Below are 54,885 nucleotides of genomic sequence, written 5' to 3' on the forward strand. Positions count from 1 at the left end.
TTAGACCTCTTGTGAATAAACTGTTAAACTGTATTACGTCAATAACTCAAAAGACTTGCATTTAACTCTCTTTAGCTAAGCTTGCAGCGTGGCTCTATGGGTGGCAATGTTTATCTGTAAGTCAGCAAGTCCAACCCTTTCGTCTAGACTGAATATCTCAACAACGATCTAGGGAATTAAGATGAATTTTTGAACGCTAAAGTTCCTCAGAGGATGCATAACAACTTTGGTGATCCCTTAACTTTTCATCCGGCGTCATCATATGGTTAAACTTTAATTTGTCAAATATTTGATACGACCAAATACCTGAAAAGCTAATTACATTCCCATCAGCCTCAGCTGTAGTTTGTACTGCTAATTAGCAAATGTAAGCATGTTGTAAGCATAGTTCAAAGCACTGCTGTGCCAAAGTACAGCCTGACAAAGCCAATAGCATGGCTGTGAACTCTTGTTTACAGCTGTGGTTCCTTTGACCTCAAACAGGAGTACAGCACCGTTTTCTGTAGCTGACTACATGTCATCAGCACAAAATCATGTTATAAGTATCACAAATTAGGGAAAGGATATTAAGTCGTTTCTTTAACTGTCAGGGAAAGCCAGGAGTCCCAAACAGAACATGAGGATTAAAGCAGGGTGTTATGCTCTTTATCTGCGGCTCTCTTTCTACAAAGAGTTCACTGAGTTTAATGAGACTGGAGCTGAGGGGAGGCCAGATCTCATCTCACGACATTCACACACAAAACACACCGGCCTACAGAGACCCACTGCATTAGCCAAGCAGCCTGTGTTCCATCGGCCAGCTCTCCTCTGTTGCCCCGCAGCCTGAGCTTTGCCAGAGCACTGGCCTGACTTGCACAGCAGCCTCAGCAGGACTCAATAAAGCCCTGTGCCTCTTGTGTCATCCCCTACCAGCTGTACACAAGGCCGTGAGTGTAGTGCTGTGTTTGTGTGCCGAGGGAGGCCTGTTTCATCTCCAGTGCCCATGTCACAGCAGTCCTGTACGGGTAAACCTAAAAACATCCAGCTGTGGGCATGGAAACCAAGGAAACTTTCTGAGGACGAAACCGCAACGACTCACAGCTTGTTTTTATCAAACAGCTCAGCCTGCTCGGACAACCACCACACATCGGCCTCACACTGCTGCAGTGTGAAATGTGAACACCAGATGGCGATTCTGCTCCAGGTAGATGTTCTTCGGGAGATGCAAAAGAAAAAAAAAAAAGGGCTGTCTGTGTCTGTGTGTGTGTGTGTGTGTGTGTGTGTGTGTGTGTGTGTGTGCATGCGTAAGGTAACTGACAGGAAGATTAAGGGAAAGCTGGTTTTCGTATGGATGCCAGTTCAAGAAAAGATTAATTAGAACTGAACTGAAAAGTGACGAGCCATACTCAAAGCACTACAGACGTGACAGTGAGAGTTCAACGACACCTACAAAGGAAGATGTGGTTGGACAATTATCTGCAGCACTACGGCGATAAATCACAGCGCAGACTGTCAATGTCAAACCCATCTTACAAAATGAGTCAAGTGCTATTGATCATGCCCGCCTTGGGTTTCACTTGCACTCACACTTTATCAGATGGAGCTAATTGGGAACATATTCAGTCTGTAGTCCTGAGAGATGTGTCTGTCAGGAGTCACATTCCTGCTCCGATTCTCCGATAGCCCGTAGCGCCTGCAGTCTGGATTGAGGACAGGCTGTGGGAGTTGAGTTTTGGAGGGCGGGGGTTGTGGGGCACATTTAGAGGTGGATAGGTGAGTAATAAGCGTGCATCCTCTAGCTCATGCCGGGCTTGTCATCTCAGTGGATTAAATATGTGCTGAGGATTTATTATGTAGGAGCCCTCAGGGGGCCTAGAAAAAACTAAAAAACTGAGCTGACTGCCTCAACTTTTCTGCCACCTTATATTTCCTCTCTTCCTACCTCACACAATCTCTCTCACCCATCCACCTTGTGTATAGATGTGTGATGTGATGGATTCTGTGATTATAATGATGTTTACTGCTTCAGCCTGGATGTCTGCAGGATTTTAAGTCACACAGAGAGACAAGGACTAGAGCCAAGTGGTGGAGGATGTCTTCAGATCTTCTACTAAATAGTAAAGTAGTAATGTTAAAAAATGTTCAATCAGCAAGTAAAAAACACATCCGTGCAATCACACAAAAATGTATCTAAAGGGGGCATATGCTAATTTCCAGGTTTTTATTTTTTGTTTATACTAGAACATGTTTACATGCTTTAATGTTCAAAAAACAAACATTATTTTTCTCATAGTGTGTGTCTGAATACACCTGTATTCACCCTCTGTCAGAGCGCCTGCCTCTTAAAACATCTCGCCTGCTCTGTTCTGATTGGTCAGCATTCCTGGATTTTCTGCATCTGCGCTCTTTGTGTATCTGCACAATTATTGCAGCCAGGAAACCTTTTGTTTTTCTTTAAGATTATTTTTTGGCTGTTTTTCAAGCCTTTTATTATATAGGACAGACAGGAAATGGGGTGAGAGAGAGGGGGGGAGACATGCAGCAAAGGGCCGCAGGTCAGAGTTGGACCTTCAGCTTCTTTACATGGGGCGTCTGCTCTAACCACTCAGCCATCGTTCGCCCCACAAACTTTCTATTCATATATATATATATATATATATATATATATATATATATATATACTGTATATATATATATAGTATATAGGTAGAAACCATAAGAAGTCCTTAGACTTGTGAAAACAATACCAGCTTCACTGTCTTATATGGTAATAAAAGTACTCAATTCGGAAAAATAGTGTCAATTTATTATACATTACATACATTTGCATTAATGGAAAAGTAGCATTTTACTTTTGTAGTTGGTCAAGATTGAGGGAATTTTATAATTGTATATACTGTAGTAAACTCATTATATTTCACAAGATCTACATAGCCTATGTTTTGTATGTGAAATAGTAATTTGTAAAGTAAGTAGTAACTATATTGATCAGATATATGTAGTGCATATTGTAGTGTTATATTGTGCTATATTTCCTCCTGAACTGTAGTGGAGTGGAAGTGGAAAGGATTCTGGCAAAAAATGGGAATACCCCAGAAAATACCTCAAATTTGCACATAAAGGAATAGTTCCATATTTTAGGAAGCATGCTTATTCGCACTCTTACTAAGAATCAGATGAGAAGAACGATACCACTCTCATTGAATAAGAGGCTAATTTCCTCAAAATTTCCAAGATATCCCATTAAGTACATTATTTGAGTAAATGCACTATGTCACATTCACTAAAGTGGTTTGTCTGAACACATGCATAATGTCACTGACATACTATTGCATTTATCATAGCCGAAATTCTTAAGATTTGAAAAAAATATGGGATGCAAGTGTAGTAAATCTGTTTTGAACCAATCTACTGTATTTTTTTTTTTTTACATATATTACTTTGGCCATAAGTCATCATTCCCCCCTAAAATGATCCCCATATGTTGAACAGTGTTGCTGGCTTCTGATGAACCAAAGTACACACTGCACATTGCACACAGGCACCGTCGCAAGACCTGCATCAAACATGTAGCCCTCATGGGATGGGTGGAGTGTTAGGTAAACCATTTTTTTTCTCTTGACTGACACAGGAAAGCAGCAATATTGCAGAATAATAAATGTAGCTGCATGTCAAAACCACATAGTATGGATTAGAAACTGCAATCGTGGGTATTATGTGTTTTATAACTCCAAAACCACTGACTTGTTGTACTTTCATGGATGAATAGTCAAGAAAATGAACCAACATGACACATGAAAACATTCTTGAGGGTTCAGTATGACCATGAGTGAGTGGATCCGGCATTATAGGTCAAAGGTGAACTGCAAGCAGAGACTGCAGCTTGTTATAAAGAGTGAACCTGTCCAATAACGTAGAAAAATGATTTTCATAAATGATAATCTTGAAGGATGTTTGTGATTTATTCTCTTTTACATGCAAATACGTAAGCTTTATAACAATAGTGATTGATTCCTGTGGTTTCTTTTCATTCAGCTAACAATCTCCATTTTCTCATTAAAACACAAGACTGTCATGTATATCATATTTTATCTGCACATTATTCCAGTGACAGGAGGTGACCTCTTGCACCACACATCATGGGGACCTCATAAGTTTAAACCTGCTTAATTTAGATGAGCATTAAAAAAGGTCCTCCTGGTATAAATCTAAACCTGATTCCCACCTCCTTCTCATCAGACATCAGTGAAAAGCCAGACCGTTACCAGGAAGCAGACCGTGGCAGTGTATTTCTCTTTCAAGCAATCAGCGATGGAAACTCCAATTAAGGTGGTGGAAAAAGGTGGCTATTGCTTCTTTTTAAAAAAAAATCACTGCAGATGTGCAGGTAAGTGACCATGCGGCAAACTTGTAGCTACACAGCGTCGGGCTCAGTGCAATTTCTGTCTCTAATTGGACTTCCCACGCAATGCCTGCTTCCAATCACTGCAGAAAGCCAGCACAGGCAGGCGCACTGGCAGGATGCTGGACCGATCACGAAGAACTGGGCAGGGATTTGAAATTACTTTGTATGGCTGTTGTCAGTGATGGAGGAGGCAAAAAAAAACACTCTACTCCAAGTAAAAGTCCCGTGTGTTTGTGTGTGTTTGAGTGTGTGGCTGTGTGTAGCATCACGTTTTAGTTGCAGCTGGTCAAAATGTGGCCAATTTGAACTACTTTGTATCCTGGGTAGTTTCTTCTAAATCAGAAAAAGCTAGGAAAAAGCCCCCCGGCTCCAATTTAACTTGCTTAGTTTTGCTTACTTTCTGGATGCCCATGGCATCATGATTATGTTATTTAATCCCATAGACACTCAACAATTTCAGACTGTACCAAATACATAAAAAAAAGTCCAGCCTAAAGCCCTTTTTCCGACTCTGGGAAAGTGGAAAAAACAGTAACATCCCAAAACTACTGTATCTCTGAACTATCTCTTCAACCAAATTATACACATTTAGGCCATTATGTGATGTTCTTTTGATAACTAATGTAATAACTAATGTAATATTTTTCTACTTATATTCACTGAGCCTCCCCTGAAACTCTTTGGAGTCTGCCCCCTACTTTGATGAATGTATTAAAGCAAAAATGCCAAAGATCGGATGGATCCAGGTTCTCAAATGTGACAATTGTTGCTCTTCTTCGTCTGAATATGTTTGGGTTTTTGGTATGTTGGTCAGACAAAACGAGACAATTAGTGATGATACCCTGTGCTGATACAGATCAAACGATTAATCACTTAATCGAGAAAATCATTGGCTGATTATTTGATAATGAAAATAATCATAAATTGCTATATTATTATTATTATTATTATTGATTCCTCAACATATAAGCAGCATTTATATGTTAGACCTAGTAGGTTCATTAAAACTACTTTACTGTATTGTTCTGTAGTTGAAGCTATAACATTTACAAACTGGTCTTTTTTTTTTTTTAAATCGTAATCTGCAATGTAAGTAGTAACTACAGTATATAGCTGCCAAAGTACAAAAAGTACAATTCACTCTGAAATGTAGAAGACTAGAAGTATAAAGTCACATACGAAAGGAAATACTCAAGTAGAACAAATACTTCAAAACGATGCTCATGTACAGTACTTGATCAAATGTACTAACTTACTCTCCACCACTGCATTTTGACTACTGTCTGAAAATCTTTTCTATGATTTAAAAAAAACGTTGCAGCATTGGGAGTTGCCACCCACCATAATATACAATATCTGAGCCTCGTCGATTCTCTACACCTGCTGTTCTAAATCTTCCCTTAATGTTTAAATCCTGGCAATGCCATCCTTACTTAAGAATTTCTCTCTTCCCTTGGATTTCTTCTCTTTCAGAGTTGCCTCACCTGGAACCAATCTGTAACACAATCAAAGTGTCCTAACATGAAAGCTCAGTTCCTTCCTTTGATAGTCCATTTCTCTCCACACTTGTTCTTTTCTCTGGTAGCTCAAGCAGCCATGTCTGGAAAAAATTCATCTTAAAATGGGGACTCAGTCACCTTGCATTATGCAAATTTCCTTTAAACAATTCACTGGTGCTCTGCCTTTTGCTTTTGCAGATGACAGAATGGGCCCTTTGTCTAAAAATAAGCTGTGCATAATGAAAACTAAGGGCATGGCTTGTTGACAAATTGAGAACACTGCTGTGAAGGTGAAATGTGAGAGAATAATATATATATAACTCGGAGGATGAATAACTTGCGCTGGCCATTCAAGTATCATTTAGTATAATATAATAGCTTCCCAAACCAATTGTTCCAAAGCAGGCGAGAGCCATTTTTAATAAAAGAGGAAGCGTGAAATGTGGAAAGAAGAGTGCAACTTTACTTTTTTCAAAGCTTATTCTGTTTCCTCATCATTGGATTGCACTCATGCATCCGAAGCGTTGATTGCTGCGTCTGGATGAGTTGATGCTTACAGTTTGTACGCTGCATGCTCATCAGTCATCCCTCTCAGCTTCAGAGTGTGTTCTGGATCGCAGGGTGATTAAACTCTAATAGCAGCCTTTTGAGAAGTCCGGGGGGATTTACTCCTGAGTCAACATGCCAGACCCCATTTCCTCCTCACTCACTGCTGCCTCTCAACACCCAGCCGGCTGCAGCCACAGTAGATCTCCACATGGAACTTGTATAGATTGGGAAAACCTTGGAAGTGACCCTGCATAAGGCCTTAGACATACACAGGGAACTATGCCAACAAATGACCCATTTATCTCAAATATTATGTCATTTACATTGTTGCAAGGTTAACATTTCAAAATGTGACACCAAATATGTATGATCAGGATGTTTTTGTTTGATTATCATTATAAAAACAGATGGGTCTATATCTCATGCTGTCAATCCAAAAGGAAAATTTAAGGTTTCAAGGTGTATAACAATATGCACACAAAAAGGCATTTATTAATGTAAACTACAGTCTAAATGATTAGTCCATCAATCAATTAATTAATTACCAAAAACAATTTTGTCAATCAATTTGTTGTTTACGTTATTTTTTCAAGCAAAAGTGACCAAAATGCACTGGTTCCAGCATCTGAAATGTGCAGATTTGCAGCTTTTTCTTGCTTTAGGAACATGATATTAATATGAATATGGTTGTCTGTGGGACTGTTGATTAGACAAAACAAGCGACTTACACTATACAACTACTAAAAAACTGCAATGGCTGCTTTTACTATTTTTTGCATCATACCTTCAGAAAGAGGTTATTCATTTATTCAGTAGAAGAAAAATATTTTCTCTTGGAAAACAATGAAAGTAAGAAAACACTTTATGACACTTTTGCTCTTTGTGAGTATTTGGACAATGCCTGGTCAAAGAACAAACACACAAACTGATTAATGAAAAAAAAATAACAGATTAACTGATCATGACAATAATAACTGCTAACTGAAAGCCTAATAGATAAGCACTCACCATACATGTACCTCTACAGATCCTGGTAGGACGTTCTGTTTCATCCAGAATCGATGGAACTATTTATGGAATTAATAAATAAAGTGCTCAAACTTTTTGTAAATGATGACTTGATATTCCAGCCGCCTGTACAGCTGACAATGTAGGAGGGATGCATAAATGCATGCATATAACAAACATAATTCAGTAGCAACAGTTTATATTTATACATTTTCTCATTTCCTATTTGACAACGTGCAGAGTCTTTAGTTGATTTGACCTTTGTTTTGATCTAAAATACACACCTGTAAAGTTCCGTGACTGTATCTTGAACGGTCACAACACTATCGCATTGGCAAAATCTGTCAACAGACAGACAGACAGACAAACAGACAGACAGACAGACATACATATGAACACCTGGGAAAATACTCAAATCTGTCTCTGTAGTATAGTTCCCGCCACAGCAGGTGTCTCCAGGACCATACCAGAGTCACTGCTATGGCTGGTAATTATGTTCTTCTGCAAATCACTTTTGTACTGAGATGTTAACTGACAAAACAACAATCTTGAGTCTCACTGTTACAGGATAATCTTTGCTGATCACATCATTCTCTTTAAAATCTGGACACTAATTTCAAAATCTATTCAATTACAAATTTGATTAACTATACGAACTACGTTTTTGGCCAATGCTGTAGGCCATGTATTAAGGGAATCTGTAACCAGCTATTCATGTGAATTTATACTTAGTTTGTATGAATGGGATGTAGTTACAGAAAAATGCCTGTTTGATCTAGATTCATGGTGGTGCTTTCCCAAGTCGTCAAACCGAACCGTTTGCAGCCAGAAATTGAAATGCTTGTCATAGTGCTAACATTTCAGACATCTTGTTTTGAAACTTCCCACGAACAACAACACAGCACCCGTTATCCAGCATCCAGTGGCTCAGTAGAGACAACGTATGCTGCTCCTCCATGTGACTTTAATTGAGTGATTAGATGTAATTCAATAAGCAATCGAAGGGTAATGCGCGTGAGTTAGAGGCGTAAAGCAAAAGAGCACTGGTGAGTGGAGCCTTTGTCCATGAGCCTCCATCATGGCTGTTACCTTTCAGGCTACATCACGCGCTTGATCGTCCTTGGCCAGCACCCCTGTGTGGACCCCTCTACTCTAATTGTCTAGGCCACCAAGTTCAGGAGCTACACAGTTTACAGGTTTAGTACTCAGGCTTGCAATGTCTTGTGTTTGCCATGTGAGTGACTATCTTTAGACCTGGATCAACCACACAAAGACATCTCTTTTATTTTCTGAGGCCTAAATTTCCACAAATCCCACTGAGATACATCAAGTTTTGGGAATGTTTACCATCAGCTAACTCTGATTGGGCAATATTCAGTCTAAAGCCATCATTACCAGGCACATCGACTTGACTGCTTTCAGCAACGGAAAGAAGAAAGCTTTAGAATTCAAAAACATTGTGAAATCACTATGAATTGTGTCACAACTATCCCAGTTTGAAATATATCCCCATGCATGTGGATCCATTAGCCCCACATTCGCACAGCTGTTTACTGTCAATCTGCCCCAGCTCATGCAACTGGCTGGCATTGTAATAAAGAAAGCTAAAATGGCCCACTCCATAGCTTTTCTATGATGCAGTGAAATAGTTCCATATATTACTTCAAGTCTGCTAATTCTCAGAGGAAATCAAAGTCCCCAGAGGAGCTGAAGTCTCTAAAATATGGCTCATTACTAAACCAAAGGGACACAAGCCCTCAGTGGGATTCAAAAGTCAAGGCTAGTTATAAAATCTAAAACAAAATGCTAATCTTAAATCCAGGATTGTAGAAAATGTCAGAGAATTCTCGCCACAATTTGAGGAGCTGATATGTAAAAGAAATTTGGGCAAATGTGTGTGAAGACAAGTGCATTATCCAACATGTGTCTTTAATGCTTGGTCAGCCCACTTGCCAACTGTCATATTGTTAAAGATAGACTACACCCTCTATGGATTGTGCCAAAAAGGCCCATAGATTTACAGTAATACCCCGCAGCACATACTGAGAGGAGAGGCCTGAGACCGTATGCTAAAGTTATATGTTGTAAAGCTTTGTTACTAAAATTGTTACAGACTCCTGGACACAATGATGACTACTGCAGCTGACTCAGATCACATCTGAAGCCACAAATCACAGTTAAGTCAACATCACATGCAATGTGTTTGTATCAGCATAGCAAAGTGGGGCTGTAAAAATCGATGCTCAGACACTAACATCGAATCTATGACTGACATACTGATTTTTAAGATCTAGGGCTGCCTCCAAATAGTCGACCACTGGTTGAACAAAAAATCATTAGCCGACCAAAATGTCATCAGTCCATTGGTCGCAGAAAAAAAACAAAAATCATTTGGAGCCAATAAAAATCTTTCTGACTGGCAGCTGGCCTAAAAGGCTGCAGGGCTTTTAATTTGAAGGGCCAGATACAGGAAGTCATGACACTCACTCACTGTCAGTGTGGAATAGAATAGTGGAATATATATATATATATATATTTGTTTCGACTAATAGCTCTAAATGACGACTACTGGTCGACCAAGAAAAAGTAAGTAAGATCTAACACATGCATTCCCTTGTTCAATTAGGAATGGACTTCATAATCTTTAAATAAATTAATTAATACCTACGTTATTAATACTGCTAATAGTGAATTCTCAGTATCTGGCATTAGATCCTTTCGTTAAAAGCAACACAATGTAGGCATACACACAAGAATATAAATACTGGCTAGAACCAGATCTAGAACTACACATGGTGACAGGCAAATCACCAAACGACAATAAATAAAATAAAGAATGAGTGGGATTTCTCCATTGCATGTTGTATTACAACAATCAAATTTGGCCCAGACTGAACGATACCTTTGCTCACCGGCAAACTTTGTTCGCTTGGCGTTTTGTCTCGCTGTATTAGCGTGTTTTTGTGGCACTATGTCCGTCATTTCCTCTTGGATACGTGCTTGTGCATGCAATAGAAGAAGAAAATAAGAATATATAGGCTGAGGGCAGGGTCTCTGCAGCTACAGACACCAACACACACTTTTAGGGACATGCGTGATAATGAATTGAGAGATTACTTTTGTATCTACACATTGTGTTTTAGGATAACCCTACTTATTGTGCCTTTAAAAAGCACACTTCTGTGTTCGCCATAATCTTCCCTTCTTTTTAAAAATGGCACTTATCATTATTTTGATGTTAATAATGGATCAAATTAAGTAATATGTGAAAGGTGTCACTTGTATAATGAACACATTTAACCGACTCGGCAGTTCGCCTCAACACCACAGAGCGTTTTTGCATCTTTTATCGCATCAATTTGGTTTTTATGGCCCACAACTTTTAGGATTTGGTTCTCTCTCACAGCTCTCATCAATGTAGTTTTTGTCTGCAGGAAAAATACCTCTGTTAAACCCATTGTATGGTACCTGCTCATCACCAAACACTAGACAGAGAAAGTTAGCGACTAGTCGGTGAACACAGTGACGCATGTATGTCTCTGAGCTTCAAAGGTAACCTGTTTGAATCTGTTTACCGACATGTGCCCTTTGTTTCAACGCCAACACAACCCTGATTAACTTATTCTGGGAGATCTGTAACTTTTCCTTAAGTATTTCTTTCCCAGACATTCAAACCATGAGCAAACAGAATAATCAACACAAGAGTAGAAGCTGACACATTGTTTAAAGTGGCAGTGAACGGATGTGGCATTACAGAGATTGAGAAATGAGCAATGCTGTGAACTAACATTGTCCTGTGGTGGTTCTGCAGGGATGAGTAGGACACAGAGTCATTTGAAAGAGGACAAGGAAGTTGTTCAACAAGTGTCCTCCGAAATTCAGTGCTGGGAGCATGACTCTGATTATAACGGCATGTGAATGAGCTTCTTTCTTGTCTCAATGAGGACATTCCTGACAATTAAGAGGATGAGTACAGCTTTGTTTGTCTCTCGGAGGCGACCTTGTCTGTTGGGTCAGTGACCACCTGGTAGTCGAGGATGCACAGGAACCATGTGATCCATCTCCATCCAGCTCTGCAGGGACAATGTTAACAAATGGCAGGTGAACAGCCACAGTCTGTTTAGTAAGGTTACTATTCACAAGCGACATTAATCACAATAAACAGTATTATTACAGATCATGTCAGTTACAGATGATAAGCAGGAAAGAAGTGAAACAGATTAGACTGGTCATTTCTACATGACATGTTTATTGGGCCAATTTAGCCTCTAATATGACTGGAGGTTGGGGGCTTTACTCTCAGCTAAAGAGCCAACCAAAAAGCATAAATGGTAATGTCACGTGATCTGAATATTTTATGGTGCAACCACAAAACCAAATCTGGATATTGCTTCCTTGGACGCTTCTAGTGCCAAACTCACAATGTGAGCGATGGAGTGGCCAAAGACAAAAAGTGGGGAAAATAGAGAGAGAATAAACACTGTATGAATGGGGGAAAGTTTGCTTCTTCAGAGATGAAAAAGTAAAAGTGAAAGAGGGTTTGGCCAAAGAATGCGATTAATGTAACATAATGAAATTTTGTTGTCTGACACATAAACATCTCAAAGTTTTTTGGGCCCAAAGAAACTGAGGAGCAGCAGGACACAATCTGGTGACCTCACAGCTTCACCTTCACTTCGCTAGACATGCATAAAAACAGCTCAAACGAGCCAAGCAGAAACACACAAATAGGTCTTAAGACCGCAGGAGCTTTGCCCCAGGACTAGGAACGTTTTGAGGAACTCGCATTTCGACCACAGGGACCAGGGTCTAAATTAAGTTCCTGCGACATTTTAATTCACAAATACTCCCTGATCGAAGGGCAGCACTTTTTGAAGGTAAAGGCGCTTTCAGGATGGGGTTTGCAGGGATCACGTCACTGATTGGTCAAACACACACAGCACAGTTGCTTCAATTTGTGCAGGCTTCATTCATAAAACATGGAAGTACTCAATTAAGGACCATTGTAGGATGAGGGGAGAGCATTTTGTTTGGTTTGATCACATTAAAAGCAAAGTTTCTATCTGCTTACCAACTCGTTTTATAGAGATACATCACATGATTGTTTAAGAATAAGAATGTGTGAATAAGAAAGCAAGTAAATGAGAAAAAAAACACAGTTACGTTCTAAAGCACAAATAAATAACCATCATCCACCAACAGTGCAGACTCTCTTGGTTTATTGTTCCACCTCTGCATTTCATTCACACACAGCAGTAAATTATGCAGCAGTAAGTGTCGTCGCAGTGAGACAAAAATCTATGGTTCTTTGTTTTTTAAATGAAATGGGCGTGCACACACATTGAACTGCTGATTTTTGTAACTGTTTCTCATTTTATCGTTATTGTGAGGCAGGGGCACACCAAGTTGACAGTGGCAAGCACAGAACATACATGCCAGTTTGGGGTCAAGTGCCACTTTTTGGACGAGACACAGGCGACATGAGGTGATGCAACAGTCGGCTTTCGTTGCCTCTAGTTCTTTAAAGTCGTCTTGGTGTGTCCCTGTCTGTATAGTTGTGTTGTTTCTGTTCTTTTGATTGTGTTCTTGAGAATATTTCATGTTCTCAGGTCTTTCTTGGAAAAGAGATCTTAAAGTCTATAACAACTATAAAACCATAACAGTCCCACATCTCCTGTTAAGCCATCCTAGCGGCATAGTCCACACTGAAATATCTCAACAACCAATAAATGGATTGCTATGAAATTCTGTGCACACATTCATGGTCCCCAGAGGATAATGCCAACATGAATTTGCCCATTTATTTGCCCATTTAATTGGTTTATAAGCAAATATATGCAAACTTCATGACAATCCCATCAGCATCAGCTGTACCTTGTGTTTAGTTCTACTAAGTAAAAGTTAGCATGATCACAGGCTAAGCTAAGATGGTGCAGCCTGACTGTAGACTCTTATTCATGTTCTATGTTTTAATCAGTAACAGTCTGCACTTTCAATAATGAAGCAATAAGTATAAAATTATGTGATTTGGTTAAATTAAAACATTTACTTCACATTTTCTAGGTTAGGAAACACTGCTGTGCAAAAAAACCATTACAGGGGAAAACATAGAACTGATTATGAGGGAAAACTGTGTTGTTGCAGGGCTAAAAGGAAGTGTAGGTAACCTTGAGTGGGTCACAGTAATGATAGTGATCGGGTCAAGATGCACTCTATCCTTGTGTTTCCCCTGGAACATATACAGACTGGTGGGGGAGGAAGTGGAGGCTGGGTTAGTTCACCAGTCACCCACAGTGTCCTCCTGTTCAACCGCCTTTAAAGCAAGCTCTCTATTGGATTAATGTTGGCCTGAGGGGGAAAGTGGGTAAAGGTAACCTGAACAGAGGCGAAAGGGGGGTCGGCCAACTGTTTCAAGTGAAAGTGGAATTTAGGGCATCTGTGTTTGTTTGTAATTGGGTGTGTTTGGGACTGACTCCTGACATCCTGCAAAGCCTAAGGGGTAGGGCAGAGGTTAGCCATTGTAGTCGCGCTGCTGTTGAACTTTGAGCATCCTTACTTTATATTGTATCACCATCAAAAGTCATTGTTTTCCGACCTGCAAAGCTGCATCTCCGCTCTGTCATCCTTCGAGCGAGTCATCAGAGGCTGTTGGCTGTGAGGATGTCAGCACACCGTCGCTGGCAGACATTAAAGGAGCAAACAGGTTTCTGACGACAGCTTCTCTCCTCGCCTTCTTGCACAGATTGGATTTTCTGGAGCTGGCGTCCAGTTTGCTGACACATGCCAGGTTCTTATGTGCTACTGGCAAGCCAAGTGTGGAGATCACGCTGAATGTGCAATATGCTAAAATCACATGACAGCGATTTGAACTCAGATACATATGATTTTCTTCCAATATCAAAATATCAAACTGTGTTTTGAAGCAAAACACTCATGACAGATCTCAAGATTCGCTGAAATATTAGCGTGTTGCAAACTCTGATATGGGATAGCACAGCGCTCCAGGAACAGCCTCCTATGGCCCACCTCTGAAACTCCTGGGGTGAAAGGTTACTGCTGTGACAGTGCCGGCTCATCTAAGGGTCTCTCTTTACCCCAAAAGCAAAACACCCAAAGGCAGAATGGTGGGGTTGTCAGGCCACCCCAACCCGACTCCCCAGGATCCTGGCAGGGAGGCAGAGAACCCAGGATCAGGGCTCCCCCCTGCACAAATACAGACGGGGTCGTGGGTCATCTGGGGAGCTCACACAAGGCTTTCATCCCAGAGAAGCTCATTTCAAGGGAATGTGGCTCTTTCCCCATCTAGATAGTAGTCCTCCTTGAGCCCTGTGTGGCTGTGCTGAACCCTGGATCGACAGACATGTTCCCTTAGACCCGTTTGTTTTGTTTTGGTGCTGTGTCTCTGTGCACATCGCCTTGCCTGGTCCAGACACTGCTGTGGGAAGATCAACCCGGGTCAGTACACACACGGTGTTCGGTTACAATCCAAACACTCACTAAAACTGTATCAAACGGGCACATAGAGGAGACCTGGGTAAAAAAATAATGCTACAGTATTTTTGGCTATCACCGTGCATGGTCTTGAGATGACAGCAGTGGCTGATACTCAGAAACTCAATGATTAAAATTAAATTCATTTCAGACTTTAAAACACTCAAGCAAACATGAGTAGTGTAATTCACTGTGTATTTGTTTAGTTCCAAGCCTCCAGAAACCCAAATGTAATTGGGCAATTACAGTGTTTAGATACAATGCAAGCCGTGTTACGTCTAATTAAATGAACACAGTGATTCTCCCTGCAGAAATACTTCGTACCAACATGTACACCAAGCAGACATTCAATAGGCTCAATTATAATAATTTAGACTTCAGTACACAGATATCCACGGAGAGACCTGCCATCTTCCGCAGCTTATTTCATCATGATCTGAAAGAATGCCAGTTTGAAGTGTAATCAGTCCCCCAGGTAATTTGGCCTTGTTGAAAAGGGACAGAAAAAAATTCAGCATGTTCAAGAGTACTTATTGTAAATTAAAGCTCAGGTAAACAATAAGTACTAATAATAATCATTAGTACTTTTAAATGTAACAAGTGCTATTTTCAGGCCGAGAGCCTTGGGCTCGCATTAGGCTGGCCTTGAATGTGATACTTCATATGAAATCACTCAGAAGGTGCACTGCAGCAGCTAGAAACCACTGTGATTTGTTCTTCAGATAACTTATATAGAATATATACTTGTATAGAATAGAAGTATAATAATAATTTTCATAATTTATTTATATACAATAGAAAAATTTCAGTAGCAGACTTGTAAAATGATGGCATACAATGTCTTTATCATTGCTTTTCACGATGCTTTGATAACAAAGCACATCTGGCTTTTTCCACCAACAATATTGAAGCTAACATCAGAATTACAGGATATTAGTGTAATCTTTTCAGAATGCTTGACACATGGCACATTTTCTGTCTGCAATCAATCTGCACAGCATTACCAGAGAAACGTTTTATCTTCTTATCTCCTGTGTTCATTTGCAGCAACTGATCTTCTGCATGCTCATGGCGAAGATGGTGTCATCAACTAGTGCTGAATATAAAGACATTTAACTTCAGTGCAGAGATGTTTCTTCTTTTGGAATACATTACTTTTGGTGTGTGTGTGTGTGTGTGTGTGTGTGTGTGTGGGTGTGTGTGTGTGTGTGTGTGTGTGTGTGTGTGTGTGTGTGTGTGTGTGTGTGTGTGTGTGTGTGTGTGTGTGTGTGTGTGTGTGTGTGTGTGTGTGTGTATGTGTGTGTTTGTGTGTGTGTGCGTGTGTGTGTGTGTGAGCTCTTGTGATATTTGCAGCACGTGTCCACAAGTGTTCAGCCTCGTCTTCTGAAGTCTTCCATATGTCCCGGGTTTGAGCAATCATTGAGTGCTGCTTCAATTTTTTCGTTATTAGAGCGAGGCACCTCCATGAATATGTTAACACTGCGGAGCGATAAATATTTTCCACATTCAAGCTTCCACATGTTAAATGTTTGATCTATTTTTAACACAATCCCTATGCAATAAGCATCCATTAAGTGTTCCTCTGAGGTGATATAAGCCTTGGTTTTATATGCTTTTTTCGCTATATGTTTAATTGATTCTATTTTGCAGAATGCATGTAAATCAATGTTACAATTCCTTAAGGAGGACAGTGATTCTGGCTTAATACCTTGATACATTCTCTTGGCACAACGATGTCAAAAGTGTGGTTTTTGTTTCGATTACTTGAACAACGCATTGCCATTACTTGCAAGCAACAATTATTTTCATTATCTTATTATGCAGATTCAAAATCATCAAATTGTTTTGTCTACAAAATGGCAAAAAATAATAAGATAAATAAATGTGACAAAGGATCTTCTTGACATCTTCAAATTGCTTATTTTGTCTGACAGAGTCCAAACCCCCAAACTTTAACTCTAATGCTCCCAGCAATGCAAAGCTTAACAAGTAGTTAAATCCAAAGTGGATATTTTAGGATGATCAACCGTCCATGTGCTATTTTCTTAATTATGTTAAATTATTTTACCCACAAAATGTCAAAAAATGAGAAAAAAGTGCTCATGAAAACAGGGTGACGTCTTCAAATGGCTCACTTGTCTGACCTACAGTCCAAAAACCTTTAAGAGATATTAATTTTACTATCACATAATCCTTTTAATTCATGACTAGAACTAGGGAATGTGACATGTTTGCTTGAAATTAACAATGAATTATTCAAAACAAAAAGGATATACGTACACACACTTTGTTCGAATAAATAAAGTAGGATTAAGTGCATTATAATCCTCTACATCCTTGCTCCTACGTGCCTTTAACCACTTTATATATGTAGTGACCCCAGAGTGATGATGGATGGAGGTGTACGCTTGTGTGTCTCCCGCTCATGAGTTAACTGTTAACTCTGGCTAAACCAGATATAGAGCTGAGAGATGAAGGCAGTACAGCATCCCTTCTGTCTGTCCCTGCTTGGTCCTGTTTATTGAATTAAACATCAGTACAACCGCTGCTCTTTTTTCTCTCCCCTCATCTCTGCTTAATTTGATCAGAGAATCTGCTGATGCAGTGTGTGCCCGGCTCATGTGAAACCAATTTAAGGCTACACATAAAAAAATCTGGTGTCTCTTTTATTCTCTCTCTCTCTCTCTCTCACACACACACACACACACACACACACACACACACACACACACACACACACACACACACACACACACACACACACACACACACACACACACACACACACACACACACACACACACACACACACACACACACACACACACACACACACACACACACACACACACACACACACACACACACACACACACACACACACACACACACACACACACACACACACACAGGGGATGGTCATGTCCACAGGTGAGGTTTCTCAAATTCCGCTGGACTCCAAAGCAGTGCAAATATTGTGATTACAGCCATCTTTACAATTTATTTTTTTTCATTTTCCTGGAGGATTTTTTTTGAATGAGAAAAATGTATTTCTACTGTTTACCTCGAGACAAACTTTAAAATGATTGTCACTGTAATAACTTTCTAGAGCTACCTTATTCAAATTGATGATAACATTATGAAAATGATCCATATTTCTTTGTCTCACTGACCTTGTTTACACACTTTTATACGCTTCTTAGGAGATTGGATCACAAGTGGACCATGTTTAATACAAGTGTAAACACCTATCCAGAAGCTCTGTAATCCAATCACTCAAGTCACTTGCCAGGGTGGTCTTGGACGCATTTGACCATGTATATTTTGTGGTGTAAGCGCTAATGTGTCCTGATGCATCCCGACAAGGACACGACAGTAAAATAAGTCATCAAAGTAGGACGAGGTGGTTGTTTTGGTGACAGCGCGACAATGTTCTATAGTATGCCCATTTAACGACAAGTTGGACAACCCAATTATATAAGTGTTGCTCGACCCAATATTGTTTTTGCTCCATAAGAAGAAGAATTACTTATCCCGTAACAGGGCAATTGAATTTTTTCACTCTTATTATTAATCATTTCACACACACACCCTATACATGCAATTAAGGAGAGATGTTGGAGCGAGGGGGCTGCCAGTGACCGGCGCCCCGAGCAGTTGGGTGTTCGGTGCCTTGCTCAACAGCACCGAAGCAGTGCCCAGGAGATGAACTGGCACCTCTCCTGGCCACCAGTCCACGCTCCATACATGGTCCACACAGGGACTTGAACCAGCGACTCTACAGTTCCCAACCAAGTCACCTATGGACTGAGCTACTGCCGCCCCAAAGGAAATGTGTCATTAATCATCTCTAACATGACTGGTGAGAATGTGGACATAATAATAATGTGCAATTGACTTTTTAGCGGAAGTGATGTGGGCACTAACAGAATCTAAGTTCAAGTAGTCAGTTGGAGACACATTAGAGAAACAGGTTTGAACAGTGATGTGTCACTGCTGTAAACCAAGTTAAAACAGGGCCACTGTTAATAAATAAGCCCCCACCAATGCAGCATGGTTTTAACACGGGGCTTTTTTCTGTTGAAAGGGCAGTTGAAATTACATTATGTGGCAATTTTTTCACAACCAGTTTAGATATGAATAACTATGGCAATGAAAACTGTTTCAATGTACATATGGGCGTGGGAGTGTTGTTTTAAGATGGACTTGAAAAATTGTTGGACTATCCTTTAATGACCTGTAGCCAGAGTAGATGTAAAGAATAATGGGAAGGGACTCTGCTAAAGCAGGGATTACTGCAGCCATGAAGAGAACAGAGACACGTCACCCTAAAATAGACTTTGGGACAAATGACAGAGTGATATCTGATCTGCAGCCGTGATGTGACAGGTCTCAGCTGACTTATAAATTCTTAACATTCCTTTAATTACTTACAAAATTCCATGTTTGGTATCACATGAAACAGGTTCAGGTCCCACTCAGGTTTCACTTGAATTCAAAAGTTACTGCTGTGACATGTTCCTGCTGACTGACGTGAACATCTGAATAAAATCTTATACTGATGCCCACAGACTTTGATCATCATTGTTCTAGATAGTTTCCATACATGTGCTGTTTTTACAAAAAAAAAATGCTATTTTCAGTCTGAACATTAGCAAAGGTTCCCATACCAACAAAAACATATAGGCTACATGTTTCCCATCTGCCATGACTGGCCTTTCCCACAGGCAAACTGAACATGGCATTGCTGAGATATAAAGTCTAACCTACAGCCCCTTGTCCAGCCAATTACCCGCACCGCCACGCCTCTCATACGAGAAACTGATAGCCAGACAAGTTTCAGGGACCCTGCTGCTGCTACCCATGGAGGCCTGTGCCAATATAAACCCCAGAGGCTCTGAGCTGCTGCATCAGTGCAGAGCAGCAAATACCTGGACGTGGTTCCTGCTGGAAGTGAAACAGACAAGTTGCCATTTAGTGGAAACATTTTAGAGAGAATGCCACGCATGAGCGGTGGATATCTGTGACAGCTGAGACTTTAGCCTGTAGCAGTGCAGTGGTTTATATTAAGGGCGGCCTGCATATACACGCTGCACTCAAGGTCCCTCATTCTTAATTGTTCAGCTGTGTGACAACTTTAGAGTTAGTTTCTTTACTGTGACACTATTATCTTAAAATGTCTGTCTCAGCTTTTCCTGCAGGATTGTTTACTGTGAAAAGGAAACCAAAGCAGAAAAAAAACAGATATTCATTTCAATTCATAGTGTCCCTTTACTTCTAATACTTGAAACCAAATGTTCTCATGAGCAGACAAAACTCGGGCATGTGCAAAAGTGTACTGTATGTGCATGTGTCCAGTTTCTCTCTCTTTTTGATCTGTGCACACAGGTAATGGCTTAATGAAGTGCAAATAAAGATCAGTTTCTACAGCAGATGTTTGATTTCATAATTATGAAAGCTGTTCTCATTTGAATGTTGACAAAAAAAAATCTGAATTTATCCAATAGCACTATAAGAGATTATTTATAAGTCAAAGACAACATCAATTTGGTGTTTTAGCAAAAAATGAAAATGTTTAAGTTGAGTCCTTAATGGACAAGATCAACTGACAATGAAAGAGCTGACATGTTTCTGCTTGTTTGTGTCAGCCACACATTGATATTGAAATGCTGATAATGCAGTAAAAATAAGAAAAACTTAACTTATTCACAGAAACATAAACACATAAAACCCACTGAAATAAACTGCAGCACTGAAAAGACCTGGAATAAAATGATATTATATTTAAAAAGCCGCAACATAATAAAGGACTAAAAAAAATTGGGGTCGCAGCCAAAGTTAAATCTATTGCTGGAGACATTTTCTAATAAACCGATGAAGAATATAGTCAAAAGTCTCGTTAACGAATACCTGCACAGCGAGAGAGGTGCCGGAGGTGAACGAGACTACACGGAAGAGACTGTGCACGTGCACTGGGCCTAAACCAGTAAACTGGCTTTTTTTTTATTTTTATTTTAACTGAGCAATTAGGCTAGATTCCCAATGTTCACATGTTAAAGCTAAATAGGTGCTGAACGATTCTTGCTTTTGGGGAAGTGGAAAACAGCATCTTAAAATAGAGCTTGTGATTTCCTTCGTTTGTAAAAAATTGTATTTTTTAATTTTGAGAAATGTGATCCCTCTTCCTGGATGAAGGAGGGCTGCAGATGTGGCCGATGTCATGTTGTGCAACAGCGAAAAGACACGAGTTTTGTCTCGAGTCATAATTAATGAGTTAATTATGAGAGAGAGAGAGAGAGAGAGAGAGAGAGAGAGAGAGAGAGAGAGAGAGAGAGAGAGAGAGAGAGAGAGAGAACTGAATCAAACTGCATTCAGGCCTGACAGCCGCAGTTCATCACACTGAATAAATATTCCGTTTCATCCAGAAAACTATAATTCAGAAGTGGCAATTTACAAGTATAATATAATATAATAATACTAATTTCTTTCATCCTTAATTAGCCCATATAAACTCGAATTAATATCGCGCCAATCAAAAGCTTTTTGTTGAGGCAGATTTCATCATATATTTCCCTAATTTATTACAATCACCTAAATATATCGATGATGACTTTAAGAGGAAAAATAAATGAAGGAGATAATTGTCTTATTTAACCACCCGCAGCCATAAAGGCATCGTGTCTCCTTAAAATACATTTTAATTCAGATTTGTATGAGAAAACTAAGAAAATTTCTGGCGCAGCTTCGTTTGACCAAACTGTGCACGAAGCCAACAATTTAAATGAGCATCATAGGCTTAATGCTTTATAATTAATTGAATATTAAGAAGAAGCCAATTCTCAAATTGCAGAGCTGAAAGTTTATTCCCCATCATTATTAAATAGATATATTTGCACAGACAAACTGACTCATCACATAACGTCCTGGCTAAACGGTTAATGCTTTGTTTGAATGTATAGGTCTCTATAACAAATACACAAAGGAAAATACATATAATATTTAAGCTTAACATCGGTTTACTTCAATCAGTGTTATTGGTCGAAATTTCAGGCTTGATCCTTTTATTTACACTTCATTTTCAAGTCTTTTTACACATACAGGAGACAGTGAAAACACACATTTGATTTTCCTCAAACATACATTAATAAACAGTGATGCAGACGGAAACAGCGCATCGTAAATGCTTTTAAAGTTGTATTTAAAGGGAAGTCAGAGGTTAGGGCTCTTCAGTCACGCAACAGCAGGAATCAAAGCCGTTATATTCATCCTCTAATCACATTAATGTCATGTGTTGTGTCTCCCGCGTGTTTACCAAAAAAGAAACGTTGCCCCTTCTGAGCTTGACCTCCCATTTTCTCCAGGCTGCATAATAGCGCAGGCTACGTGGTGTGGGTCTAAACTTCAAATGTGTGTGTGCGTGTGTGCGCGCGTTTGTGTGTGTCAGTAACACTGAAGGCTACTGAGGCGGCATCATCTTGAGCAAGGCATTTCTCTTTACCAAGACAAACCTTCAGGGGGCTTTTAGCATTTGTTCAGTCTGCAGTCTCTGGAAAACATCTGATTCATTTTTTAACCAGTCCCAGATGCAGCAGAGTGAGAGTGTGTGTGCATGAGCGCGTCAGTGTGAGTTTGTCAGTGCATGCGAATATCTGCTGTCTAGAGAGAAGGGGAGGGAAAGAGGAACCGTGTGGATTTTTTTAATATAACTTTTTAGGTATGAACGCAGCGTGCGTCTCATACTGCGATATGACATCGATGGATTCATATTATAACACATCTACTGCGCAAGGTAGGGACCACCAGGCGAACCCGTTCAGGACTTTCCCCACCACTGAAACCAAATACAGCCCCACGTTCATTCCGGGGAAAGGGCAGACTTACGGAGAGAAGTCCCGGAGTCCTTTCCAGACGGAGTGCCAGTCATTGGATGGTGCCGAGGAGGGCACCTTCAACAAATACCAGCTCTTCATGCAGCGACCGACCTGCAAAACTCCACCCGAAGGCAGCAAGCTGCACCCGGACAGCGGACACAACGGGACGCTCATCCCCTGCTATGGTGAGTGCACGTAAGAGAGGCGCAAAGAAAGTGTCGGCGTTGAGTTGAACTGGAGAAATGGATGACAAAAGGGGAGATTTTTTCGTGCAATAATTGAAATAGTCAATTCCCTCTAGTGTGTAATACAGAATCTGAAAGTCAGTAGCCTGTGAGAGCAGAAGAGAGGAGGAGAGCAGAGGGTAAACCCACCAGGACTCCAATCAGACGGCTGGACAGAGCAGTGTATATTGATACAATAAATTCATATATAATGAAACAATGTTGCTTCCCATCAAACTAACGTGGGCAAATGCGAGCTATGGCGAGACAATAAATAACGTTGTGCATCCAAGGGAGCAGAATACTTGAGTTGCATACCTTAAAAGCCTAAAAACATTAGAAATTCAGATAGCAATTCAGATGGGAAACCTTTTAGAATTCACATAGCATCGAACAAGTGGACTAACTATGAGGAGAGCTGAGTTGAATCACTGATTGATAAAAATGCAACCCTGAATGCAGTGGAAATATATTCCAGGGGAAGTCAGATTTCCTTCCCTGTAAACTTGCACGCTGAGCTTTAACTGTATAGTGTAACATGCAGCAAATTATTTCCCACGTGTAGTGTTAAACTGGTAAGTTAACAAGTCCTCTATCCTCTGTATGCTGACCTCATAACGTTTCTATCCACATTACAAGTTTATATTTTCCACCTGGAGCCGCTGTCCCCGAGCTCACTGGCCTACAACTGCGGTCTGTTATTGTCTTCACACTAAAACTCTCTTTACCACTGACAAATATATAAGTACAGGCCCATTATGACTTATTTTTAATATTCAAATATGAACTACTATCACCGGCGGTACTGTATAATAAAGGGTCTATGGCTACAATTCAGCGAGGTACGCGCGCAACGGAAATTTCAAATGAAGAAAAATATATTGTCTAATTTATCGCGACGTTTAAAGAAAACGATCCATTTTACTGTCTCTTTTATGAGACGAGTGTTCTTAAAATAAGAGCAGTGAAGCCTCTTTTTGAACAGAAGAAATGGACTCTGTATCCACTAAAGAGGCCGGTAGCCTAAAAAAAAGAATTAATTAGGCCTACGTGTAAAAATTAACTTTACAAAAAATATATATATTTGATATTTACACATTATATTAGATCCTACTTTAAAAGCAACAATTAAAAAGAAGATTTTGGTGAGTGATCCGCGTATAGACTCGCCGGCGCCAATATGTTTCAGGTCCAGATGTTTATCATGATGCAGATGTTATGATCGTGGCTGAAATTTGATGTTGACGAAATTTATGCAGTGACCTAACCTTTAAAGAGACAATTTAATCGGAGACTCGTGATGGATTATAGATCGAGTCACTGGGGGAAAAAAGCAGTGCAGGAAAAAAACCCAACATTTTAGGTGTATTAGATTATATTTCTTAAGTAGGCCTATTAGGTGTAACAAATACAACGGAATATGCACTAATACTGCACTGGCTCTGTTCAGTGGGACCAAATACAACTAGACCTTCACTGTAAGTTTGTTGTTGTTTTTTGAGCAGTAGCCAGTTACCACACTCTGCCAAAAAACATCCACGAAGTGCAAAGTAATCTGTTTTTCCTGAGAAACAACTGTCTGGAGACACTATTTGCTTTAAGCCGAACAGTCACTCTTTTTTTCTGGAGTTTTTAAGAGCAATGCCTCCAACACAGATTGGAGCCCCCCTGCATTGAGGTGAATTGATTTGGCAAGTGCATTGACAGAACCGTTTAAACACCATCATTAAATGCAACGTGCCTCCCTGGAGTGGAGCTCTGCAATGTTATCGTTGAAAATGTTGCAGCCAGATGAAGGCATCGTAGCTCTGGGGAGGATGCTTTGGGATCTTGCCAAAGCCTCAGGCGTCAACAGGCTCGAGCTGTTATGTGTGGTCCTCAATGGGAGATATATTGCTCAATGCTGATGCTTCATCTCCATAATGACAACAAAAGTCATCGCATACCCAAAGGAAGTTTTCTGTGGCAACTTTAGCCACAGTTCTGTTTACGGCAATCCAACGTTTCATATTTGTGTCATTCTGAGGCTTTTACACGTAAAATAGAGTTTGGGCACACCGAATGAATAATATCTAATGTTTACATGACACACGCAGATAAGAGAAGCCAATGAAAAGATGTGGATTTACTGAGTTAATTCTATCAAACACAATGGGAAATATTTAGAGCTAATGCTGCAGGATATTCACACCTCATTTTCACCCCTTTTATATTCAGAACACAAATTACTTCTTTAAAAATCACTTAATTCCAACACCACTATTAAGCATGATTCATCTGTAGTAAATAAAAATGAAAGTTTAAAAATTCATATTCAGATATTCTCAGACATACACACGGTTTTCCCTCTAAAAATCACTGCAAAGTGTTTTGCAAGGTTTATGTGGTTTAAATGGATGAAAATATATACATACTTTGTCTCAACCACATTTTTGAATGATGTTCATTAAAAAAATACAAGATCACGAGGAGTGAACGAACTATTCTGCACAGTAGTGGCTCAGGTTGGTGTGTTTGTTTCATTGAGTGCATATTAAATCGGTGAGACTGTGCTACAGCGAGACCAGGGATGGAGCCGCCTACCTGCTCACACAGCGATGAATGAAATAAAACCCCTGGAGCTGATCGAGCGCTGAGGAATGCAGGTCAGCACCGCAGGAGAGCTCCGCATTAATCTGAGGCAGATGTGCATTACTGGCTCCTATAGTTATTATTCATACTCACCAAACATCAGATCTCCAAAGCTACAGAGAGTCCCTGAGATGACAAAGTGGGACTGGTTTACATAACCCCCGTCTCAACAATACCTTGTACAAATAAGCAACGAGTCAGAAATGGTCATCGAGATCGGGTAATGATTTGAGGGGCTCAGGACAAATGAGAGCATTTCTGGGAAAGCGGCACACGTGTGGAAATGACTGTTTACATGCACACTCTTTACTGAACTCTATAGTTTGGAGATGCATTACATAAGTGGTTTGCTTCATAATTTTAAATACATTGCTGTTTAAATCAATTTTGCTGCAAATAGAGAAACCATAAAGCTTTGAAAAAACTAAGTTATGATGAAGGTTTAATCACACTTTTTTAAATACATTTGAGAGAACGTAAGTGTAGTTAAGACTCAATCTGAAAAGGAGAACTCATTAGGCCCGTAGCTGAAACTGAGGCTGAGGTTTGCATTTCCCATTTATACTGTTGTTTGTACACTGGTACTCACTAAAGGCTGTTCCTCTTTGTCATCTCACTAAATAACAGTTTAAACCAAACTCATAACATACAGCTTTGTCAATCTTTGTACTTTCAAAACAACCCCTCCTCCCTTCAGCGGGGTATCCTGCGATATGTAAAACATTTTTCTCTCCGTAAGAAAACCAAAACAAGAAAGTCCTGGCAGCATTTTAAAAGCCTCCTGTCAAAATATAGTACTCTAAGTACATGTTAAAAGACCCGGGGAAGTGATGTCACCGGATATGCATGTGCTGATGACTAACACATTGAGTCGATGTGAACAATAAGCATGAGTGACACCTGTGATCGTGCCGGCGTGAGTCTGTGAAATAGAATAAATTTGAATATGTAATGAGAACGCTTGAAAGGATGAATTCCTGGCATGTATAAATATGTGACTCAGGAGGTGAAGCAGCAAAAGTCTGCCTGCCGTAGAATGAAAAGAAATTCAACTCTGAGAACAGGCTGTTGTGTTGCACAAGGCGTTATTTTTCTCAAAGTTCGGTTAAAACTCTCTTCATCACAAGTCCAAATTATTTCTTTTCTTATGCTGTTGTGCAGCTCACACAGCATGCATTGGCCTTATACTTTGAGCTACTTCTCTTGCAGATGGAGGTAACTCCCCACCGCCTATACCTGAGGAGCGTATGCAGGCCAGATTAAAGAGATGCTTTGGAAACTTTGACCAGCTGCTGCACATTTTGATCCGTGCCTTTGGTGTGTCTTTACCTCGACTACCTCAATTCTTATCAATGGAATAAATCTAACCTCTGTAGGAGTTCTCGAATAAGGCAAACATTTTGGCCACATAGTACTATGTTCTGATCAAAGAAGGGTTATAAGCTTTTTGCCTCACTCCTCACAAAATAACTTTTGAGGAAACTTCTGTACAAAGCAAAAGTATGCTGATCACTTCTGAGTCTGTGATGAACAATAGTTCTTTTTCTCTTTCTCAGCTTGATTTTATATGTTTGATACATACTTTTTAAAAAGAGTCATTGAGTGACACCACAAACTTTCTTTATGCTTTTCCATGAATTCAGAAAGGCAAAAATACCTCATAAAAATGGGATTTAACAGATAAAGCAAATGTGGCCATGGAAGGAATTCAGGACTACTGGAAGGCAGGGAGAGGCTAACAAATGATTGATTACGTAATCTAGTATCACATTTGATTTCAATTCCTTGTTTTAAATTTTGTCATCTTCTTCATGTTGATCGCCCAAAAATATAAAACTACTTGTAATATTGTAATATAATATAATACATAACACAGTAACACCATTGAGAAGACGAGCCTCACAAATAAATTCATCTTGACATTCAGAGGTTAATGTTTTGACTAAGGAATGTTTATCAATATATAACATTAGAGCTGCAATGATTAGTCGACTAATTCATTAGTTGATCGGCAACTATTTTGATAACTGATTCACGTTAAAAGTCATTTTTCATGCACAGAAGGCAAAACATGCTGTTATCAGCCTCTCAAATATGGATATTTCCTGCTTTCCTCTGTTTAAAATCATATTAAAATGAATATCTCTGGACTGACAAAACAAGACATATAATGGTGTGTACTTCCACCACTATTAAAAGAAACATAAAATCAAACTATTTTTGAGCTCTTTGATATGAGACAGTTACAGCCACGGCCCAAGGTATTATGACAGTAGTGAGGTCATGATCGTGCCAATTTATCAGGAGCTGAAGCTGAACAGAAAGATTTTTTTGTTTTCCCAGGGAATCTGCATTCCTGTGTGAGCTGCTGGCATAGATCTCTCCTCAGAAACATCTGGGAGCCTCCCTTTCACTGAGGAAACAACAGTCGACATCAGGTCTTAGACCGTGCTGCGTGATAAATAATCCAACCCAAAGCATGTCTGCGAAAATGTCAAATTAATAGTGACTGAAGCCAATGGAATATTTGACTTTATTTGGTCCATCTAAGATGTAAAAGGTGGAGCGCCATTGTGGCAGACTGCTGTCAGCTTTGAGTGTTTTGAGAGAACATTTTGAAGCACTCTGTTTAAAAGCATTCCCTTCCCTATTTAGTGTTTGGTCATTAACCCTTCCCCAGGTTACTAATTTATAGTGTTTCTTTTATTTGGCTTCACTTGACCCTCCCCGATCTTTTCCATAAAAACTGAGAGGGTGCCCTGTTGCTTTACAACCAGCTAAATTACACTTTGATGTTTTCTCTCTGTTTTCAGCAGTGATTAAATTGCTGACCCTAGTAAACATCTGACCTCGGCTAACTGAATAGGTCTGCGGCTCGTCACAGACTAACTTTGGCAAATTGCAGGATCAGCTGGTGAAATCTTGCTGCATTGATATGTATATACATCGGTTGATGCTGAAAGGAGCAGTCAATGACGCATTCCTCTGAATGCCAAAAAAGTCTGGAGCCAACGCAGTGGAATCTTGGCTTGCAAAAGAAAGTGTGTGATGGCTGTGTTCTCAAGGACAACGTGCAGAAAAGACAGCTCAGCATGCAGGATCACTGGAAGACGTTTGTGGCAAGGCAACACTCTGCTGCTGAGTTTGCTACAGAGTACTAGACTGAGAAAGATGTTGAGCAGATTCTAGTGCTCATTGTGGTGATATCAGTCTGTATAAAATTTTACAGGCAGTGTCCTGCACGTAGAATGCGTCACTAACTCCCTCTGTGTGTTATAATCTGAGTTTTTCTGTTGTTTATTGTGATAGGGTCCGGCAGCGCGTGCATGTTAGCGCATGTGGCCGAAAAAAGGTTGTTATGTGACTTATTGGGGTAAGAGCCATTTCAGTATACAGGAGTCTGACATTTTAGGAAATTCACATATCAATTTTTTTGCTGAGAGTTTCAGTTTGATTAAATGCATTACTTTTTAAGGATTCTATTATTCTACACTTTTGTAAATAAAAAAATGGACGGTTAGCTTTGCTCAGCAGAAACAAAGACTGGAAATGGGGAAACAGTGAGCCTGCTCTGTCCAGTGGTTACAAATTCCAACTACCACCACCCTTAAAGCTGGCTAATTAACAAGTTGTGTCTTGTTTGTTTAGTCTGTACAAAACTCGAAGCGTAAAAATGTCAAATCGGCCTATAAAACAGTGAATTGTCAGCCCTTTATGCAACGCTAACCAGCTGCTAAATGTAGCTCCATATTTACTGTACAGACATGAAATCGATATTATTATTCTCATCTAACTATTGGTAAGAGAGAGAAATGTTGAACTCTGAACTGCCATTAAATATTCTTATTAGTCCAGATTCCAAAGTGCATGTTGTTGATAAAGATCTGCATGAAACCAAGAACTCTAAACATTTTCACCCACTATCCCTCCATCTTCCCATCCACCCAGCTGCATCCTTTGCCTCACAGGATATGTGCCTGGCTCAGGGGCATGACTGCATTTTCTTTCACAGATGCAAATGCCAAGCAGGAGCCTGGAGTTGACCTGTCTTACTTCCTAACATTGGAGCCATGCTCCTGCCCAGGGGTAGAAAGAAAATATCGCACAGTGCTTTAGCATTAGAGGCCAATGCAGGGGTAGGTGATGTCAGAACATCTGCCTGCATGGAGACTGTAAGAGGGTCTGACAGGTGGGCCACAGTGATATGAGGTCATGAACTCCAGCTGGGCGAGCTGTGCTGTTCCATTAGCGTCTCTGTCGGGACAAGTCTGAGCCAGAGAGCAGGGGAGGGCTGCTGCAGTATCGAAAGGATGACTATTGACATTTAATTGTGGAACACACTAGCCAAAGGCGTGCTAATCCATGAAAACAAACATGCATGGTGCAGACAGCCACCGCCTAGCTTCATCACTCTAAAACTATTCAGTCATCTTACTAACCACTGAAACACTTGGCTCAGAGTGTCACAAGTGCCACAAGGTGTCAACTCTCTTTCCCTTATTGCTCTGGGCTTCTGAGAATGACAGGAGGCCATGACTGACATTAATTGTAACAAAAATGCAAAGTGACAAAGTCAAATGCACCTTAATCATCCTAAACTTGATCTAACTCAGAGACAAATGTTGTTGGACTAGACTAATGCTGCTGTTGCACAAGACTTCCAAGTCTGTTTATTGAGGAGACCATTATGCGCTAGTTTCGGACCAATACAGTTAGGACAGCTCTCCGTGCCCAGTCGCAGGAAAGGCAAACAGACAGGCTGACAGAGCACACTGTTCTCACTGGCTCGCAACCAGAGCCCTTCAGCTTATTTATTCACACAGCTGTTTGTTTATTGAGGGAGAAGGGACAGCTTTCTTCATCTCCTTAAAGGAAACAAAAAAAAAACTAGCAAGCGCTGAGTGGAACAGAGCGAGGTCTGTCACAAAATGGACGCTCTCGAAATTGAAGGTGACAAACACAATGTTGTTTACATCTTATGGGCGAGTCTGCGGGGCAAGCATGGTCGTACAAGGCCTGCCATACACAGCTCGAGATGGAGAAGGTTTTGGGCGGCTTGAGTTTCAGATGGCGTGATTGAGAGATCTGAGTGGGAGAGGGCTTCCAGGGTTGTGTCACAGGTCACGCCAATGTGTAGTGACATGGCTTTCAAACAGAATAAGACATTTCTTCTCTTGTTGCAAAGGCCTTTGAACCTTAAAATAAAACATTACAGCGGTGATGTAAGCTTGAAGTAAATTACATTTTGTGGGAATGTCGTAACGTGATGATGAGCAGACACACTCCATGACTTGAACGTGAGGCACCATGGTTTTATTCAGCTGTATTTTAAAGAAAGTGCTCTTCTGAATATTCAGAGTAGTAACTATAATTATAGGACTATTATTGACAACATGTGGCTTTTATTTTCTACTCTAAAATGGTCAGAAAGTTGGTCATAATAGCTTGTTTGAAAATAATATTATTACAGTAAGAATATGATTTGTATTATATGTGAAGCCAAGGTTTAGTAAACTGTGAAGGCTATTTTGATGTTTATGCTTCATGTGAGAATTGTAAGAAAGGCGCATGTCAACCCAATCCAAAATAAGCTGAAATGTTTTTATTAAAACCACAGTGTAACATCAAAACTTCCATCAAAATCTCCACAATGTTTCATGAGGTTTTTGAAAAGTATTATCAACACACATCACAGAATTAAAGGGGCGCTCCAGTGATTTAGTGTTGTACGTACATAAAATGGTAGAGAGACATATTTTAAAAAGAATGGTCAAAATTGATACAGCTGAAACAGAGATGTCCCAAATTATTTTCAAGCAAAGGCAAGCTATCAAGTTTCACAACAGTATCTTGAATTGTTGCGACACCTGGCAAAATACTTAAAACTCGGGATCCTACATTTCCTTGTCTTTTATTGACCCCAATTATTTTACCTTCACTTTGCAATGCAGCAGGCTCTCAGTTCTCCAGAGCCACAGAAGAAGCACTTATATCACTTACTTAAACTAACTGTATTAACTGTTTTCACTGACGGAGTCTTACGTGTGGTCCAGGGGGTAGGACCTGAACGAAGCTGGTTTCCGGAATGCATCGGGTAGTGACAGTACCGTACCTTTGAGACAAGTAAACTTTCCTTTAAAAGAACAAAATACAATTGATCGTGCAATTGATCATAACCCTCCACACTTCTTTCTGTATTTTATCTTACAGGAAAAGACAACAGTGGCCTGACAGAGTCTGAGTTGCCACCGAGCGTTGACCCTCCTGGGATGGAAGGCAGCTATCTCAACCTGAAGGCACCCGGTGAGAAGGGGCTGAACGAGCGGCCAGGCTCAGACCTTTCCAGCCCTCTGGACAAAAGTGAGGCAGAGAGTAACAAAGGCAAGAAGAGACGCAACCGAACCACATTCACCAGTTACCAGCTGGAGGAGCTGGAGAAGGTTTTCCAGAAAACACACTACCCAGATGTTTATGCCCGCGAGCAGCTGGCACTGAGGACAGACCTGACGGAGGCTCGTGTACAGGTGAGGACGAGGGAATTGGTTACATGTGAAATACACTGTGCATTGACATGAGCCAACACATCAAACTGAATGACAAATATGTACTGTAATCTTCCATGCCCTCTAGAACAACAAATGTTTTCTGATCTTACAAACCCAGGTTGACTGGTTGGACTATAAATCAGTTTTATGTGACAACGCTATATTTAAGTTTTGGTTGGGTTTAGTGAAACCGGGTGGTTCTTAGGGGACTACCTAGGGGAGCATCGTCATCATGGTTACAAGAAACAAATGGTTAAGGTTAAGAAACAACAGTGATCATGCTGAAAAAGTTAGTTGATTTGGAATAAACAAACAGCGGTCTGCCCTGTTAAAGTCCGCCCACCCCGACCCTCCTTACTCTTTAATAGTCAATTTGCTCCTTTGTTTCCATCAAAACTACTACCGCTACTAGATGGCTTTATCACTGGGGCATCAAATACTGACACTTTATAATGCCTCTTAGCGTCTGATACCGGTGCACAAAGAACCCTTGAGCGTCTGTATGAGACAAACCAGACTTTCAACTGTAAACCCACATGGGTTAGAAGCTCAGAGCTCAGAGCTCAGAGCGACAAAGTACGGAGAATCTGGTGCATTGGGGTTGATTTGGGCATTTTCTGAGACGATGAATGCTGCTGTTCCTTCTTGGGAGGACAGTCTCTACGAGTTCTATGTCTGCAGTTGTTAATGTTTGCGTGCTTATAATCACTCGGGGACATGACAGAGAGGTCTGGGAGAGTTGAGACTGGCATGTTGACAAAGATTGTTTGCAGCATTAGACAGCGAGGCCTATTGTTCTACATCTCTCTTTCTGCCTGCCAGTTTTAGATCAGAGTAGGATGGGTGGGAATAAAGGAATACTCTTCTCTTAGCTCTTACATGCTGCAGACTCTGCAGAAGGGTCAAAGGTCAAGGGTTTCTCCCCGGCACTACCATGTTCAAACTACTTCACCGCACAGCGTTGGAGGCAGGGAGGGAAAACACATGGAGAGAAAAAAAAAAAGAGTCATCAAAGCTATTTGGCAAGGATATAAAAACACTTTGAGATGCCACTTTCAATTTCCACGCCTGGTCCAAGACATAGTCAGGGACAGAGAACCTGGCCTGGTCCCTGTGGTGGTACAGTAAAATAAGTACATTCATGTTGCGTTCACACAGACCCATCTATTCCCCAGATGAATATAATTAACTTCCTCATCTGACAGGCACACAGCAGAGTCTGTTGAGTCACTGTGAGGTTTGACCCATACTTCTAAAATCAGGCCCTAAATATGTATGCAATCAAGACTAAACCCCACAATTTCAACTGAAGGTCTATCAAGACAAAGTCCAGGGATATCCAATTGTTGAATACCAAGGGGCACTTGAAGTTTGGCAAGCGATCGGAGAATCCTTTTCATCTCCGAAACAACAGCTATTGAAATCCAAAGTGCAGATGTTTTCTACCAAAATGCCAATGTCAAGGTCCTACAGTTTCATCCTCAGTTTGATGATGAATCTCTTCATAAAGGCGGGCTGCAGTTTTCCATAATCTGTGACTTCTGCTGCCACTAGTTTATTTAGTACAATTAGCTCTCAGCCTCAGACTTGAAGTTCACCACAGTGCCTATTTTTTTTATGAAGAGGGAGGCTGTGTGTGAGTGACTGCCGAGGCAGTCTATCAATCGCAGTGGTCCTGGATGACAGAGATGAGGTGAGACGGCTGGACTTCAAAGCTGCTTTTGGAGTTGTGCACTCTGCCCTCCCTCTCTCCCTCTTCCTCTCTCTCTGCCTGCTGGCTCTGGAGCATAAATAAAGCTCTTTAATGGCTCTGTAAGCTGCCTTTTGCTGTCAACGTCTTTAGCAATTACTGTATCACTGCCAAGCACTTTGAGCTCCAAGAGTTCTGAACCACCTTCCTTGCAGATGTCTGCTAGATAAACTAAAGAATAGTAGTATGTGTTTGCAGTTGGTAAATATCATCCTTTTGGGCTACACGCAGAAGATGGGTCACCATTGATCATTATGAAAAATAAGAAAAACTCTTTGTGTAAATTGAAATCCAGCTTGTGCACAAAAACCACTAGCTTTCTTTTCTAACGAACTCAGAATTTTGTGGAAAAGAGCAACTGAGCCACAAAGGACACATCTGACTTCATAATGTTCCCGAATGATCTCCCTGCCAAACTATGTAGCTTGGGTCTCATTTCTACTGCTGTTCAAAGGCAAAGCTACGTAGAGCAAACCCACTGTGAAACATGACACACTCAGTACCCAGAAACGAAGACAAGGGGCATATGTGTGCTCAGACATTGTTTGCTTGTTTATAAAAGGCTCCATTAAGTGTTTGAGAGCATCCAGGTTCAAAGAACACATTTGTAAGTGACTGACTTTGAATTTGGTATATAGCATAATATGTAAATGCATGTGTTTTCTGTGTGTACGCTTGGTCCGCTGCTCTCATCTGCACGCCTCTGAAAAGGTCAGAGGGGTTAGCTGCGGAAAGCCAAGGGCTTAGGCGTCAGGAAATTAAACATGAAATGAAAACAAGCTCCAGTTTGAACATTCTCCCATCTCACTTTCCAATATCCCGACTTCCCCTCGCTAACTTAAAAGGGAGGAGGGAGGAGACCGACATGGAGAGAGGGGTCGGCGGTGGGGGAGAGAGGGGCTGGAGTGGGACAGGAGAGGCTGAGCTTCAACAGAGAGGTGGGAGTACAACAAAGAGATTAAAAAGTAGAGGAGTAAAGTTGGGTTATCTTAAACCATCACAATTACGATGGCAGCTCGGTAACTGATAAAACTTTCTATTTTAAAAAGGAGAGTGGAGCTTTTAAATCTTAATCCTACTTTAAATACTGTAGTGCATTGACCGAGTTGCGCCTCCCAAGTATTACCATTATATTCGAGTCACAGATTCAACTATCCGATTTTCCTTAAAATAATTTCCTTGTGATCTTTGAAAAACTCAGAAGTTTGTTTAAAGAGATATTTTGTTGATTTATATCCAGCTCTGTGTCATGGCAGTGAGTGCAGATGAATGGTGTCTGGATATCCTCTGTGACTGACCCGCTCTGTGGGGATTATTTGTCAGGAAGGGAAGCCACTGTTCATCTGCACACATTGTCGTGATTGAGAACTGGTTTAAAATCGAGAATGCATCCCTTTGTTAACCGTTTATTGTTTTTTTTTATACTTTCTGCATTTATTAAGTTAAGAGTTCATTGGATATCTCATACTGTATTTTTTATACCGCTTGGAGTCATCCCAAAGGGATCAATAAGGAGACGTCTAAGACTTTAGCACTTCTGTTCTAAAAGTAATTTCAGAATCCTAAAAGGCTCTTCAAACGATCTGAATCGAAAAATATTCCGTCAGCTACAAAACATTTTCACATTTGCACAAATTGAGCAAGGCTGATATCTCTGTTTGCATTAGACAAAAGAGGCCTAATTTGGTAAACTCAAAACAATTTTCTATCTTGCAGCTGTTGGAATATTCTTTTATCTAGATAGAAGAGTTTTTTTAGTTGAGTTAAATTATTTTTCAAATGCTGCTATGTGCTTATTTTTTAGGACAATTAGATGCTTAACTCTATGACTTAATGTGATAGTAACTCATGAGAGGCTGCATTAACCCCTAACAAGTCAAACTGTGCCATAACTTGATTACTGATCACTTTGAAGTTGAAATGAATGAATGAAACCTTTGTTGCCTAGGGGAATTTGATCAAAGAGCATACACAATATTAAAAACAAAAATCCATACATAACAGCATATAATATATGATAAAACATCATCATAAAAATGTTTTTTCTCAGCAGTCCAATCAGGGCCTTTTGTGCTGTGGATTATATTTAGAAACCTGCAATGTTATGAGCTCACATAACCAAAGAAGAACCAAAGGAAAGACATGACAAACCTTAAACAATAATAGACCCCAAATCCTCAAGAGGAGGATAACATGGACTCTGAGGCCCCTTCCAAACATATGATATAATTCAAAGGGCAACAACCCCTCACCTTGACATTGGGGTTCAGCCACAACCTATCAGCTATCAGATATCAGCTTACCACTTTGCAAGGGTGAGCTGTCCTCTAATCTCGCCAGCTGACCTGAGGAATGTCGGAGTCAGACATTTCTTTACGTCACCTTCTCACAAAACACAGTACACCGCTATAAGTGCCACATATATGGTCTTCTTTTTGAAAATGAGCCAGCTAGTGGTTTTGTCCAGTCAGAAAAATGACAGGTTAGGGCGCATGTTGCTGTGCTTATAGTTTGTCCTAAAATAAAATTAACTCCTGAAAAGAAATAATAAATATGGGATAATATGTTTGTGTGACACTGCTCATGTTTGTCACTAAGCTCTATTGTGTTTAAGTTGACTGAGAGAAATGGTGAGAGCGAAAAAGACATGAGGGGGGTTGGGGGAGCTGTTTGAGGAGGTTGACCGAAGGGAAATTGCATGTCAGGGACTGTGAAAACCACAAGCTGATTGGGCTGGGAATCCACCCGCAATCCAAGTTCAAACCCCTGTGTCGAGGCAGGATCGCTCTCCCTTTTCTCTTTGAAGGAGTCTCTTTTTCCCTCTTGGGAGGATGACATTCAGACAACCAACAAATACATACAAATAAACATGTGGAGACATCCAGTACCCAGCTTTGCTACCCTATTCTCTTGAATAGAGATGTGAGAAAACTTTGCAGAAAAATGCTAGGAACAGCAGAGATGCATGATTAGAAAAGGAGAAAATGTGGAGAATAACTGGGGGCGGCCACCACTGGCTTATATTTGATGAAGTAAATGTAATTATATCAGTAGAGTCCCAATTTGTGTTATCGGGTACATTAAAACATATACTGTCATTTGATTAATTTTCATTAAAATATGGGCAGATGATTTTAGATTCAAGATTCAAGATTCAAGAAGCTTTATTTATCCCGAGGGAAATTATTGTGCAACAGTTTCAATACAAAGGTGGGAAAGGATCAGAGTAGCAATAAGCATAAACATGAATCAAATCAAAACAAAGCTAACATCAGATAAATCAAGCAAGTGTGACAGAGTAGTTTTAGCCGGACTTTATCCCACATCAAATGATTAGTAATGATAGTACATGTATCTTATATCTTGGCTACATACTGTATATAGTAGCATGCTAGGACTGCAACCAACCAATATCTTCATTATTGAATATTCTGGTGACTACTTTCTTGGTTAATCATAATAATTTGCCCTTCAAAAACATCAGAAAAATGGCCTTCAAAAGTCTAGAGCCCGAGGTGACATCTTCAAATGTTTTGTACCCAAATATATACCGTTAACTATGATGAAAACAAAGAAAAGCATGTTTAGAAGCAGGAACCATCAAATGTTTGGCGTCTTTGCTTGAAAATTGAAAAGATTTTCCACAGATAATTTATTTCAAGGAACGTTGCAGCTTTAGAGTGTGCTGCAGACATGTTAGGCCTTTTATACACATTAGTTTGGTGTTTAGGTGTCCAAATAGCAAGTAATTAACCAATTTTAAAAGCAATGTGATACTTAAAGCAGAACTGAAAATGGAAATGGCTTCTGGCAAGAAACACATTGTCTACAGGGTATTTACAGTATATGTCTATAATCAATATCCAGTAGCTTTTTTACTGAGCCAACAAGTACATTTTGTTGTAGCCCCAAATCACTAAACAGCAAATTTGCCTCAAAAAGATTTACAATGTGTACAACAGACACCCTCTACTCTTACAGACCCTTGAGATGATTACCAAAAAACTCCCCCCAAAAACATTTTAACATGGAAAAAGAAAAAGGGTATGAGATCTCAGGAAGAGCAACAGAGGCTGAATCCTTCTCCCAGGACAGACAAACAGCCAATAGATGTGTATTCAGAGTAGAGATACATGTAAAAAGTATTACATTACATATCATTGACTGTGAATACCAAGACTGCAGTAGACATGTTCAGTGAATTTCCCTCAGGGTGCACATTTCACTTTTTCTACTCCAACAACAATACTTTCAGAACTGAGTTTCACTCTTCAGTCCTGCTTTTCCTCCAGTGCTCTTCATAGGCAGGGAGAAGTGGGCTCTGTAGCCTGTGCTCGGTCTGTCAGCAGGTACTGAAAGAACAACCTTTCTGCAGAGTAGCACCCAACTTCATATACTGCGTTCAATAATTAATAATCCCAATGAATGACAAAGAAAAACATATTCTTGGTCAAAAGTTGAACTTTTGTTTCATGGATTATACGGAGGGATTCCCCACTGTATCCCACTGTGCTGACATGTGGGGGAGAGCACACCTCTCTCAGAGTGATTTATGAATGGCTACAGGCCCAGATGTGGATCTGTCGACGCTGGCAGCCTGAAGGGAGGCAGACGCCTGTGTATCAAAGGGAGGAGCTGATTCGTGCAGCACCAGGGGAGACTCACCATTTTCACATCAATAGCTCCGTGTGGACGGCACTTTAAAGACACGTCAAGTCTTAAAACCTGGGCCTGGACTTTCATGTGCCCCAGAATTTATTTGCTTCACTATCTTCATTTTATGTGCTTCAGTTTCTTACTGTGTCTTGCTGCGGGTAGAGGATGACCTTGGGGTTTGTTTTGCAAAAAAAAGTACCTGGGTTTGCAGGTGATATGAGATATATGATAGCTATATTTAAAATAATATTCAAGCTTTGTTTGGTGGTGGCTGCTCTGTATTTTCCTGATGGATTGTTTTCTTTGTAGGTGTGGTTCCAGAATCGCAGAGCCAAGTGGAGGAAGAGGGAGCGTTATGGCCAGATGCAACAGGTCCGGACACACTTCTCCACTGCTTACGAGCTGCCTCTACTGACTCGGCCAGAGAACTACGCACAGGTAAGGCAAAATAAATGTCAGTCCGCTCACTGAATAATACTAAGCACAGGTATTGTATTCAGAATCATAAATGGGTATGAGTAAGGTTTGTTATAAAACCTGCCAAAAACAGTTCTTTCTGACCATTTGGGGGAAACAAGAATGAGTTGTGAAAACAACATTGATATCTAGTTTTAAATAAATATGGCGGGTTTGTTGGCAAACAGTTGCCTATTAAACATCCAGCAGTTATGGAGGAACAATATCATACATTCGGAGTCGTGATTTTGTCTGTGTGGAGTCCAATATACCGGTAAACTCTCTTTCAGCTCTGATTTTGGTCTCTACCAACTCCTGGAGGAAATATCTGGCTCTATAGCTGCTAAATGCTCCACTATGTCCACCAGCTAGTCACTAAGTGTGTCTGTCTGTCATTTGGTACTGAGCGGGTAGTGTGCACTGGGTTTTTAGAGCTTTTGTGCTGAAAACAGCTGCCTGCTGCAGCCAAAAATACCACTACAATGCTCTATAATTGCAGCTGCAGATTCGGGTGATGGTTCTCTTTAGGTTAATCACTATGAGCGACCCTTTTCACAATGTCCTTTGCTTTTGTTATTATAAAAATACCAATTATCACCACTTTAACTCATAATCCCTGCACTTCTCCTCCAGATTCAGAACCCTTCATGGATCGGGAGCAGCAGTGGAGTATCTCCAGTGCCAGGTTGCGTTGTGCCTTGTGACTCCGTCCCCTCCTGCATGCCACCTCATCCTCACGGTCCTGGAGGCGTCTCCGACTTCTTGGGCGTGCCCAGTCCAGGGAGCAGTCACATGGGACAGACACATATGGGCAGCCTTTTTGGGGGTCCCGGGATGAGTGGGGGAATCAATGGCTATGATCTCAACCTTGATCCAGACCGCAAGTCGTCCAGCATAGCTGCGCTGCGTATGAAGGCCAAGGAACACAGTGCAGCCATCTCTTGGGCTACATGATGTCTCAGCCCAGTTCCACCCTGCCCCCCTAAGGCCCTCTTCTCTGGAGCAGCCATCAGCAAGTGCCGTGGGGGAGGAGGGATTTTTTTCCTGAGAGCACTAATGATAACACAGGTCAAATGAACAGGGAGAGACTGCGGAGATAACAGAGGCCATTACAGCGGCCAGCACAGCCAAGATAACAACTGTGACTGTGACAACCAGCAGATGCAGAAAGTAAGAGAAATACAGAGGTGTGACTCAGAAGATGACATTACTGAGACATTGTGTTCATTCTTGATTCCTTGATCTCTCAGGTCTCATTGAAATATGGGGTTTATTCCCTGACCAACTGGGTATCAATCATGATAGTGGTAGATTTCAGTAAAATAAGCAATAAAATAAATATGGTTTACAAAATACTATCATAGGTATCATATCATGAATTCAGTGCCAAAGTCAGCCATATCATAAAGTATTTTCATTTACAGAAGTTTGATTCACATCATTTACTTCCTCTAGCTTAGTTTTTATACTACCCATTCTGCCCCACTCATTTTGTTTGTGTTACTTTAGACTTGTCTCTCTCACTGTAGATATCTGAACATTCAGTATTTGCATCTTAAAAGCCATTTAAAAAAACAAGGCAGAGCTTAGATGTATACCAAGTGCTGAGAGTTTACTGTCACTTGCCATTGCAAATGGTTCTTTAAAGCGAACAATAATTGGTTATTAAAAAAAAAGTGAATTTTGTCAAAGCCTGCGCTGAGAAGTTTATGTCCCTGCAAAGAAGGAGAGGGCTTGAATGCAATAGGTGAACAGAGTCTAATTGAGCAAGAGCAGACACGGCCTGTGCCAATTTATTCTGGGAGGAGGGCAGGCATTGGATTGGCAGCAATTTCAAGCCAACGTGTCATTTCCTCCCCCAGGGCTGCCTCTGCAGGTTCCCCTGCTAGGCTCAGGCCTCAGGTTACAGGAAACACTGTCTCCACTGGCAGACGAGGTTCAGCAACACACAGCAGCAGCCTTCAACACCAACTAGCTACGCCAGCTTCAATCAGCAACCAACAGGAATATACACACTTAATTAGCATCAAAGTGAGCCGTCCTGCCCCGGTGAAAAACCTTAGTACATCACAGCCTGCACGGTGAGGACATACTGCACACACAGTTCCACAAGCTGTAACAATCAGTTCACAGTAGACGTGGGCTCAGAGATGACTTTTGGATTTGTAGTTCGCGCACAGAATCCGTCACACGCCAGAGACTGCAGGCCAGATCAGTGGCATTCTGTAATGTTTGGGTAATGTGATGACTTTAGAGCTGGACTGCAGGAATGTGGTGACTATGTCCAGTGATTGCAGGAGTGTCTCTGTGTGTTACCTTGCCGGAATAAGCTTGTCACCAGAACTGGTCTGCAGGCTGAGGCTAGAGACAGACTTCATTAGACTTTTGGCTGATCTCTCTATGACGCCCGCTGGGCTACATATCCATTTTCTTTCCCCGGTGAGGATGATGGCGAGAGAGTCTGTTTCTGATCCTCAAAGCCGGATGATAAGTGCCCATTACAACCCTCCTGTTAGAGAGTAGGGCTGCACCTAACAGCTATTTTCAATAATCATTCATTTTTTCAATATGTCCATTAATCGTTTGGTCTATAAACTGTAAAATATTGTGAAAAATCCCAATTTCTCGCAATCACAATCGATTAAAACCCAAACATGACATCTTCAAATGCTTTGTTTTGTTGCCCTGAACCCCCAAATATTCAGTTTACTATTACATAAGATAAGAAAAGCAGTAAGTGAAAGGCTGGAACTCTATCCATTTTTGCTTGAATAATTATTTAAAATGATTGTGAATACAATAACCCTTTGTTACAGCTCTGCAATTTCTTTTCTGAATTGTACAAAGAAAGTGCAAAGTTTTCCTTTTTCTTCATGGGGAGGAAAAGCGTTTTAAAATTCCTAATATCAACCAGTGAAAAAACAGACTGTTGTTGCCTTTAAATCAAGCCGTTTCCTGTCACCAGCAGGTAATTGAGCTGACAACATGATGATTGCTTTGTTCATGCTGTCAATATATTCTACACAGGGGGTGTATTGGCAGAACTTAAACAAAAGTCATCAAATGAAAAGACAAAAGGCCTCTAAAATTCAATAAAAATGAGAAACATTTTGAATTAATAAACTTTGTTTAATGTGAGGACTAAAAATCAAAAACATAATTTTCAACATTTCAAGATAAAAACAGGATGTGGTCAATACAAATTATTTCTTGACTACATGTGTGACTGAATTCCTACTTTATCGAGTTGAGTTTATCTTCTCGCTGGTCCTCCCTCAGTTCTCTACTCCACTGCAGCTCCGTCCATGTTGATACTACTGAAATAAAGCAATTGAAATCCATAGTTATGTCGTATTGTGTGAATGTGAACAATATAAAAAGGATATTGTTCTTTTGCTTGTACATTTGTTTTGCTTATTTGTCAAATAATGGACCTCCAGAGATAAACCGTTGAAGTATTACAGTAATATTGCCAAGAAATGTAAAATTATGTTTTGTGTGTTATTCTGAAGAGTTGCTCTGGACTTTTACCGAGGTGAAAATTGCTTTCTTAATTTGTTATGGCTTTAAGCATCTTTTTGTATATTAATCAATTATTTCTACTTCTGATTGTGACTTTATATAATGTGTCATTGCAATAAGTTATTGCACTTACAGTGTTGGAGAGGTTTTTTGCTTTTGTTTTGTTTTTTGACAGTGGTCTCTTTGCTGAAGCCAGAGGTGTGTGGTTTTGTGTCCCAGCAGTCGAGAACTGTCTCCTAAGCCCGTCCACATTTAGCACCATGAACAGCATCACTGACATTTGTTTGACAGAAGCAACTTGCTGTTTCTGTAGATGGTTTTGAGAGTGATTTTGAAATAAATGAATCTCCAACGAGTTCAGATAGTTTCTTCTTTACAGGCCCTGAAAATCCACCTGCTTCTCTTTTTTTCTCCAACCAATGAGGTCATACATGATCACACTACTGCTTCAACTTTTTTTTTGGCAACACATTTCTACTTTGTGCAGTGAAATACAATATATACAACAAAAATGTAGTGAGCTGCTACTACTGAGCTCTACGGTCGGTTGTATAGACAGCCTTGTACCTTTGCCTTTTCCCTTTTTTTTTTTTTTTATATAACTGGTCGGCTTGGTTCCTGCCTTAAATCTCTTTATTTAAGGATTTTCTGAAATGTCAATGGAGTAAATGAATGGGGAAATCACTTCCCGTCACTTTTGGGCTCTATAGCAGGATATGAGAGTGGTATCAATCTTCTCATCTTCTCAACAAGAACCCAGATATCTTCCCAAAATGCCAAACAATTCCTTTAATAAATAAACACAACACTAAGACTACCTCCTATCTGTAATTTTAATTGTTAAATTGTTAAACTTGTTAAACATTATTCATAATGAAAGATCGCCTCCAGTCATGTATTAGGACATATATCAAATAGTCCTTCCTGAGAGATCGCGTTCACGAGAATGGGATATACGTACAGACAGACATACAGACAACCCGAAACATACCGCCTCCGGCCACAGCTGTCGCCGCCAAAGAGGCATAAAAACATATTTTTGAGTGGATGGGGAGAAAATTCTGAAACCAAGTTTTGAGCCACTAACCAACAAAATAAGAAGTGAATGTTCCCAGATACTCGCATGCTGATTTGTAATGACATGAAGAGCTTAATACAATGAACATGCATCTGCAAACTATAGAAATATTGAATGTATCACTAACTCACGATGAATGAGTGTGCAAGTGTGTGTAAGTATTTGTGTGTGTGAACGTGTGGTTGAAGGTGGATGATACGTGATCCCATTCTTTTTTACTCGCATCAGCAGCTTCCAGATGGGATGCTCTGCCCAAACCATTAGGCCCAGAGTTAACCCTAATAGTTTGAATGGGACTTAAATACCTCCAGGTGGTCTTTGGCTAACAGTGTAGTTATGGCAGAGGCGAGAGAAAGCTGTCATGCAATATAGTATGCAACATCATTTCACACAGATGTTCTTCGTTTTTGCAAAACGAGCTCAATCATGCAACAAAACAACCCGCAAAAAACATTTCTAATCACTTCAAAACGCCTTTCCTATACAACAAAAACTATCTGTCTGTAAGCAATCCACTCTTTGTTTCAAACTTTGTGCTGAATATCATCCACAGAAGGCACAACAATTTAGGACAACTCTGAGACAAAGGGAAGGCATGGCCAGGAAAAAAAGATAACCTGTGCCAATTCACATCTTGCCATCGCTGTGGTCTTTGCCCTGCGAAGAATGTTGGAACTCTCCCGTGTCTGCTTGCTCCAAGCAACAATTGCTGTCTTTTCCATAGTTGTGCAAGAGTTTAACTGGAGCGCTATGATCACATGAGAGAGGGAAAACTCAAGATGCCTGCTGTCACCCATCTAAAGCCTCCAGCTCTAGCTGAGGAACTGGAGATCATCAATAGGACTGCAAAATAGAAGGGTAGATGAGGACCTGCTTCAGGCTTATGTCAAAGAAACGTCTCATACAATAGCGTTTTCCTCTTCTATGTCTTTCATGGTGTTAACAATATACTTAACTGACATAGATGTCTCCAAAAACAACCTCAAACATATTCTAGGTTTTTCTTATTGTCAACAAATCCAATAAGATCAAGTTGGTCCATCTCTAAATATGTTCTGTGACTTTCATTTAAAAAAAAAAAAAGCTAAACAATTTCCATAAATGGCTGGACACTAGTTTTCATCAAATGCTACTCAGTCAATCAGGAGTGATTTGTGCATTTGTTGGAAACCATTTTCAGCTGCAGATTTGGCAGTTAGTAGCTTCGTGAGACCTCATGATCACTCGAGCTGTCCTTTACTCAGTCATCAGTCTTGTAGCGTGCTTTGGAGAAAATTTGGAGCCGCTTGCCAAGCAAACATCCAATCAGCGTTGGTTTTGAGGCGGGTTTAAGTGTGACGTAACAAGAAGCGACTGTTCAGTGTAAACAACATGGCGGCTTCCACGGATGAGCTATCGAGCAAGCCGCTCGCTAACATTTCTTTCTTCTAATCCTTCAGTTGGAATATGGACCGGGCACCTGTAATTGTGCCTTTGATCCGTAAATTCACATTACACAAACGGCAAATACCCTTTACTAACTTTCTGAGCTTTGCCTTGATGCTCTGTTAGTACGCCATACGCTTCATTGATCTGATTGGTTAATCTGGTCCGATAGACAGATGGTCTATCCAATCAGAAAACAAGAGTTCCCAGATGGATATGCTGAGCAAACGTGAATCAATCCACAATCCACCTGGCGGAGTCAGGTTAGGTAGTTAGAGCATCAAGGACAGAAGTTCCTGAATCTCGTCGTCTCTCCACTAAGACAATTTTTTGTTGCCGTCTTTGTGTAAATCACCCCTCTTCTTCACTGCCGGAGGTTTGTTTTTCTCCGCTGTTGCCTGAAGCATGATATAGACGTCATCATCATGCCCCTCACTCTGTGGGTGAATACCCCGGAGAATGAGTGGCTGTATTCACACATGAGCCCACTCAGAGATTACCTGGTCTTTGTACACCATTTGATGCCTGGTCTGAATGGATTGGACACTTGTGTCCTCACGTACATCCCCACCCGGTAATTTCCAGATAATATCAGGCTTGCAGTGTAATTATGAAAGGGGCTCCTGTCTACTGGAAAACTACATTCCCATACAACAATACTGCCTCCTCTAATATGTTTCTAGGGAACTATACATTCCAGCGTCCAGCTTTTAAACACATGGTTAACGTTGTGAATAAATAAATAAATAGAAATAGAAATAAAATTTAAACAAAAGTACTTGGTTAGGTTTAGCGTGTTTATTTTAGTGTTAGTGTTAAGGTTTTTACATAATTTAATTTACGTAAATACCCCACCGTAAGTGGACTGGGATAGGTCAAAGACAATCATAGTCGGAGACCCAATACGTTTTCCTCAAAAGGTAGTTGAGAATGCAGTTTTGTTGTACAGGAACATAATTTTTAAGAGACAGGGCTGCAGCTGGTACAACAGTGTGGAGCATTGATGTGTTTTTGGGCAACTATGGAGGTTTTTGGGTGAGGAATGAGCCATATTGGGTTATAGCAAAAGAGGCAATATTTGTTCAGACAAATTTAGTGTCTATACATAGATAGAATATAACCAGACTTATGCTGAAATAGCTGATGATAACAAGTGATATATAAATACACCGAGCACATAAAAAGGCTTAGGCCTCATGACCCCGGTGAGACCACCTAACTGATATAATCAGAGACCCAAACCACAAAATGTGCCGCCAGTTAAGGGGACATTACCAATGCCTCTGCACTCTCCTTCTGTCAAAAATGTTGGTAGATGAGTTAAATAAACACTCACAGAGAGGAAGAAGAGCAGCCCACTGTGCGCTGAACAGCACTCATTAAATCTAATGGGTCACGCTGCTCCAGCCAGGCTCCACTGACACCCTTAATAGAGGCCTGCATGGTTAAGGGACCATGAAGACCATTAGAGCACTTCAAAGTTCACCCCACTACATTAGGGCCCTGCTGATATGGCAAAGAGGGAACAGATCCAATACCTCATTCACAACTTTATTCTTCCACTGGTTGGCCTGTCAGTCAGCGTGCTCCATAAACAAGTGGATGCTTGAGCTGCTCATTAAGGGCCATCGTTAGCAAGACCAAGGCTGTAAACCAGTGCTTATATCAGCTTTCAGCAAAATTCTTATAGGTCATATTTAAGAGCCGACACTTTACACCCTTAAATGATCCCTTTGGTTTGAAAATAGAGCTGGTGCTTGCACTGTAAATCAAATTTCTCCACTTACAGTTGGACCAGTGAAGAGACTCCTCTGGACTGGAGAGGACTGGAGAAAAGGAAAATGACAAGCCAGCTGACCAGTAAAAAAAAAACCCAAAAAAACAATCTCCTAACAGACTCAGACATGTAAATTCACTGGCCAAGTTTGCCACTATGAAACAAAAGTCTGCCTCACTCAAATAACTTCAAGTGACATGTTCTCGTAAATCAAAGAAGTCAGCAGAAGCTTGATATATTGATGCTGTCCTCAGGGACATAAAAGGCAGAGCAGTCTCCTGCTGCAGCCATAAGTCAGCACTACAGCCCCTCAGCCCTCAGCTTTGTGGAGAGGAGCAGGCGGGTGAAGAGGAAGGAACACCACATACATCACTTTGTCCAGTAAAACGTCCCTTATTACAAGCTGAGAATGCCAGTAAACAGCTCACATTTAGCTAAGCTTTCGACACGCATAAGAAACACATCCTTAACAGCGTGAATCAAGATTTGCCAACCCAGTAAAGACGTAAAACAGAAAAACAGCATGAGTGACAGAAAGGGGGGTACTGTCTGAGCTGGCTGGCTCAAAATGAGTTGTACTTGCATGTCACCATGTCTGTGCATCACAGGGTCTGACAGGTCATTGTGTCTGCAGTAGGATGTAAGTGTAGGAGGAGGACTTGGCTCAGAGGTGAGATGGGAGTGGAGGTTTACTAAAAGAGATGCATGGATACCTTACTTCCCTGAGCTCCTTCTAATGGGGTCTCTGGCTCTGTGCCAGCCTGTCCTATCAACTTATCAACAACTCAGCTTTATCAACGAGATCAGTTTCATTTCTTTTGATGGAGCACATCTGTAGTGTTGTAAAATTGTTGTAAATTTGCAAATACAGTGGTCATACCTGATCAAAATGAATTATATTAAAGTAATGGTAAAAATTCAGTGTCAGGTTGTATAAACTACCTTAAGTTTCAAACTGAAGTTTGTTGCTTGTGCAAAATATTTCCCTAAGCTCATTTAGGAGAATTGCACAAAGGCATGTGCACTTCAGCTACCATGGTTACAATTCACTCAAGTTACTTGATAGCATGTTTGGGTTAGCTAGGGTTGGGCGATTGGACAAATATATCGGTGATTGGCTGTAGGAATTTTGTCATTTTATTTAGTGAATTGAATGGTCTGCCTCCGAAGAATGTGTGAGAGGAGGCGGGGGGGAACTAGCATGTAGAGCAAGCATATTTTCCATATATTTGGTGAATTAAGGATTTATTTTGACCAAACCAGAGTTGCTGATTGTTGGAGCAGTGGAATGACTAACCAAGACGGGTTTGGTGAGTTTTTATTTATTTCTGTCTAGTTTGAATGAAGGGTGTTTTACGATGAGTTAACAAGGCAATTAAACAACTTGGAGTTCAGTGAAAGAGAAATCTCCCACAGCTGACTGGAAAGTCCCACACAGAAAAAAGCTTAACACAATCAACACGTGCAGGACTTGCAGCAGGGCATGGTTCCGCCTAGTTTGGTGTTCAAGGTCCGGTTCAAGTTATGTAGAGATTCTGAAGATGGACTGATGGTCAAATTTATACTCAAACCATCTCCTCCTCTTCTTAAATCACCAGCCATTGCCTTATGTTCCACAAAACATTACACTTCCTGGTATATGTCCCTTAAAAAATCCGAGGAAGTTACCAAGGACCTTCAAGCAAAACATCGGGGAATACTTAAGTAGCTAAGTGCTAACAGTAAAAATCAAAAAGTTTGCTCTTACAAAATCCTTAAGGTGATTTTCTGCAATTATTTTTTTCTAAGATAAAAATTTAAGGACAACCTTAGCCTTGTTTGAACTAAAGTAGGTATCCATGGTAACAAATACATCATACCCACCTTACAGCATTCAGCAGTGCATGACATCTTTGGGTAGCCACTGTGTGAGTGTTGCTAAGACGTCTTATCTGTATTTTTTTCATATAGCAAGTAACCCTAATGTTATCTTTTCTATCTGGGCTCAAGACTTATTTGTGTTACAACTGAGTCTACAACAAAGTTGACTACATGAAAACTGTCTGTGGTGCAAAACGTGGTTGGGAATCCTTGGTGTAAAATACAACCAACAAGTACTGCTGCAATTAGCGGGCACAGCGCAAGGGTAAAATCAAAACTCACAGTGAGCATTAAGTGAGTCTATGAGAACATCTTGTCATGTTTGAGAAGGTATTAGCTTGCTTTGTTAATCTGTGGTCAGTCTCCAGCTTCTCCACCATTTTCCCATCAATTGGCCACCAAACAGAAAATACCCTGCCAGCTGCCTGACAGGCATCACTGTGGTCTGTAACCATGGAGACAGCCTCACGATGGCTCACATCATTCACCGACTCCCACTAATAAAGCTCCAGTTTATTAGTGTGGAAATGTCTAGTGTGGCTTTCTGACATGCTAACATAAACAGAGAGGGAAAGGATTTAAAGTGGTAGTGAAACATGGGTGGAGGTTTGGGCAGGCTGAGGTGAACGGCGTGAATCTAACCACTGGGTTAGAGGATTATATCAGCACTTGTGTATTATTGTAGAGCAGCAGCACTGTTATAAGTAACAGGCAAATATAAAAGTGCACATTTGCAGAAGCATTATGTATAAAGATGAGATTGGTTAAGTGTATAAAAGCAGTTTTCGTTTCGTATTTACAAGACGCATATGGTAGAACCTAAATAATACGACTGATAAAACATGCTTCAAATGTCAGCTGGCATGCTGTAGCAATGAAATGACTCACCCTGTTGATTCATCTAGTATTTTCTCACTGCCTGTGTGCAGCCTTTTTAAATCTAATTCAACACACTGAAATTGGCAGGATTGTCTGTCCATTGGTTTCCTCCTAACACTCATGGAGTTTGTTATCAGGCTGTGTTTCTAACCCCCTCAACCTCTTTGTTCCAGAGCAACATTTTGTCTCTCCTCTCTGCAATATGCTTCCAATTATGAATCTTGCGAATATGGGGGCGGTGAAGCATCCTCGTGATTTATTGTGCGCTCAAGTCTATCCTTGTTCAGTGCATTTGCACAAGAAGCCCTCCTGCTGCAGAGCTCAAAGGTCAGACATACACAACAGTTGACCTCTCGCGGACTCAACAGGTCACCGTGGACCTGATTGACAGGCGGTGATGACGGCTCAACAGTGAAGGCCACAGGGTGAGAAAATCTGGCGTGCAATGAGGAGCTAAGCGCTGCATTAGCCTCCAGCTGTGAGGAAACTTTGTAACAGAAACACAGGGGAAACAGCAAAACAGAAAAAAACAAAGAGAGAACTAATGAGGAAAAATGAACTTGTACAGCCACTATCACTCGGCTGACGGCTAGCCGCAAAACATTTCTCTTCTTTGTAACCATAGAACACTTTGTGGTCTGGGATAGCTTGGGCCATCTATATTTGTAGTCATCATCTAAATCCAAGTGCTGTGGACTGAAAACACATGCTTCACAAGTGAGTCACAAAAGAGATCTCTCAAGACAGAAGTGATGCTCGGCCTGAGAAAAGACCCATCCCTGCAGACTCATTTCCTAGCCTTTCCAGCTCACTTCCTGTTTCATGCTGGGTCATGGGCACCACACTGTGCGTCACAAAGACTGCCCTGTCGAGTCCGAGGCCACTGGTTCTTTGGGACTCAGTAGCTGTGGGACTATTCGGTTTAGCTATACAGTACCACAACAGCAAGGACGTTACCAAGGCCTTCAGTGTTTATTGGTTTACTGCATATTCTTTTTTTTATATTCTCACAGTTTCACAATGGGTTTTGCGGTCACATCGCAGCAGATGTGACTCATCTGCCCCCAGTATGGTTTGTGTTGAACGGTCTTCAGGGGCTTCTCCAGGCCCTTCAACTCCCCACCGGACCTAACACCTTTCACACTGGATAAACACAACACAAAGGAGAAATGTAAGTTTTATGTTAGAGGGTGGGTTATTACTAGGAGGAAAAAGGACTCTCTAATTCCTCTGAGAGTCTAACCACTCATAAATCATCAAGCAATGAAAGTTTCCTCTCCAAACAGGGGGCTAAAACAAACTGAACACAGAGCCCCTCAGCCCCACTACTCCCCCATCCCTTACACTCTTCTCCCTTTTCCTGGTAGGGATTTTTATGAGGAAAGAAGAGATGCAGTGGTGCAAGACTAGGATAGAGCAAAGAGATAACTACTACAACATCAATCCTCTGCAGTGACCCCAAACTACAAAAGAATCAAACATTATTTTAAGGGCTTTTACACAAGTTCCTCTAACAGCAGTAGGAAGACTACAAATCCTACCCCTGTAACTGGTAACATAATGACAACAGAGGATTGTTCTTGCATGTATAACGTTCAGTTTCTGTCCTTCTGCTAAGATTTGTTTCTATAGTGGGGATCAGAAAGCTCGCAGATGGAAAATGCTGACACTATCAAAGACACTCTGAGATAAGTTATACCACAAACTGTCAGTTCATATAAACAAATATTGGTAGTCTTCTGTAAAATGATAGCAGCCTTGATATACCAAATCCTCACAGTATGTCAACACACAGGTTGCCAAAGTTTGAAATTCAACTGCTTTCAGTTTGATTTCACAGGTCTACAATTGATTGTCATCTGAGAGGCAGAAGCAATAACAGGTATTACAAAATAGCTGTTGCTGTACACTGGAGATCAAAATTAGAGAACTAAGTATGAATACTTGATTTATTCCAAAATTCTGTTATTTGTTGTTGTTCATAATTTGATTGAATGTCGGCTGTGGCTATACCACTGCTGTACTAGCATGTTTTTTAAGGACCCACTTCAATAAAAACCTTTATTTCGTGAAAAAAGCAGTGACCAAAATTAGAGAACAGTAACAGTTCTGTCAGAAGGGGAGGTTAAAGCAATGTTTTCTTCAATCGGATTAAAAAATGATTAGGAAGTGTAGAGGCCCTTGCTTTGAATGACTTCAGCACATCTGTGCCCACAGGACATCACTAGTTTCTCACACTGGTCTGGTTTGATCTTGGTCCATTCTTCGTTCAGTCTCTTCCACAGTTCAGTAACTGTAGTGGGTTTCTTAGCCATTACTTTGACCCCAATGATTTTCCAGAGATTCTCTATGACGTTTAGATCTGGACTCTAGTTTAACTGACTGCATTGACACCTTAGGTTCAGTCTTTTCTCGGTCCAACGCCGAACATAATGTTTCAAATCGGACCCAAATAAATTGAACTTTAGCAATTTCATATCATGGTTTGGGGTATATTTTCTGCAGCAGGAGTTGGGCGTCTTGTACAGCTACATGACAGGATCAATGCAAATGTTCGGCAACATGCAATACCTTAACTGCCATTGTCTTCCTATCAGCCTGCAATTTTCAATATTGAAACAATGAAATGGCCAGCCCAGAGTCCAGATCTAAACACCATAGAGAATCTCTGTAAAATCCTTGGTGACAAAGTAATGGCTAAGAAACCCACTACAGTTACTGAGCTGTGGAAGAGACTGAAGAAGAGTGGACCAAGATCAAACCAGAGCAGTGTGAGAAACTAGTGATGTCCTGTGGGCGCAGATGTGCTGAAGTCATTCAAAGCAAGGGCCTCTTCACTTCCTATTCATTTATGAATCATATAGCTCTAAGAAAAAAATAGCTTAAATCTTCTTTTCTGACACAATGGTTACTGTCCTCTAATTTTGTAAAAAAAAAAAGGTATTTGTTGAAGTGCCTTGGTTATTTAAAAAACATGATAGTGCAGCAGTGGTATAGCCACCGCGGATATTCTATCAAATTCTGAACAATAGAAAAACAACAGTATTTTAGAATAAATCAAGTATTAATTATTTGTTCTCTAATTTTGATCTGTGTATGAGTCTGCTATGATGCCACCAGGAAGGTTGCCCACTTCAGGCTTGTGTTAACACTACTTGTGTGTGATGTGACCAGATTGTGCTGGAGAGAGTACCACCCGGATCAGGAGCTGCTCATGCTGACCACCAGTAACACTTAGCAGCTGTTAAATACTCAGTACTCAGTAGATCCTGACCTGAACCAGTGCAGACACTTCAAATGTGAGGGAATATAAGTTGGTGGTGGTGGTGGTGGTGGTGGGGGTGCCCTGACACATTGACTGCTACTGGTGCTTACTTTCTGATCAGCAGGTCAAACACAAAATGTGCCTAAAATACCAAAGACACACTGTTTTAATTTGAGGGTCCGACCTTATAGTCATGTCAAATTTGCTTCAGTCAACACTCTAGAGTTTGTAGGATAAAAATCTGAGTCCTCTTGAGATCGGAGTTAATGTTTACAGAGTGAAAGGGCAGCATGGAACATAAAATGTATATATTTAGTGTTATGTTAAATTTCTCTGTGGAAAACAGCAACATTTCTAATTTAAACCTATGAAAATGAGGATGAATGTACTTTTTAGATACTACAAAAACACACATACAAATAACTTCCTACATATTCAATTATAACTAAATACTTGCTGAAGTATATGTCACAAACAGTCTCTATACAAAAGGTCCATTCTTGTTGATGCACAGAAGAAAATAAACATTTACAAGCAGTTGATGGAGGAGGCGTAAGAATGCTACCGCCCTCATGTGGTGAATTAAAGGATTGTTGGCTACTGAACACAAAGATTCAAACAGGGCTGGATTCATCATCTAGCATTTCACATTTTATAGTTTAGACATCTGTGGTAAATACACTGTACAATACGCTCCATACTATAATATATATATATATATATATATATATATAGGTTTTTGAATTCATGATTCAGTTTGGTTACGATTCAGTTCACAGCTGGTTGCTGTTCTGTGTGACCATCAGTGCTTGCCCTCGGCGTATGGCACAGGAAACAGAGCTGCAAATGTCTTTTCTGAGGTGACTGTAACACGCTCCAGTATATGGTAATCAGGCAGAGGAACTAAAAGAAGTCAGCTGGCCGTTCGGTTCACCTTCAGCTTAGCGAGTATTCACACATTCCCTAAAGTGTGTTTCTTAATAAGCCTGTAAGCAAAATTGTAATCATATATCTTCAGTTGAGTAGAAGGCTTTAGTCAGTTTTTAGAAGTTTTATATTTGCTTTTATAGAACAACAAACATATAAATAGGATCCCATCACATTAACAATGTAATTGACATACAGTATAGACAAATTCAAACTGTATAATTCATAGGTTGTGTTTAAGGAAGTACAGCAAAACAAAATCTGTATTTTTGTGTTGAATGCTCGCTCTGCTCTTTTTTTAATTTAAAAAGAGTCCAAATTCACCGAGAATGCAAAGCAAACCATTCCTATATACTGTAGAGGATAGCCGAGAATTAGATAGCATTTTGCCACTGTTGAACTTAAGATGTCTATCTGACTTACTATTTGTTAGATCTATCTTAGCCAGACGCGTGTGTGTCGTTAAAACAACAACACCTACAGAGAGATGAGTGAAAACAAGCTTCAATGGAACAGTGCCAGGGAGGTGAGGAGAAACATGGCAAACAGCTCTGCCTGTAAGCAGCCAGGACAAATGATAGAGGGCAACCAGGAAACAGGGAATGAGTAACACCTGTTAAGCTCGACTGGGGGACCTCAGTCCAGATATGTCCACCTTCCAGCTCTGCGTTGCCGGCCTAATAGCGCATTTATTACTGTTACATTCCAGATACTTTCCATCCAAAACTGTAGGTCTGTGTCTTCCAACAGATGTGAACTGATGACGGTGCTCTTTACCAAAGGATGGATGCCGTACTAGAGATGGCTTATATCTTATATCCTGATGTAGGTCATTTCACATCTAGATAATGATATACAGGTATATTGCGTGTTTCCTGGTAATTCAAGAAATGAATATTCTATACGAAATAACCACATGGTCCACACCAGTCCTGAGCTGTATTCACTATTGTAATTGAGCTCAGAGGTTGTGACTGGAAGGCTTCCAATTGAACCCAGTTTGTTAATCATATGTATGTAAATACATGTAAAAACCAAACTGGTGTCAAGTAAAAACAAAACTGCAATCTTCAAATTATATTCCTTCA

The 54,885-nt window shown here is 40.5% G+C and overlaps 1 protein-coding gene across 1 annotated transcript; it reads left to right on the forward strand.

Moving 5' to 3' along the window:
* Positions 1 to 22,525: 22,525 nt before the first annotated feature.
* On the forward strand, positions 22,526 to 42,532 carry alx4b (ALX homeobox 4b). Its single transcript, XM_083917418.1, has 4 exons — positions 22,526 to 22,987; positions 31,868 to 32,181; positions 38,918 to 39,046; positions 39,698 to 42,532. The coding sequence occupies exons 1-4, from the start codon at positions 22,648 to 22,650 to the stop codon at positions 40,016 to 40,018; spliced, it is 1,104 nt and encodes a 367-aa protein (XP_083773544.1). The 5' UTR covers positions 22,526 to 22,647; the 3' UTR covers positions 40,019 to 42,532.
* The last annotated feature ends 12,353 nt before the right edge of the window (positions 42,533 to 54,885 follow it).

Source organism: Echiichthys vipera (genome assembly GCF_963691815.1).
Source record: "Echiichthys vipera genome assembly, chromosome: 7".
NCBI classification, from domain to species: Eukaryota; Metazoa; Chordata; class Actinopteri; order Perciformes; family Trachinidae; genus Echiichthys; species Echiichthys vipera.

What these genes read in the sequence shown, in the direction of transcription:
- alx4b (XM_083917418.1), top strand. Translation starts at nt 22,648, where the DNA reads ATGAACGCAGCGTGCGTCTCATACTGCGATATGACATCGATGGATTCA. An exon ending in GACGCTCATCCCCTGCTATG is followed by an intron (nt 22,988 to 31,867) that starts GTGAGTGCACGT and finishes TTTATCTTACAG; the next exon opens with GAAAAGACAACAGTGGCCTG. An exon ending in TGACGGAGGCTCGTGTACAG is followed by an intron (nt 32,182 to 38,917) that starts GTGAGGACGAGG and finishes TTTTCTTTGTAG; the next exon opens with GTGTGGTTCCAGAATCGCAG.